Source organism: Chionomys nivalis, chromosome 6, assembly GCF_950005125.1.
Source record: "Chionomys nivalis chromosome 6, mChiNiv1.1, whole genome shotgun sequence".
NCBI lineage: Eukaryota > Metazoa > Chordata > Mammalia > Rodentia > Cricetidae > Chionomys > Chionomys nivalis.
In genome coordinates, this window is record NC_080091.1 from 61,682,747 (window position 1) to 61,754,835 (window position 72,089).

The window sequence follows — 72,089 nt, forward strand, 5'->3', positions numbered from 1 at the left end:
CCTGGTCTTAGAAAAAATATTCATTTTTAGTAATAATTGTGTCATTAATTAAATTTTTATGTTGTGTGTGTGTTCAATACAATCCAATGCATTTTGTTGTACTTATTGAGGTGGCCTATATGGTTTTTTTGTGTGTTGTTATTAGTATAATATAACATATTGATAGTTTTTATATAATAAACCAAACTTGATTTTTTTTGGAAAAATATTCATAGAATATATCCGGATATAAACTTTTGAAAGAGGTGATAGTAATTTGTGATCTCATTTTAAATATAGGCATTTATAAGATACTACTTTTATTTTTTGGTTTTTCGAGACAGGGTTTCTCTGTAGTTTTGGTGCCTGTCCTGGAAATCACTTTGTAGATCAGGCTGGCCTTGAACTCAAGAGAGATCTGCCTGACTCTGCCTCCCAAGTGTTGGGATTAAAGTCATGAGCCACCACCACCTGACTATAAGGTGCTATTTTTAACTACTGGTTTTCTTTTTCTTATTCCATTTCCTATATGTACTCTTACTGAGAAATAAAATGATTAATTTTTAGATGCATGTATGGTCATTTTTAATTGTTTTTGGTTGTCTAATTTAGAACCATTGTGTTCACAGAACATTTCATTTAATTTAGTCTCTTTAATTAATTGAATGTAACTGCGTGTTTTCAAACATCATTTACTTTTGAGAATGACCTTTTTTATTTGGAGAAAAACTATGGTTCTTTTCTGTCAGGTGTTCTATAGACGTCTACAGCCTCCAGCTTTTATATTTGTTTTTTAATGTTTTTATAATTTTATTCACTTATAGGGTCAAATTTTGTTATGAAACCACAATGAAAAAAGCAAATTTTAAGATAAAGTCATTCTTTTTTCTACTTTTCAACTTTCTTTATCTTTTTTCTTCTTTTCTCTTTTCAGTTTTCAAGAAGTACTAAGGGGCAGGCTTCTCTGTATTTTAAATGTGGTCCAAACATACCCTCATTTCATATAATCTCTATTCTATATAATGAACCAAATAAATAAATATTTACAAGTAGAATAAGGATAGGTCTTTTGTCTTAAGCAATTATAATTTGTTAAAACACTAATAAAACAAAGAAATGTCATGGGACTATGAGAGCAAGTTTTAAATTTACCACCATTTTTTAGAAAACAATTGTAGAAGTAGATCAAGTAATGCAAAAATAAGCAATAATCCTAACCCATGTAATAAATAAATAAATAAATTTTCTATACTAGTAAATATAGTAAGGCAAAAGCTTGAGAGATAGGATTAAGTGAGGATTATGAGATGGAAAGAATGTCTGAGACTAAATTGGTCCTTAATTTAATAAAAATCAGCATAAAAAGTATGCAGCAAGTGAGTGAGTGCCACACATAGAGGAGTCATTATAGAGATTGAGCAGACAGTATTTAATAAATGTTGACCTTGAAAATAAGATTAAAGCAATGCCCAAAATTATCAGAAAGAGTTGGGGACAGATTTCGCCATAGAAACAACTTTGAGATACCATCTTACACCTGTCAGAATGGCTAAATTCAAAAACACCAATGATAGCCTATGCCGGAGAGGATGTGGAGTAAGGGGAACACTCATCCATTGTTGGTGGGAATGTGAACTTGTACAACCACTTTGGAAATCAGTGTGTCAGCTTCTCAGGAAATTGGCAATCAATCTACCTCAGGATCCAGCAATACCACTCTTGGAAATATACCCAAGAGATGCCCAATAATACTACAAAAGCATTTGTTCAACTATGTTCATAGAAGCATTATTTGTAATAGCCAGAACCTGGAAACAACCTAGATGCCCCTCAATGGAAAGTGTGGAATATATACACTTTAGAGTACTACTTGGCAGTAAAACACAATGATATCTTGAATTTTGAATGCAAATGGATGGAAATAGAAAACACTATCCTAAGTGAGATAACCCAGACCCAAAAAGTTGAATATGGTGTGTACTCACTCATTAGTGGACTCCAGCCATAAACAAAGGACATTAAAGCATATATTTCACAAGCCTAGAGAAGCCAAATAAAAAGGTGAACCCAAAGAAAAACATATATAGATCCTCCCGGAAATTGGAAGTTAAAAAGATCACCAGGCAAAAGTTGGGAGCATGGGGGTAAGGGTAGGGTGGGGGTGGGTTTGGGCTAAGGTGAGAGGGAGAAAGAGAAGGAAGGGAAAGACTGGCAAGAGCTTGGGGGAGTGCAAGGGTGTAGATGGAGGATGGGCAGATATAGGAGCAAGAAGAAGATATCTACATTAAGTGAGCCATTTTAGGGTTGGCAAGAGACTTGGCTCTAGAGGGAATCCCAGGTGTCCATGGGGATGTCCCCAGCTAGGTCCTTGGGCAGCAGAGGAGAGGGTGCCTGAACTGTCCTTGCCCCACTATCACACTGATGATTATCTCTAATATCACCATAGAATATTCGTTGGATGGAGATAGAGACAAAGACCTTCATCAGAGTAATGGACTGAGCTCCCAAGATCCAGTTGAAGAACAGAAGGAGGGAAAAGATGAGCAAGGAAATCAGGACTGTGAGGGGTTGGTCCACCCACTGAGGCAGTGTGCCTGTTCTAAAGGGAGCTCACCAAATCCAGCTGGACCCAGACTGAATGAGCATGTGATCAAGTGGACTCTGAATGTGGCTGACAATGGGGACTGACTGAGAAGCCATTGATAAAGGCACTGGGACTTGTTTCTACTGCATGTACTGGCTTTTTGGGACCCTAGTCTATTTGGATGCATAGTTTCTTAGGTCTGGATGTAGTGGGGAGGGCCTTGAACTTCCCATAGGGCAGGGTTCCCTGCCCTCTCTTAATGAGGGAGGGGCGGGAAGAGAGTGAGTGGGAAACGGGGAGGGGAATGAGAGAAGGGGAAGGGGAATGGGAGGAGGGGAGGAAGTATAAATTTTCGAATGGAAAAAATTAAAAAAATTAAAAAAAACAATTCAAAAAAAAAGTGTGAGCTAAAGCTTTGCTGGACTAAGTAAAGCTTAGGTTTTTACCTTCCACGACTGTGAGAGAATATATTTCTGTTGTAAGTTGGCAATTTGAGGTAATTGGTTAAGAAAATCACATGATAATAATATAAACAATAAAAACAAAGCAAAAACTATTTTTTAATTTTGTTTACTTATTTTAAATTTATTTTCCATCTCTTGTGCAGTTTCTTTTCCCTCCTCTTCTTCTAGTCCTTACCCACAATGCATTTCTATTCTCACCTCTCAACACACTCCTCTTCTTCTCCTGTTGACGAAAGGCAGGTCTCCCATGGATATCAACAAATCATAGCACAACAAACTACAATAAGACTAAGAATCAAAGACTGAATGACCCAGAGATTTAGGATAGGACCAAAAATGAATGGAGGGAAAAATACTGTCAGTGCAATAATTCCTAACGACATTCTGCTATACTCCTAAATTAGTGCCTAGCTGAATTGTCACTGAGTGGAAACATCCAGAAGCTGATAGAAACAGAGGCAGATCCACAGCAAAACATTAAGCAGAGCTCAGGGAATCATGCAGAAGAGAGGGAGAAAGGGTTGTAGAGCCAGAAATGTTTAGGACACCACAAGAAAACAATGATTTTTTTTATCAAGGTGATATTTGTAATGGTTTACCAACGTAAAGTGTTGAACAAAAAAAGCAGTTACGGGTTTAGGGACAGATGGTGCAGGACTTTAAAAATATTTGTACTTTTACTTTTAAATTTGAACATGGGGTCAAAAGGAAGTGATATTTGATCTAAATTTTGAAGAAACCTGTTAAAATATTATAAGAAGAAAGAATAATATATGTAAAGGCTTGAAATCATGAAAATTTAATAATACTCTAGGATATTAAAAGATTTAATACCTTTTTATATGCACCTACAAATTAGAAAGAGTTAAGAGAAAAGTGTGTCCTTTGGTATATGATAATGCTAAGCCATAAAACTTGCAAATGGAAATTCCTTTTTTAAGATGAAATTCTATTTCTTGCTTGTAAGAATGTGTGCTACATTCTGTACCTAGATGATTAAGTAGTGTTCTTAAAATGATAAGGGCTCTTCCTGGAAGAAAAACAAGAAGTTATTTGATTTGATTAGGAGTCGTACTGAAGTGGACATCTTAACTAGAAGTATGAGCCATTTCCTTGGGATACATGAACAACTGAATTTAAGGTACGTAACAATTCAACAGAACTATCTGTCCACATCTATCTATTTGGTGCTGAACATTTGTGGTACAAATTCATGAAAAAGCCATTTGCCTGAGGCTTTTTAGCCATCAACATAGGCCAGGACTGCATGTGGACCTTCCACTGGATCTGCACATCGGACTCCAGCTCCATCAGGCTGCAGGCTGCTGGGCTTTCTTTTATATTTTCTTCCTTTCTTCCTTCCTTCCTTCCTTCCTTCCTTCCTTCCTTCCTTCCTTTCTTTCTTTTTTTCTTTCTTTCTGTCTTTCTTCTCTCTCTCTCACTCTTTCTCTTCCTTCCCTCCCTTCCTTTCTATCTCTTTCCTTCTTTCTCATTCTCTCTCTATTTTCTTCTCTCTCCTCTTTCTCTCTCTCCACTGTGGGTGGCAGGCTCTCCCTGAACACCCTTTTCAGGATGCTGCCAAACTAGGAAGCTGGTTTAAACCCAGTCAGATATTTACGGTTCTATCCAACAGCAATCAGTCTCACATCTTCATCCACATTGTTGGTAGATTTGGTAAGACAATTGGGAATTCTTAAAGGGATAAATTAATTACAAGAAAGAGTTTTTTCCACATTGAAAATGGAAGAAAACCATTATAATGGAGGGATTTGGGTCTCAGGTAAAGCAGAGCATGAGATAGTTTGAATGTATAGGGCTAGAAGGACAGAGAGGAATATTAAAACCATATTGCCTAACATAGCAATGAATTTGTGGGAGCATGACTGTTACAGCAATGAAATACTCAGATTAATATTACCCTAATCATAGAAACAAACCATACATTAACTTATGTTTCTGAGAAAATATTGGAATGCTTTATAAATACTAGTTACCCACCATTCAGGTTGTACAAGAAGAGTGCACAACTGCTATTGATTTTTCAAAGGCACAAACTGCCCTACCTTTAAAATGGTTGACAAACAACCTCATGGGATAAACAATGGCCTTTAACAATAGAGAAACTGCAATTTTTAGAACAGCTCATACAAGAGTAACTAAATGCTCAGTATATTGAAAAATCAACCAGTTCTAAGAATTCCCCTGAATTATTTGTTAAAAAGAAATCTGGAAAATGGAAAATAGGAACAGATCTAACAGCTATAAATAAGGTAATTCAGCCAATGGGGTCTCTACAGTCTGGTATTCCTTTGTCTTCTCTATTGTCTAAAGGACAGCCTCTTATAGTTCTTGATTTAAAGATTATTTCTTTGCTATACCTCTACAAGAAAAAGATTGAGAAAAATTTGCCTTTGCAATGCCTACCTATAATAATTCTCAGCCTGCTAAAAGATATCAAAGAAGGCTGTTCCACAGAGAATGTAAAATTGCCCTATCCTGTGCTAATATTTTGTTAGTCAAATGTTGGAAACAATTTTCTAAATCAATAGTTGACCATTATATGGATGATATTTTGCTATCTGATTCAAATGTAAATATTTTAGAAAGAATGTTTGGCTGGGATGTGGTGGCACATGCCTTCAATCCCAGCCCTCAAGAAGCATAGGCAGGTGGATCTTTGTGAGTTTTGAGGCCAGCCTGTTCTGCAACAGATATTTCCAGTACACACTTCAAAACTACAGAGGAAAAACCCTGTCTTGAGAAAACCAAAAGAAAGAAAGAATGATTGAAGAAGTAAAGAAACTTTTGTTTGTGGAGGATTATAAATTGATCCTAAAAAATTACAAAGAAGAAATTTTATTAATTATTATGGTTATAAAATAGGATTATAGGAATTAGACTCCAAAAGGTAAAAATTAGGAAAGATCAATTTCAGATTCTTAATGACTTCTATAGATTGATAGGAGATACTTCCCAGCTACAGCCCACTATTGTGATAACAGCCGATGAACTAATTAGCTTAAACCAAACCTTAGATGGTGAGGAGGACTTAAATAGTCTCATGGATTTGTCAGTAGAAACTGAGAGACAATTGACTTGGATTGAAGAGAAATTACAGAAGACACGTGTGAGTCCAAATCTTAACTTCATTCTGGTCATATTATCCTCCAGATATTTCACTACAGAAATTTTAACGCAGAGGAAAGATATAATCAGATATAACTTTCCAAAAGAAAATCTCCCAAAAATTAGGGTTGGGGATTGGTTTTGTGTTTATCTTTTCAGGAGAATAAAGAACAAATCATTCATAAAAAAATTGCCTCAAGAAAAAGAGTAAATTGACCTATTGGTCAACATCACATTTCCAAAGGGTAAAATTTCATAACTCTTCTGAAATGTTTGTTTCTGCTGTTATCTAGAGCATATTATATAAATGGTCTTTTGTATTTCCAGTCCAATTAAAGATTAAAGCTGTATTTGGATTTGGAGTCTGACTTTCTGTTTCTCAGGCATGCTTTTTAAAGTCAAATTCAAAATCTCTGTCTCTTGTCAGAAGAGCCATGATATGGGTCCAAAGAAAACAATAATGTAAGGACTATATTATTGCTACTAATGTTATAATCCTTTGCCTTTATATTGACCCTTTGACAGCTTTTCTTAAGGTATAAGATTTATAAATTTATACATGTTAAACTTTTGTTGTGATATTAATGGCCATATAGAATACTAATTAATTATATAAAAAGGTTTCATCTACTTCTTTTGGGGGGGGGGGAGTTTCGAGACAGGGTTTCTTTGTAGCTTTGGTGCCGGTCCCGGAACTAGCTCTTGTAGACCAGGATGGCCTTGAACTCCTAGAGATCCGCCTGCCTCTGCCTCCCGAGTGCTGGGATTAAAGGCGTGTGCCACCACCACCCGGCTCATCTACTTTCTTGTACATGATTTTGGGTTTGAGTCTCTATCAGTTTCTACAATGAACTATAAGCATACCTAAAACAACATTTGGAGTCTCAATAAGGAGGATAAGGCCCCACTGCAGTGACTCCTCCAGGCCTATGATAATACCGATAAGCTGAAAAACACCACCTAAAATTTGACTTTGGACTACAGACTGTTCAGAATAATTTCAAGGCAGCTAGCTGAGATAATCCATTCTAGCAGACTACTCTAACGAGGACTTGAGACAAGACCTGAACTTTCCCATTTTGTATAAACTAGACAAAAAAGATACTGCTCTCATGGAATTTAACAATTAGCCCCAAATTTTCTTTTCAGGAGGCCCTAAGGATATTATTACCTCCAGACAACAGGAAGTAAATTTAAGGATATGATGCCCACATTCCCAAGAAGTAGGGTGGATGGATTTTGGTCTTTCAATGGATTATGGATATTTGCCATTTTTTTAGGGGGGCTAGTCACAAGTTGTTATTGTTAAAGGACAGGAAAAAGTAAAGAAAATTAGATGCAAGGTTTTTGTTTTAAAAAGAAAAAAATGGGTCGATATAGATATGATAAGATAAAAGGTAGATTATTGAATCTACTCTGTTAAAAAAGAAAGGATACAGATGATATAAAGGTAGATTATTAAATGTACTTTTTTTTAAAAAAGAAGTAACAACTAATTTTAAATCTTTTACATTGGATTGAACTTCTGTATATTATATACAAATTTTGTATATGGGCACAAATTTGAGTTTTATTTTGTTAGAACATAGTACACCTATGTTACTACTCTGGTTTTAGATATTGTACCTATATAAGTCATTTAACGATGTAGTACAAATTTCTAGTCCTTGAAAATTATTATTACCAACTGTTTAGAATAATAAGGAACTATAGGGTTAGTAATGAGCCAACTATTATAATTGAACTTGTAGTCACTTTAGGTATATTTGAAAGTCAAATACATATACATTTTATAAAGATAAGTCATCTTCAAACATTTCAGAGATCTACAGAATATGACATTTAGGATGTTTTAATACCAGAGATTTTTTTTTATGACAATGATACATGTCTACTCCTAGTAGCACCAATCTAATTCAGAGAAGATAATGAACATCAAAAAAAAACCTCCACATGGAGTTTACTTTCTTTACAGCAAAAATTAATCATTGGGCAAGAAAATGCCTTTGCTTTGACTGCTGACAGTTTATTGTCCTGATTGGACAAGCAGGATGCAAAAGAAAGTGACTGCCAAACATTGTCAAGACAAATAAGGACAGCCCTTCAGAATATCCTGCTTCACAGAAAGAAAAATCCTGCTTTATCAGATATGCTAGAATTGTAGGCTGAAGATAGATGTACCCACATTGCAGAGGAACTTTGGGTGACTTTCCAGTCAGTCAGCTCTTTCTGTCATTTCTCATATTTTATGGAAGTTGCTTGTTCATACTTTCTGCTTATTCAGTTAATATTATTTTCTTCTTGGGTCTCTAAGGGCATTGAATATTAGATAGTTATAGTTTACCCAATGCAGAAAGAAAGTTATGATAAAAAGTAAATTAGATATAAGACTTTGGACTTACCAAGATATAATAAATATAGACTATTTTCGCTAAATTTGTCAAATACAAATCAACTAGACATTGTTGCTGTACTTATTGTTTGTATATATTGTATATAGTCATTGTAGTTATCATATATAATATTCTTATATTAGTTATAGATTTTTAATATTAGACAAAAAGTGAAAATGAATGATATTTCGTAGTTATCATATATAATATTCTTATATTAGTTATAGATTTTTAATATTAGACAAAAAGTGAAAATGAATGATATTTCATTCGTATTTTAATAAATAAAGGTTGCCTAAAGTTCAGCAATCAAAACAACTATACTGATCAGTCTTACAGACCAGGAAGTGGTGACAGACACCTTTAATCCCAGTAGCCACACTAGTTTGCCATAAAAACCAGGTGGTAGTGGTGCATACCTTTTATCCCAGCACTAGAGAGGAATATAATATGGAAGGAGACAGCTCTCACACAGTTTTATTCTGAGATTTTTGGAGGCAGGATTGCCATTTTTGGGCTGAGATTGGCTGGCTAATTTGCTTTTCTGACCTTCAGAGTAAACCCCAATTTTTTGGGGGTCTATCTATCTATCTATCTATCTATCTATCTATCTATCTATTTATCTATCTATCATCTATCATTTACCCATCTTCCTGTCTACCTTCCTATCTCTATCTATGTATCTACATCTATCTATCTATCTATCTATCTATCTATCTATCTATCTATCTATCTATCTATCGTTTTATAATTATATCCATTTCTTCACTAGTGTATCTTAGTCATTTTAGTGCATAATTTAAAGATGAGGCTAATTTTCCATCTAAGTTTTCCTTTTAATATAAAGGTATACTTTTACTTTCAATGAAGTTATATCTTGATAAGTTAATCATAATTTTTAAGATATTGGAAGTTCAAATTGAATTTAATGTCCTTGATCCTGAAGAAACTTACCACCTAAAAACTGTGATTGAGTATAACTAATTGTAAGCTATGACACTACTATTGTTGCTCAATATCTTGAGAGTTTTATAACATGAAAGTTTACCTATACAACCAGCAGTATTTAAAACTCAAAATATTTTTTCTATTAAATAGGTTTCACATACTAAGATACAAAATAGAGACCATTTAGAGTATCCACGTCATATTCTATGTGAATAACATGTATATGAATAATAATTAAAATATTATAAGGTTCTAATGTATGCCAGACAGGAATTTAGAAACAATATTATTTAACACATAATATGATTTACATAAAATAAACAATAACTTCTCTTTCTAGTATAAAACAATTATCTAAATTTTACTTTCTTATGAGAAACAGAACACTTAATGAATATTTATGAAAAATATCACAATTATTTTATGTGATGGTATAAGTCAAATAAATACAATCTAAGATATATCACTGGATGATTTTTCATGAAGGTGTATTAAAATAGTAGACATAGTAAAGCACAGATACTGGTTAAGAAGACAGAACACAGAGAGAATTATCAACAGTTAAGTGGAGTGGTTACCACTTCAGAGCTAAAAATAACTAAGCACAATCAGATATTGGCAGGAGCAAATAAGCTACTGAGATTTCAAGACATTTTTTATATAGAGAAAGTTATAAGCACAATTCAGTTCACTATATCTTATCATGTGTTATCTTTGAATTCCTAACAATGATAACTAAAGGCTGACATAAGTTTCTACAATTATAAGTTCTGGTGTGAAAATCAACAGAGAGATAGAAAGGTGACTGTGGGTAAGACTACTAAGATGGTTCATCCCTTAAATTATAGCAGGCAAAAATATGCACACTGGGAGGTACTATCCATTACATGAGCTATTGTTCATTTTTTTTCTTCAGAGCACTTTCAATGGGACTATGGTTTGAAATATATGTATATATATACATATATATATATATGTATATATATACTAACTAACATTTGCTGAATATGACCTACTATCAAGCCAGAGCTAATTTTCTTTTCCATCACAAAGAAGAAAGGAATGCTTACATGTTTTTCCTTTCAGTAGCAAGTATACATTTAAAATAGTGCATTAATTTAATAGAGATAGTTGGTAATATATGTATCTTTATCTTTCAACTTATATATTTCTGCCATTAGCTCTATACTAATTTTTAAGATACAATTTCTCTTCAGTAGGAATAACTACCAAGCCCAATTTAAACATATTGATCAATGGGGTTGTCCAAACAATATCCTGTTAGTGATAGTAATCTTCCATTTTGAAGTCACCCTGAATTTCTGGTAAACCTTTTGGAATTCTGTCACCATTAGAGTAAGACCTTGGTATTCTTTTTATTACAGTCAAAAAGCTAAATTTGCCACAAGACTTTTCGATATTCTGCTTAGTGTGCACAGCATCACTCTCATGATTTTCTAAATTGGCAGGGTGACACCCTCAGCTTATCATTTTTCTCTCACAAGCAGTCTACTGCAGTTAAAATAAGCAAGGTCAGTACTAGCTTCTTAAAATCATCCTGTTCAAGTCTGTCAGAATCACTTTGCCACACACCCACAAGTTACACCTCTTATCTGAATTTCTCTTAATTAACTCTAGGAAAGAGACTAGGTAATTACGATGCAAGTATATTCAGGAATCATTAACTTCTCACTAATGTTGTTGTCCCGTTCTCTGTTGGGACAGGGAAAGACCTCTCTCAGCATTGCAATATAAGGACACACTTATGAGTCTACTTACTCAAAAACTAGAACAAGGTGTTTCAGTCTTATGCTCTATTTCATCAGTAGGTCGTATAACATTGTAGAACAAAAAAGAGGCAGAAGAGGGAGCCCTATAAGGAAGGAAAGATATTTACAAGAATTAATTTTCAAGCTAGTGACTTCTCGTGTATTGTGGATGGAATGCAAAATATCTTTCATATGTTTGTGTAGAGTAGTTCATCTCCAGATGGTGGACATGGTTGAGAAGGTTGTGAAATCTTCAAGATGTGGAGGAAGTGAGATACTAGGGACAGGTTATGAGCTTTAATAATCTGGTCCCATTTTCCATCCTTCCTTCTTTGTGTGATTTCATGCTTCTTTACTCACATATTTCCTACCAATAGTGGATTGTCTGGCTTCTTAAATTGCAAATCAAAATAAACAGTGTTTCTTTCTGTAAAATATTAGTCTCTACAATGAGAAATGTACTTACTACAATGAGAAAATTTGTTCTTCTTAGAAAATTGTTCCTTACACATAGTACTTTTCAATACCCTGGTGGGAGAGCCTGGGAGGAAAAGACTGCTCATTAAAGTCTGGTTGCTTCTCTAAGCATTTGTTTATCATCATCCCTGTAATCTGTCCACCATTATCATCTCTGGTATAGATTTCTATGACAGTCTTCATTCTTCTTAATTTAATCGCACATTTCCTCCACAGTACAGTTAGAACAATCAGTGGAGAAACAGATTCTGATTTTTCTTTTATTTGAAGCTACCAATTACTCTTCCAAAGGAGTCTCTTTATCTAGACACCATTGCCTCTTCCTTTCTTGGTGGTTAAGTCAAACAAACTAACATTGTATTTTTTCCCTGTATGTCTGTTTGTGTGTGTGTGAGTAGAACATTTCTGTTTTCAGTTATCTCATAATTTCATATTAATTTACCAGTTTTTATAGTATATCTTTCCCAAAAGAAACTGTCCCCATTTTGTTTGGCTAATCTTTGATTCCTGGATGCTATACAGTGATAATAATGCCGCATGACTGCCTCGCTATCTACTACTATTGCCCCTTTGAAGTAATCATGAGGAACTTGCCTTGTTTCTTCAAACTTGGATGCAAATACATGAAGGTAGGAATCATGTTTTGCCCATTGGTACCATTCTATCACAATGTCCAGGCATAAGCAATCTATCTTTGCTTGTTGCATAGAGGAATACTTGGAATTTGTTAGATATTTCATGAGTGATGTCATCAAATAGAATGTGAACCATTTTCTGTAGAATAAAACCATGATGAGGATTCAAGAAGACAAAAGCAGATTCATTCACTGAATCTACAAAAGACAAACTCTTTTAGTAAAAGAATAACACAAAGATTTAATTTTGATTCCTACTTAATGAAAAGGACTTAGAGTTTAAAATATCTCCCATATACTAGATTTGTTCACCTTTTCATTCTAATAGAAAGGTGGATGAGCTATGAGTAATAACTTAAATGTGTAAGAGTTCCTAAGGTAGGGTAACAAATTATGGGGGAAAAACCCACAAATTACCTGGAGGGATGAGCTCGTGGGGCTGCATAAGTCTACGGAATAAAATGAATAAGCAGAAACTTATCAAAGTGGTTGTGGTACTGCAGAGAACCAAACCAGTCCACCTGGCTTAAAGTTAGAGAGTGAAGTTTGTTTTCAGTAAGTTCTTTGGAAAAACAGAACATTGTACTATCTCCAATGTTTCCATGATGAACTGTAGTCACTAATCTCTCTGCAAAGATCAAAGTCAATGATACCCCGACCATTATGACTTCATTATCTAGAGCTTTCAAAACATTATAACTATTTTATTTAAAATTATACTTCCAGCCAGGTGGTGGTGTTTCATGACTTTAATTCCAGCACTCAGGAAGCAGGAGCAGGTGGGTCTCTGAGTTTCAGGCCAGCCTGGTTTACTGATTGAGTTTCAGTAAAGGTTTCAGAAAATTAAAAAATAAATAAACAAATAAAAGAAAAATGTGTATGATGTGGTATTCCCCCCTGTATGCTGTAAATACCATTGGTTAATAAAGAAATTGTGTTAGGCCTGTGATAGGGTAGAGTAGAGCTAGGTGGGAAAAACTAAACTGAATGCTGGAAGCAGAAGCAGAAAGAAGTCTTGGAGTTACTGGAGACAGATGCCCTGAAACTTTGCTGGTAGACCACGACCTTGTGGTGATGTACAGATTAATGGACATTTGTTAAATTAAGATGTGAGTTAGAAAATAAGAAGATAGAGCTATTGGGATGAGCAGTAATTTAAATAATACAGTTTTGTGTGAGTATTTCGGGAGTCTGGGTGGCCGGAAACTGAACAAGCAGCCACATGCAACAAGTATACATCCTCTACTTCTTGAATGTCTCTTTTTTTGTCTACATGACAGTTCCTTTATGAGATTGGAGACTTTTTTTGAAATGAAATTTTCATTATTTAATCTATTGTTTGTGTGTGTGTGTGTGTGTGTGTGTGTGTATTTGGAGGCAGAGATTAATGTGCTCCTCATAGTATGTCTGTGGAGGTTGGAGGATAACCAACCAGACTTAGTTCTCTGCATCCACCATGTGGGTACTGCAAATTGAATTTAGGTCATCAGATTTAGTGACAAATGCCTTTACTTGTTAATCCATCCCACAAAGATAGGAGATTTAAAACATCCATTTGTCTTTGTTTAAAGTGTATTATAAAATAAATTATAAATATTTGTTTGTTTGTTGATGAGGCTTTTAACAGTGTGGAATTGATCACTTATTCTGGTTTTCCTTAACTGGAATAAAATTCGTAGATTTTATTGGGAAAAACTTTAAGATATAACAATTTTACTCATTTACTTACCCATCTCTCATAATTTTGATTATTTTCCTACCATATGGCCATTACGTCCCATACTATCATGTTGCCTTTTGTTATAGTCTTTAAATTCTCTCGAGCTTTATTCTCCACTGCATTCTGCTTACCAATATGGCATTTATCAGGATAGTTATATTCTATATAAAAATAGATTGTTCAGAGCCTGGAATATTATTGCAAATACTACCAGTATTTTCATATTGTGTTTCCTCTCTTTGTTTAAGAAGCTGATTTCTACTACTTCTCCAAATGCTTCCTAATTTGTTATCTGTGACGATGACTCAGTTTTTGGGCTTTATTCTTTTGATCTAATGCTCTTTTTGAGTGAATATTCCCTTTGATATATAATATTTAAACAATACATTTTGTAAAATATTTTAACCAGAGAATATGTTTGGCTAATTTGAGGAGCTACTACTGGACCAAATTTTTTTAATTTATGATCTGTTTGTATAACACATTTTAATAGATTTCCAACCCTTTAATTCAAATGATCAGAAATAGAATTCTAAAGACGGAATACCACACAAAGACATGGTGAAGAATTACAAATTTATATTAAAAATTGCAATATTTCCAAGATTGCTTTATGTTTTACTTCTCTTTTCCCCATTCTTCACATCCAGGAAATGCTTTATCAGAATTAACAATACTTTGTACTTCAGAGGAATTTCTTTGAGAATATTAAAATAAGTAAGTTTTTAACAAATTGATAGGATATGTTAGTGGTTGGATTGCAAAGTGTCTTTTACCTGAAGTGATGCCTGGATATATTGGCAAGCTAGCTGAGAAACCTCACCTCATTCTGCTAGATGCCTGAAGTGCAGCACTATTTGCACTGTGGAGTTAGACCTCAACATCAAAGACATAATCTCCTAACGTTCAGTGAAGGAAGGATCTCCATAATCTTTGCATCTGTGCGTCACTCATATCTCGGGAGAACAGTCATGTTTGATACCAGTGACTGTGGCTTGGAGAAAAGGGTGCAAGAAAGAAGAGTGACTTCAGATGGAGGGACGAGCTATAAGGCATGGCTCTAGGATAATTAGAAACTGTTGAGTGTTCAAAAAAGGCATTATTTATACTGTACCATCTCTGCAGGGAAAATGATAGTTACTATTAATTTTGTTCAAAACGAAGGCTCAAAACATTGGTAACTTGACTAGTCTGTCATCTTTAGAAGTGTTTTCAATGAGACATCAGAATTTCCTAACATAGAAGAACAAGCTACTTTTCTTTTTCTCTCCTGTAATCTTGACTTAAAATTATCCAAGATGGGTTTTGTCATATGTTATAAAGTCAGTTTTCATATTCTGGAGTAGACTTGCATCTTCTTTTTAATTTCTTTTGCTTTTTGAGATTATGATCTAATCACATCACTTTCCCCTTCTTCTTCCTCCTCCAAACCTTGTCATATACTCCCCTTAATCTCTTTCTAATTCATGTATCATTTTTTCATTAACTGTTGTTACATGAATGTAAATATATGTAGAAACTTATGCTTTTCCTTAATGTACTAATATAATCTTTTCATTATATATAAATTATGTCATTTGTATGTATGGTTTCTGGGCTGATAAAATGGAAAGCCAATTGGTGTGCTCTTCCTGGGGTAAATCTATACAAAGTAACTTTTACATGATTTTCTCTAGTCCAAATGGCATAGATCAGCAAATAAATAAATAAATAAATAAATAAATAAATAAATAAATAAACAAACCAACCATATGACTTAACTATTCTACTCCTTGGCTTATACCCAAAGGACTCAACATCCCACTCCACAGATTTTTGCTCACCTATGCTCATTGCTGCTTTATTGACAGTGACAAGCACAGAAACAATCTAAATGTTCTGAAACCTATGAATGAATAAAGACTTACACTTTAATGAAGATTTGTCAAGCTTCTGTAAAGACAAATATTAAACATAGAATAGATACCCTGAGGATCTAGAGAATTGCTGCTGGGCAATTTGAGAGCTCAGGTTGGCTGGAGAGTCAATAATGAAAAAAAAAATGCTGGGAAGTGGTTGAACTCCTTTATTTACTGTTGGAAGCAGTGAGACCCCAGATCCTGAATTTCTTGTAAACAACTTGTTTTCCCTTGATCTGAGTGCCTACAGCTGCTCTGAGCACGAGACCTTCAGGAGTTCCTGATGGCAGGAGAGTGGTTTCTGGTGGGTTTGGCTGGGGCGTGGCTATCTCTATATATCTGCCCTTGAACACAATAAAGGATTCTTGGGGAATTCAAGGATGACCCGTGTCACTGTCTCTCTGTCTGTGTGTGTCTGTGTATTTTAACCTCCAACCCCTTGCACGAAGCTCGGTAGCTGGGTTCAAGTGCACCGAGCGCAGACACGGGGGCGCGGTGCGTGGCATTTACCTTTTCTGACATCGACATTCTGGCATGGACCTCTTCCATGACCATGATTCTTCCTTTATCTCCTGTATGAATGGAAGACCAGAAGTTCTAGGAGAAAAAGAGAAATCTCCCTAGATACTCAGATGCAGAAAAGTAATAAGAAACAAAGGGGAAAATGCTGCTGGGAAAGGAAAGTAGATTTTCCAGAACTCACTGGTCGTTCTGATTGATCACTAGTATATAATGAACAGTTAAGCCACCCAAAAGAAGGTCTGTCTGCATACATACTAGAGGCAGAAATGGTCTGCTTCATTAAATGCAACACAATGCTCTCCGACTAGTGTGTCAAAATAGAAAAGTAATTGCTAGCCTTATTATCTTAAGCTGCATATGCTGTGACCTGAAAGTCAGTTTGTAACAAGAAGTGTTTCCTTAAAGGGGTGAGCCTCATTTCCTGAAAAATTAACATACATCAAGTGAATAAATTACCACCATAAAACCAACATTATTTATTTTTAAATAATGTTTGTTTAAAGGGCCAAATGAAATTTTTTCTGAGAAGCTGGGTTTATCTATGTTGAGATATAAGCCTCTTATTGTACTTAGAATCTCTCACCCCTGAAAAGTCTTTGCAGGGACAGTAAATGTACAAAAATGTAAGAGATCAATCTATCTAAAAATAATTCAGAATTATGTATAATTTTCTCAATTAAAAGAACATTTGTTGCATATAAAACATACTCGTTATAGTTAGACCTTGTTGAAAGTCATGTATCATCGGTAATGTATAAATCAGAGCAGTATATGTTTAAAACCTGTTTAAATGATAAATGTTCCCCCAAGTTTAATTCTATCAGTAATAAGCCACAATCTTTTTTTATAATCAATTATCTGACATTTTGAGAAAAATATGTATTTACTGAATTATCATGTTCTAATGAAAATAACCATTAATGGGAAAATTGCACTCCATATATATTTAATTGTTCTGACCTTTATGTACTAAGATGTGATTGTATTTCATATGTATCCACCATTTTGATAGAATTGGTAAGTAGATCACCAATCAGTGGTTTGCTAAAGGTGCGCAAGCATGTTCTTTTCTTTTCTGTGGATTCTTTTTTTTTATAATTTATTTTTTTAAATATAACTTTACATTTCAAACATAGTTCTCCCTCCCACTCTTACTCTTTCCTCCCCTCACCTTCACTGCAGTCCATTCCCCTATCCACTTCTTCCCAAGGGACATGTAGGGGCTCCCATGGGGAGGCAACAGTCTGGCACATTAAGTTGGGGCAAGACCAAGTCCCTCCCACTGCATTAAGACTGAGCATGGCATCTCACCATAGGGAACCTGCTTTGGAAAACTAGCTAATGTACCAGGAATAGATCCTTCTCTTACTGTCAGGGGCATCACAGAAAGTTCAAGCTTCACCACTGTATCTCACATATGAAGGGCCAAGTTTGGTCCCATGAAGGCTTCACAGCTGTCGGTCTAGTGGTCATGAGTTTTCACACCCTTGGTTCAGCTGTCTCTGTAGATTTCTCCATCATAACCTTGACCTCCCTTGTTCATATATTCCCTCCTCCCTCTCTTGGATTAGATGCCAGAGCTCCGCCTGGTGCTTGGCATATAAGGATATTCTTACAACACGTATTATTAGATGCTTGCCAACTTATGAATCAAAACATTTCCACTTTCTCAATAAGGTTAAAATAAAAGATGCAAGAATAAACATTTGACATGGTGCACTATTCCAGGCTTCAAGCAATATCGTGACAATAACTCTAATTAAGGCTGCCATCGTTTTGACCTGATTAGACAAAGAAGAGCAGTACTGTTCCTCTTTGCCTACCTTAGGATGGTAAGCTGCTGCTGATGCATAATACCTTTTGACAGCCTCCTTAATTATAACCTAGCTGAATGCATATCCTCAGAGTGGTTATTTTTTTTAAATGAAAGAAGAGGAAATTGTAGTGAAAGCTGTCAGAATATTTCTGAATATTGCTAATGACTACTTCTAATAACTCAAAAATCTTAACTTTCTTGAGATTTTCCTGAACTTTTGCAATGTGCTGAGCATGTTTCCACAGTTCTATGGAGGCATTTGCAAACTGATTTACCTACATAGGTCAAAGTAATGGCCAATCTTTCCCCAAAGTATTGTTTCAGGTTTTTTTTTCTTCTTAATTTGCCAAAGTAAAAACAAATGCCACTCCTCTACATGTTCATGAGTTTAGAATTCTTGTGCTCTGCTTTTGACATGGTACTAATATCCTGGGATTTGTATATTTTGTAGTCTGAAATATTTCAACACAATAGATTTATAGCACATACTTTAGTTTTCGTTGCACTATTTTATTGTATATATTTTCCAGGCTATGTATACGTTACAGAATTTTCTCTCTAACCCTCAATTTTAATACACACACATTAAATATACTGAATACATCTAATGTGGTACCATCCATAATATGGAGGTTATTTTTAAACTGCTGATTGCATTCCAGGTAATTATGTATATGGATGCCTTCATTACAATTTTTCTTTCTGATCAATGCTTTATAAACACAGACAATTTAGATGAAGCTGGAAACTGACAAGGCCAATTTCTGAGTCTTGTCTATGACTATAGCCAGAAGACTTGGTAATAATTCTGCTTCTTAATTATCAAAGTTTTCTATGCTGCTAAAGGACATGGATGAAAGGTTTGATAGTTTCAGTTCATTAACTATGCTTCCATTAATCATCAGCATAAAGGATAATTCGGAATATATATAATTTCATGTGATTTCTCATGAGTCTGGCTTCCCCTGACACCAACTAATAAAAGCAAACCAGACATCAATGAACAATTATCCATGGACTGTTAAGGGAAAGTCCCATGCCAGATCATGTGAGACATAAAGAAAATTGTCTTTGACTTTTAGGCAGACATTAAAGAAAGAGATTTGAGCAGTCATTTAGAAAGTGTTAAATTTCTATACTGTCCTTATTAGTTATCTTACTGTAACAAAGTACTTGACCAAAGTAACTAAAGGAAAGAAGTCATTAGTTTTGATTCCAGCTTGAAAGTACAGTCCACCAGAGGAAAAACAGTGAGGTGGCTGGTCTCATTGCATTCATTCAAGTAGAGAGAGATGAATGGCTATGCTATTTGCTTCCTATGCAGTCTACAGTACAGGTCCATGGACTACAGATGCCCATATTCAGGTTATGTCTTCTTACCTCAATTAAAACAACATAAAAAACTCTTCACAGACCTTTTCAAAGGTATGTATCCTAGGTGTCTACATTGTCAACTTCATAATATTTACCATTCATACATTAATGCTATTATGTTAGCATTTTTAAATAGATAATGTACAATAAAGTAATGAAACAGATACATGTTGTAGGAGCCTGCCCCTTTGTTTCTGGGTGCCTAGACCTGAAATAACCACATGCAAGGTTTCCTTAACCTTATTCCCCAGGGAAAGTTTAGTGTGCTATCCGTGCATTCTGCAGCCCCACAAAGCAGGATAATTAGATCTACAGACCCATGACATAGGAAAATCAGATGTGATAAGGCGTCAAGTCAAAGCAGGATCTCAGTTTATTACTGTGAGTGTCAGTTAATAGAGGTTAAGTGACCTCCAGCCAATGAGAGACAGTCAAGCATTCCCTCTAGCTGGAGGGGAATTTGTAGAAGGAGAGAGCTGCTTGTTGGTTCCCAGCTACCTAGATAGCTTAGAGCCAAAATAATCACACAGAAACTATATTAATTAAATCACTGCTTGGCAATTAACTCTAGCTTCTAATTGGCTAACTCTTACATATTAATTTAACCCATTTCTATTAATCTAAGTATTGTCTCATGGCAGTGGCCTACCAGCAATGTTTCAGCACATCTGACTCTGGTGGCAGCTCCATGGCTTCTCTCTAACTCTGCCCTTCTTTCTCCCAGAATATAGCCTAGCTTTCCTCACCTAGTTCTGTTCTTTCCTGCCATAAGCTCTAAGTAGTTCTTTATTCCTTAACCAATAAAATCAATACAGAGACAGAAGGACCTCCCACACCAGGTATCTACCTAGATTTTGCTGTCTCATCCTTGGTAGCTTTGAGAATACTTCTCAAATTTGAGCCAGACTTTTCTCTGTCCTACAGGCTTGAGGTACAGGCCCTGAGATAATTTTGGCCCAACGTCTCCCCCTTTTTTGTTTTGTATCCCACTCCCTACCCCAGTCACCAAGCCAGGATAGACAATCAGGGAGAGAGTATGGGTCAGAGCCACCCCATCTGGAGTTTTGGCTTGGATACCCTCAAACTGAGAGTTCATCGGTGGGGTGAAATGAATTAAGCCTATTATAATGTACTCAAAGGGCCATGTGTTGTACCTGTTGTATCTGCTTTTGGAATGCTTGTTTCAGCCTTTGAAGACCACATGGGCCAAAATGACAGATCAATAAACTATCCCTCAAACGTGAGACAGGCTTTTTTCTTCCCTACAGTCTCTGAAATAACTTTGGCCCAGTAACCACACAGAAGCGTATTTCTGGCTAACTCTTTCCTTTTTTTTGTTTTAATATAAAATATTTATTATAAATCTATGTTATAACTTAAACATTTAGAAAAATGATCAAAGCAATGTAAAGTTTCTCAACTATTGTATACCTACATTTTTTTATTGAAAAAAAATTTCCGCAGCCTCCCAGCCTCCCATTTCCCTCCCCCTACTCTCCCTTCTCTCTCCCTCCCCCCACTCCTCTCCCCCTCCCTCTCCAGTCCGAAGAGCAGTCAGGGTTCTCTGCCCTGTGTAAAGTCCAAGGTCCTCTCCCCTTCATCCAGGTCTAGGAAGGTGAGCATCCAAACTAGCTAGGCTCCCACAAAGCCAGAACATGAAGTAGGATCAAAACCCAGTGCCATTGTCCTTGGCTTCTCATCAGCCCTCATTGTCTGCCATGTTTAGAGAGTGCGGTTTTATCCCATTCTTTTTCAGTCACAATCCAGCTGATCTTGGTGAGCTCCCAATAGATCAGCTCCACTGTCTCAGTGGGTTGGTGCACCCCTCGTGGTCCTGACTTCCTTGCTCATGTTCTACCTCCTTCTGCTCCTCATTGGGACCTTGGGAGCTCGTTCCAGTGCTCCAAAGTGGGACTCTGTCTCTATCTCCATCCATCGCCAGATGAAGATTCTATGGTGATATGCAAGATATTTATCAGTATGGCTATAAGATAGGGCCATTTCAGGTTCCCTATCCTCAGCTACCCAAGGAACTAACTGTTATATTCTAAACTATCCCCATCTCCATTTATCTGTGTATTGCCATGTGGCTGTGGTTTACTGGCAAAGTTTTTGGCATGTCTGTCTATGGACATGGTGGTTGCATGGCTTCTCCCTGACTCTACCTTCTCTTTCCCATTCAGTTTAGTTTTCTCCTTCTTGCTCTGTTCTGCCCTGCTCTTCTATAGGCTCAAAGCAATTTCTTTATTAACCATTAATATTCACAGCATACACAGGGGAATTCCACATTACCTCCCTTTTCTGTTTAAATAAAAAGAAAGGTTTTAATTTTAACAGTAAAATTACATATAACAAAATAGGTATCAAGCAAGGATTACAGATAGTAATTTATATCTACCTTATCTTTTCCATAAATAAGAAAAACTATAACTATCTATTCTTCAACTCCGTCAATGACCCCAGAAAGATATAATATTACCTAAGTAAACATTAAGTCCATTGTATGTAACTTACAAAACTCTAGAATTAACAGAGACATCTCACTACCTGTACAGTCACCCAAAGTTCTTTTGTATTATTGCGGCATCAAACTTCAGCCTACAAACGTATAATGTTCAGCAAACTTTTCCATGAAGCAAGAAATTTCAAAGACAATTCTGTCTTTATTGGCAGTCAATCACTTTATTCTGTGTCCTGCAGAATGTCTGGCAGACTATTTTATGAAGCAGGAACCCTAAAGGACCATCTCACCTTTAGGCAAGTTTACTAGTCATCTATTTGAGGGTCCTGCATGTCCAGTTCATACAACACAATATCAAGCAGTGCTGTCAAGAGCAGTTTCATGCCTAAATGACTAGCAAACTTCATAAGGAGCCTCTTTGGTGCACATCATCCTGAGCAGATGTGTCTCACTGTCATGAAAAGTCCTAAGTTCTTAAACATTTTAATTGTCATATTCTGTAGTCTTTGAAACATTTGAAGAATGCTTATCCATCTGTAATACATCTCTGTACATCTAGAAAATCTAACTAACATGACTGCAAAGTTGACTATTATAGATGATTATTTATTAACTTATATTTCTTAATTATACATTACAGTTTTAAATGAGCTGCCCAAACACACAATAACTTAACCAAGAGCAGAAATACACATATAACAAAATTGACCTTAAATTTATATCAATAGACAAAAATCCATACCAATGCATAGATTATCCCTCTTTAAATATAAACAAACATTTATAAACAATTATTTAGGAAATTTGGCTGTAGTTCTTTCCAAACTGTTTCCTGGCGTTTGTGAGGCAAAGTATTTTCTTTTGGGGGAGGGGGGGTTTCACGGACACCTTTTGGGTGGTGTTGGTCCATCGAAGAATATTAGTCTAGAATTAATTCACAGGTTCTTCTTTTAATCTATGACAGTCTGTACTTTGTCTCTTTAAAGACTTTTTTTAAAAAACCATTTACTCCCTTATATAACTGTTTGTACTTTATTTTCCATCTCTTTCCCAAGCCTATGTACATTTTTTTAAACACACTGTGTCTCATTTAGGGATCTTTTATGTCTGAATCTCTTCTTATTGCATATTTGTAATCCTTTTCAGACAAGGAAGGCTTCTTAAAATGCTAAGTGCCTCATAAAATCCTAACGATCAGTGTTGCTAGGGCAAACACAGCCCTGCCTGCTTGCTCTGCCCAATCCAACATTGCAGAAGTCCATTCATTCATTCTGAGACTGCCGAGTGAAAGCCATGGTCATCACCTCAACTCTGGTAACCAGATGGCCCATGCTGCCACTAAGTAACATGCATCACACTGCCCACAAAACCCACTCAAGTTTTCATCCTCTTGAAATAGCCAGAGTTTGTGCTGCCAGCATGGCCCAGAATGCCCTAGTTTTAAAACCACATGTTCTTTTTTTTCTTTTGCTACTACTGAATCAGGGTGACCGTGCTTCAAGGAACTGGAGCATGCCGCCAGCAAGCAGAGCCCATTCGAAAAAATATATGGCTAAACTAGGTTTTTAGTGTCTAGAATTCCTTTCCAAGCCCTCTGAAGTTTTATGTAGATTTAGTTAGCACATGTTGGAGCACCAATCTGTTGTAGGAGGCTGCTTATTTGTTCCTGGATGCCTAGACCTGAAACAAGTACACAGAGTCTATATACTTGTAATACTGTTTGGCCATTAGGTTAAGCATTTTTCCTACTAACTCTTGTATTCTAAATTAATTCATCTTCATTAATCTGTGAATTGCCATATGGCCTTGGTTTACTGGCAAAGTTTTGGCATGTCTCTCTCTGGTGGCAGCTCCATGACTTCTTTCTGACTTGGCATTCTTTCTCCCAGCATTCAGTTTAGTTTTTCCTGCCCATCTCTGTTCTGCCATGCTCTGTTATAAATTCAAATCAGTTTCTTTATTAACCAATGGTATTTGTGTATACAGAGGGCAATCTCACATGAGATACACACATATACACACCACACTTCCAGAATGACGTCAATAACCACAACAACACAAAAAACTCAAATGTTCTGAATAAAATGTTAAAGGATTCCAGGATTGAAGTCAAATATTTGCATGTAAACTCTTTCCCCTGTACCATTTATTATTACATTTCTTCAAAGAAAAATGTCAGAGGGACAAAGAAGATAATAAGAGTCATGTTAATATTCTCATGATAAATTATACAAATGCAAAAAGTCATAATGAAATTACTGTATTGTACAATTTATATATTGTAGTAAAAATAATTTTGCCAAGTTACTTAAATATTCTAAAATTCATTTATTTAAATATAGTAGGATGATAATGATCTTTTCTCTATCTTATACATATAGCTGAGTCTAAGGCTCAACAATAGCCTTGGTCAGGTTGTTTATTTTTTAACTAATGTGTTTATAATATGCAGAAATTTATCTTGTTATTTAAGATTTCCTAGCCCTGAATCCAGATGATGAATTATAGGAATCTGAACATAATAGAATGTTTTTTCTGTGGCTGGATTATATTTCATAGACACATGATTTTAATAAACAGTGATTTACCACGGTCACATATTCCAATCACATGAGTCCCTCAGTATAAACTGGAAGTCCAATAATTCTGATTAGCAAAACAGCAAAGGGTGGTAGCAGCAGGAATAGCATCATTGACTCCAAGAATAGAAGACAGGTAAGCAAAAAAATTGTATATATAGTATAAAGATAAATAATATATAAAAATAACTTACATATAATAAAATACAAAAACAAAAACAAACAAAACCAGTAACTATTTCATCTGGACCTCCTTCTATTGGGGCCAATGCCACCATAAAGTGTCATCCGCTATGGAAGAAGGTTCTCCTTTCTTAGCTAGTTCTTCAAAGGATTAATCAAAGTGGCATCTTGTTGATTCTATACTCAGTCAGTTTGACAAGTTTAACTATGACAACCATGTCACATGAATAAATAATATAAATGCTAAATTATGCTGAAGGCCATTTCAGAGAATGGAATTTCTAACATAATTTCAAGACAAAATTTATCTAATTTTTTCAATTAAAAAGTCATTTGAAATAATGTTGAAGGACATTTTTATAGATTCTAGCAAGCTGTGAATTTTTAATAAAAGTTAATGTTATTTAAAAATCTATAAAATGTTAGAACATTTCAAAAAAAGAGATGAAGATGGTATATTTATTTAAAATTTTTGCTCCTCTTAATTGACAAAGTATAATTATAATTTGAGATTCACTGTGGTGTTTTGACATGTATGTATATTGTATAATAATTTAATCAAGAAAATTAACATATCAGTTTCACCTTATTTGAAAACCAGCTGTGTTTTGTTGATATTTTGAAATTTACTTTTATTTACTTTAGAATAAATAGCATATTATCACTGACTATAGTCACCTTTTGTGAAATGAATCTCAATCTTAATTTTATTTGTTGATTCTTGATGAATCATTGTACAGCTTATTTAACTACCCATTGCCAACACAACAAACAGTTTCTAAATTTGTAGACTTTATAGAATTCTATTGTCTACTTTCATGATGTCTTGAGATTTCCATTATAAAAAAGAACATGTGATATGTACTTTTCTGTATATGATTTATAATTTAGAATAAGATTCATAGGGCTCACCAATGATGTCAAAAATCTGAGATTTTATTTGTTCTCAGGTTTGACGATGATACCATGTTGCTACATTTTCTCTGTCCATTTTTTCTGCTGATGGGCAGAGTTATTTTGATTCTGTAATTTAATTATTTTGAATAATGCTGTGATGAACAGAAGAGTGTGAACATTTTTATGACACACTGATTTATTTTGCGAGTATACCCAGAGGCATGATTTCTGTATCCATGGTAATACTTCATTTAGGTTTTTAAGGAATCCCCATGCTGTTTTTCACAGAATATAATATTTTATATATCTACTGATAACATTAAAAAATTTCCTTTTATTCACATTTATATTGACATTTCTGCTTTTTTAAGAAATAAAGGTTTATTTTTGTTTTAATTTGATGGCATAACTCCATCTTTGCCAGGAAGGCATGGTGTCATGACTGTGCGTCAGCTGGCCATTGTCTCTGGCAGAAGCATCAGAGAAAGATGAAACGTGCTCAGTTAATTTTCTCCTATGAAAATTATTTATTATTTGTAAAATTGATGGATTCGTATGTTTTGTTTTTTTAAAAAATTTGTTCATCTTTGTGAATTTCACACATGAATTCAAACATACTATCATATACTGCCCAACCCTGCATTCCTTTTTCCTGCTTCTTCATAACTCCTTCTCATGCCTTCTTACCACTATGACTTCTTTTTTAATGACCCAGTAGATTCATTAGCTTTGCCCACACATTCATTAGCATTAGGCTATCTGCTGGAGCATAGATAACTCTACCAGTGAACACATCCACCAAAACAGAATGATTTTCCTCTCCCTAGTAACTCTCCACTGACAATAACTCCTCAGTATGGAGTGCAGTCTGAGCTAATCTTCTCAATCCATGCAAGAATATTAGCAGAACTGATAATATGTAGGTCTTCTACCATCCCTCAAATTATTTTTAATTGAGTTGTGAGATAATAAGCTTTTATAGTATGTTCCTGTCTTCTGGAATTGTCCTTTTCTTTCTTTCTTTTCTTTTTTTTTCTTTCTTTTTTTTTTTTTTTTTTGGTTTTTCGAGACAGGGTTTCTCTGTGGCTTTGGAGCCTGTCCTGGAACTAGCTCTGTAGACCAGGCTGGTCTCGAACTCACAGAGATCCACCTGCCTCTGGGGAATTGTCCTTTTCTTTACTCCCTGGGTCCCTAATACTCCCAAGTCCCTCCCAGAGTAAGCTTGTATTTCACTTTATTCCTTTGCTTTTACCTGTAAAATGTTGTCTTGGCTCCCTTAATGAGCCATCCCCAATGAATAGGCTCCATTCTAGGTTACTGACTTTTGTTTCTGCTCCAAAATTAACACACAAAGCAAAAATATCTGAGTTATGATCGTACACAAAAGAAGACAGGAAGCTCTTTTATTTTTTACCTGGGTTACTTTCCTTATTGTAATTTTTTTCTAGTGCCAAATGGTCAGATGAGTGAGTGTTCAGTCTACTGCTGTCTTTTCTATTTATCCTGGAAAGTCCTAAACTTTGTATTATAGATGCTACTTGTCTCCTTGTTTAGATTAGGTCCCTGTCATATCTGGGAGGGGGGCTCAATGTAGGTGACTATTTTTAATGGAATTGTTTCACTGTTCTTTTACTTTTTATAGTTTGTCAGTCATTAATATATAGGATTTTTGTGTGTTAAATTTGTATTCTAGTACTTTAGGGTTTAACTATTGTATCTCCTACTCTCCATGACACTGTACATTGATTGACCTTTGGGGAAAACAACTGATAAAAGTCAGAATCTTATTATCCTGTTTGGGGTTTTAGGAATATTTTTCTTCTTTTTATTTTATTTTATTTTTAGTTATACTACATGACAACCACAGTTTCCCCTCCCTCTCTTTTTCTATTTCCTCCCCCACCTCCTATCTCACTTCCCCATTCACTCCTTCTTCATTCAGAAATAGACAGGCCTCCCATGGTAGCGAACAAAGCATGGCATATCAAGTTGAGGCAGGGCCAAGCTCTTTCTGTTGCACCAAGACTGGATGAGGCATCCCAACATGGGCAATAGGTTGCAAAAAGCCAGCTCATGTGCCAGGGATAGACCTGATTGCACTGCTAACCCCCTTCTCCGAACAGACCAAGTTATACAACTGCCATGCACAAGCAGAAGGCCTAGATTGGTTCCATGCAACCTAGTTGTTAGTCCGGAGTCTGTGCATTCCCACTAGCTCAGGTCAATTGCCTCTGGGGCTTTCACGCTCATGATCGTGATTCATACAGTCCCTTGCTTGTAATAATCCCTCCTTCCTCTCTTCACCTGAACTCCTGGAGCTCGGCCCAGTGCTTAGCTGTGGCTCTCTGCATTGGCTTCTATCAGTTACCGGATGAAGGCTCTCTAATGACAATTAGGGTAGTTACCAATCTGTTTACAGGGGAAGACCAGTTCAGGCACCCTCTCCACTATTGCTGATAATATTAGCTGGGGTCAACCTTGTGGGTGCCTGAGAGTTTTTCGCTGGCACCAGATTTCTCCCTAACCCCAAAATGGTTCCCTTTATCTAGATATCAGTCATTACTTTCCCCTCTGACCTGCCCCCACCTTGATCATCCTGATCCTTCATGTTCACATCCTCCAACCCCTCCCTCCCCTCCAGCCCTCCATCTTTAGTTTACTTAGGAGGTCATGGTATTTATTTTATTTTTATTTTCTGCTCATATATTACATAGTGATTGCAGTTTCTCCTCCTTACAGTCTCTGCCCTCCCTTTACTCTCTTCCACCAGGTCCATTCCCCTCCTCCTTTCAGAAAACAGCAGACCATTTAAGAAACCCTGCCATGTTGATTTTCAAATTGATTGTACAAGTTTGTACTCCCACCAATAGTGGAGGATTGTTCCCCTTGTTCTGCATCCTTTCTAGCATGAGATGTCACTGGTGTTTTTGATCTTAGTCATTCCAACAGGTGTAAGATAAAACCTCAGTCAGGTTGAGTATCATTTCCCTATTGGCTAAGGATATTAAACAATTCTTTTTTATTTATTTATTTATTTTTATTCTTTTTTAATTAAAATTTCCACCTGCTCCCCGTTTCCCATTTCCCTCCTCTCCTCCCAAATATTGCCCCCTCCTCCCACTCCCCTCCCCCTATCCCCACTCCTCTTCTCCTCCCTCCACACCATTCCCCCTCCCTCTCGATACTGAAGAGCAGTCCAAATTCTCTGCCCTGCGGGAAGACGAAGGTCTTCTATCTATGTCCAGGAAGGTCAGCGTCTAAACAGGCTAAGCTCCCACAAAGCCAGTTCATGTATTAGGATTGAAACCTAGTGCCATTGTCCTTGGCTTCTCATCAGCCTTCATTGTCCGCCATGCTCAGCGAGTCCAGTTTCAACCCATGCTTATTCAGTCCCAGACCAGCTGGCCTTGGTGGGCTCTCAATAAATCAGTTCCACTGTCACAGTGGGTGGGTGCATCCCTCGTGGTCCTGATTTTTTGCTCATGTTCTCCCTCCTTCTGCTCCTCATTTGGACCTTAAGAGCTCAGACCGTTGCTCCAAATTGAGACTCTGTCTCTACCTCGATCCATCGCCAGATGAAGGTTCTAAGGTGATATTCATCAGTATAGGATAGGGTCATTTCAGGTTCCCTCTCCTTAGTTGCCCAAGGTACCAGCGGACATCTTCCTGGACACCTGCGAACCCCTCTAGAGTCAAGTTTCTTGCCAACCCTAAGATGGCTCCCTTAGTTAGGATATATACTTCGCTGCTCCCGTATCCTCCCTTCCTATATCCCAACCATCCCAATCCCCCGGGCTCCTCCCATCCTCCCCTTCTCATGTTTCTCATCCCATTTCCCCTTTGCCCCATGCCACCTCACCCGCAAGTTCCCAGTTTTTGCCCTGCAATCTTGTCTACTTCCCCTCTCCAGGCGGATGACTATATGATTTTCTTTGGGTTCACTTTCTTATTTAGCTTCTCTAGGATCACAAATTATATGCTCAATGTCCTTTATTTATGGCTAGAAACCGATTATGAGTGAGTACATCCCATGTTCCTCTTTTTGGGTCTGGGATACCTCACTCAGGATAGTGTTTTCTAAGTGTTTCCTGGCCATTTGAGATTCCTATGTTGACCCATTTTTTTAATTGGATTTTTTTGATGGCTAGTTTCTTGAGTTCTTCACATTTTAGGAATTTAGTTCTCTGATAGATGTGGGGAGGGTAAAAATCTTTTCCTATTCAGTGTTAGTGATATTCTCATTTGCCTTACTGAAGCTTTTCAGTTTCATGAGGTGCCATTTATTAATTGACAGTCTTAGTGCCTGTGCTTTAGTGTTCTCTTCAGGAAGTTGTCTTCTGTCCCAATGCATTCAAGGCGATATTTTCCATGTTCCCTGCTATTAGGTTCAGTGTATTTGGTTATATGTTGAGGTCTTTGGTCTACTCGGACTTGAGTTTTGGGCGGGGAACGATAGCTATGATCTATTTGAATTCTTCCTCATGTCCACATCGAGTTTGATGAACAATACTCATTGAAGATACTTTCTTTTTGCCATTGTATAATTTTGGCTTTTTGTCAAAAATAAGATGTCCATAATGTGTATGAATTAATATCTGAGTCACCGATTTGATTGCATTACTCAACCTGTCTGTTTGTATGACAATAGTATATAGTTTTTATTACTAAGGCTTTGTAGTAAATCAGGAAATCAGGGATAGTAATATTTCTGGAAGTCTTTTAATTGTTCAGGATGATTTTTATCTATACTGGCTTTTTTGTCTTTCAGAAGTTGAGTATAGTTCTTTGAAGCTAGTTAAAGAAATGTGTTGAAATGTTGATGGGGATTGTGTTGAATCTGTTGATTGCTTTTAGTAAGTTGTCCATTTTTACTAGAATAATAGTACTTATCCATGAGCACAGGGATACTTCCATTTTCTGATATATTCTCAATTTCTTTCCAAAAACTTGAAATTCTTGTTATACAAGTCTTTGACTTTTTGGTTATAGTTACATCAACATATTTTATATCATTTGTGGCTATTGGGAAGGATGACAGATTTGTTTCTCTGATTTGTTACTCAGGCCATTTATTATTTGTTTATAAGAGGGACACTGATATTTTTGAGTAAAATTTGTATTCCTTTGATCTCCTTAAAACTTCAAGGACTATGTTAAATACCCAAGAAGAGAGTGGACAGTCTTTTTTTGTCCCTGATTTTAGTGGAATTGCTTTAAGTTTTTCTCCATATAATTTAATATTGCCTATAGGTAATGCTGTATAATGATTTTTATTATGTTTAGGTATGTTCTTTTTATCCCTGATCTCTCCAAGACATAAGGGGTGTTGGAAAACAGTGATGTTGAATATGATTTGATGTGGGGGGATTACTCAAGAGGTTACAGACGATTACTGTAGTTATATTTTGGTGAAGAAAATGCCTGCTCTTTGCCCTGTCCAAAACATTTGCTTGAGGCTAAAGTTAAGAGTTTTAGATTAATTCCCTTGGTAAGGGAAATCTCATAACAGCCTAGTATGGACTCTGTTGTGTTGTTATTAGTGGTAACTCTAATGAAGATTTAGAATGAAAAAGAGCAAGTCTAGCAGGATAAATTACAAAATGTAAAATTTAAGGAGAAAACGAACACTAAAAGTGGAATGCAATTAAAGTTCTGTGTTTGAGGAGCTAAACAGATTAAGAAATGAAATAAAGTGAATGGTGACCTAGGGCAAGATTTCACCCTGCTCATTTTCCAGTTTGTGGAAAGGAACTAAGGAAAACTTAGAACTGGACATGATGGTTCACACCTCTAATCCCAGTATTGGGAAGGCAGAGGCTGGTGGATCTATTAGTTTGAGGTCAGCTTGTTCTACAGAGCAAGTTCAAGACCAGCAAAACTTAGGCAGTGAAGGTAACAATCACAAAGAGAAAGCTGGTGAAGATGTAATTAAACAATGGGGCCATATTCCAGCCCCAGAAAGCTGTAGAACTTGGTAGCTTCAGTCACATGGTTCTGACTTTATAGTTAAGGATAAAAGAAATGGGTTATGGAATTTACCTCTACATCTAAGGAAAGACATTGAGGCCAGACATATGTCAGAGGTGTCCCTGAATGGAGGCTTAGAGAGGCCATTACATGGAGCTGTGAAGTTACAGCCTGGATTGCCTTGGAGACCCCAAGATATCAGACGTGTCAGTGTCTTAGGATACTGTTGAGGAGAGCTGCTTACAGAAAGCAGCACCAGCCCAAGAGAAAGAAGTGTGTTGTAGTCAACAAAACTGAAAAGAATTGGAGAGCTGAAGGGCATTTTGACATCAGACATGGAGATAGTGTTTGGAGTTTGCTCAGTTGGTTTTTGGTCTTCTTTAGTCCAGTATTTCCTCACTCTCTCTTCCCTGTATTTGGGAATGGTAATGTATATCCTGTGCCATTATGTTTTGGAAGTATGTAATCTGCTTTATGATTTTGATTTCTACAGGGTATTACAGTTAAGAGAATGAATGAATCTCTGAAAAGACTTTCAACTTTGGGATTTAAAATATTGTTAAATGCTTCCAGTGGATAGAAAAAAAGAATATGATGATTTGAATGTAATTGCCACCCTCCCCCATAAGCTCATAGAGAATGGCATCATTAGGAGGTGTGGCCTTGTTGAAGTAGGTGTATGTAACCTTGGAGAAAGTGTGCCACTTTGGGGATGGGCTTTGAGGTCTCCTTGGCTGAAACCTTCCTTAGTGTGATTTTAAGGCCATTTCCTGTGGCCTGCAAGATGTAGGACTCACAGTTCCATTGCCAGCACTTGTCTACATGCGCATTGTCATTTTCCCCACCATGATGATGAGGAACTGAACCTCTGAAATGTAAGAGAGCCACTCCAGTAAAATACTTTCCTTTGTAAGAGTTCCTATGGTCATGGTGTTTCTCCATCAATCAAAATACTGAGTAAGACAAGATGGCTTTAATTTTCAGAGATTTAGTTCATTACTAGTATGGTGCAACATGTGACTTACAGACAGACATAGTGCCGGAGCTGAGAGTCCTACATTTTGATGGGCAGGCAACAGGAAGTGGATCTCACTGGGTATCATCTGAGCACATATCAGACCTCAAAGCCTGCACAGTGACACATTTCCTCTAACAAGATCACACTCACTCCAACAAGGTTACACCTCCTAATAACGCCACTCACTATGGGGGTCATTTTCTTTCAAAGCACCACATCTTGGCTTTATTGTCAATCTTTAAGGGGCTTATTGCTTTCCTCCAATTTTGCTTGTGTTTCCCTCAGTTTCTCTAAATGTTCTTTCCATTTCTTCTTAAGTACCTGTATCATCTTCATGACGCTGGTTTTAAGGTTGCGTTCTTGTGCTTCAGCTGTGTTGGAATGCTTAGGTCTTGATGTTGTAGTATAGCTAGTCTCTGATGGTGTCATATTGCCCTTTCTATTGTTGATTGTGTTCCTACATTGGCGTTTATGCATCACAGGTCTAGGTACTGATTTCTGAGTTTGTTTTTGATGAGAGTTTGTTTTTGATGAGAGTTTTTCCTCTGGGTTTCTGGTTCCTCTTAGGTCTTCTGGTCTTTTTGTCTAGGTTTATAGTAGCCTACTTGTCCTATTGTCTAGTAGGGATTCTCTGTCCAAGTTAGGGGTTGGACTTTTGGAGGCTAACTTGGCCTTTGATGCAGCAGGGTGTCTTAGTCAGAGTTGAGGTTTGATACAGTGATGAGGACTGGACTGGGGATTGGGGACACTGAGTGAACAGAGGAAGCCCACTGGTAGCCATCTTTCTGTGATTCTGGAGGTAGATGTGGTCTTTGATTCAGCAGGGAGTCTCTGCCTAAGTTTTCTTATCTGTTTTTTTTGGCTTGCTTGGCATGCATTTGTTCTTCAAATTGTTGTGGCATACATCAGTTCTTATGTCTGCACCTGGGCAGTGTAAGTTCATCTGAGCTGGTGACAGACATAGAGCAGAAGGGTGGGTGGCAGGGCAGGACAGGGTGGGGGAGTAAAATGGGGTTTTGAAAAATGAATCTATGATCTAGGGCAGTGGGGCAGTTCCAAAGGCAGCTGGGTCACTCACCCCTTCTTCTGACTAGTGTGGCTTGCTACTGGGCAGCAAAACTCTGCCAGAGTTGAGGGAGGAGGCAGGGAGGGGAATTAGGAAGGGTGAGGATAGTGGGAGGAAAGGATGTATGAGGTAGTACTGTAATGCTGCTTTGGGAACTAAATCTAGGAATCGGGCAGTTCCTTAGTAAGGAGGGCCACTCACCTTTTCTTCTGACTGATGTGGGCTGCACCTGAGCAGTGGAAATATGCAAAGCTGAGACAGAATCCTGGCAGCAAGGTGAGCAGAGGGGCAGAATAGGGGTGGGGTGCAGAGGAATGGGTCTTTGGGACAGAATCTGGAATCTAAGGAGTGGGGGGAGTTCTGCAGGCATGCAGTTTACCCATCTCTTCTTCTGACTATTCGTTGAGAGGAATTTTGAAGGCATAAGTCACAAAACAATCCCACAACAGTTCCAAATTATGGATAATAAAAGGGTTATTTAAGGGGAAAACTTACAGATTACTGTTCTAGAAAACAGTCCTCTGAGCAAACAGGCATAGAGTGTAGCAGCTGGAAGCAGGAGCTGGAAGCAAGAGAGCGGGTGCATGGTTACTGCTGCTTTTAATATAAGCATAAGAGAACACACCTACATGGACTGGTATTTTAAAGGCTACTGACTGAAGGAGCAGAATATGCTCCCACAGCACCACCCCTTTTTGTTTAAATAAGAGAGTTCCAAACCCAATACAAAACTGTATACGCTAGGAACAGAAGATTCCTCTCTAAAGAATTAACTTCATGTCCATCAATTATTGCTACTGTCACATTTTATTAATGAAGCTTTCTGACTGCTTTGACAGCCAAGGCACTGAAAATGACTCTTGAGTGATCAGCAACAAATGTTATGTCTTTGCCACCTTTCCTCAGATACTGTCACAGAAGAGAGAGTGGAAAGGAGTGTTGAGAATGCTATTCTCTAGCATAACTTGGCCAATGTTCATTTGAATTTGAAGTATGCATCTGTTTTTGCCTGCAGTATACTTTCCAGCCAAGAGTGGGCCTTAGCAGGGTCTGGACAAGAGTAAAGAGGATCTTAGGAGGTCTCATCCTTCCCAGAAGATCTGTAAGACCTATTGTTAATTAACTTCTGAAATCTATCTATATTGATATTGTATCTATCTATCTATCTATCTATCTATCTATCTATCTATCTATCTATCTATCTTCTATCTATCTATCTATCTATCTATCTATCTATCTATCTATCTATCTATCTATCTATCTCTATTGTCCATCTATGTATGTATGTATCTATGTATGTATGTATCTATGTATGTATGTATCTATCTATGTATCTATGTATCTATCTATGTATCTATCTATGTATCTATGTATCTATGTATCTATCTATCTATCTATCTATCTATCTATCTATCTATCTATCTATCTATCATCTATCTATCTATCATCTATCTATCTATCTATCTATCTATCTATCTATCTATCTATCTCTATCTATTGTCTATCTATCTATCTATCTATCTATCTATCTATCTATCTATCTATCTAATCTATATATGGAAAGAAGAAAGAGAAAGAAAAAGAGAAGAAGGAGGTGCTTCAATGATACATTCACAAAATACCCATAGTGTGTCCTAATTAAACTCATTAGTTTATCAAACATACCTTTGGAAGAATCATATATTTGTTTCTATCATTGGTGTACCAGCTGGGTTGAGTAAATCTTAAAATCATTGAGTATTTTCAGGAAAAGTTCACTCAACAAGACCCTGTACCACTGTTTTTCAAAAAAAAAAAAAAAGAAAGAAAGAAACAATGATCAGTACTTCTGACTGCCAGAAAAAAGCATAGCCAAGACATTGATAACACCTAATGAATTTTATACAATTTTTTGGGGAGGACAGTAGGTATTTATTTACCAAGAAATCAATATTTGGAAGCTATATAGATCTTTGTATCTGAATGACAACTCCCAGCAAATACATAAAACAATTGGCCTGACAAATATAATCATAATAAGAAAGGAGGGAGTAATTTCATTTTTTACTGGCAATTCTACACAATAAAATTCAGCAGTAAGACAGATCAGTAGATTGAATAAGTGTTCCCTCAAGTTTTAACACACTTTCCAAACAATACACGAACAGATCTGTCCCAAGTAAAGTATTTGAAGAATAATTACTAATGTATGATTTCTTTCTTTACAATAATTTCTATAAATCAGAAACCATTCTTGGATATACATGATAGAGTCAGCAATATTTTGTGTCTTTACAGTTTTTACTCCTGGCAAATAATTGATTTTAAAAAGTCTCAAATCGTATCATCTTTTAATAAATGTATTGATGATAATGCTTAAAACCACAATGAATACTGAAATAAAAAATGCAGTAGTCATAGGAAATTATCAAAAATGATAGCCTGTTTTGAGTATTGAGAAAAAAAAAGACTTACTTGGATAGTTACATTATATCATCACCTTTAATGTGATCTATAATAAATATTCAATATAGAAAAACTGGATGACATGTAGAAGAGATAGATACAGCATGTAAATTTGCTCAGTGATTTTGATTGACTCATTTAATAATGAAACTGGTATAAAAAGAGAAAAATATCTTATGCGTGTTTTGAAGTTGTGATTAATATTCAGACTAATTCCTTTTGCTAGTTAAGTCTTAATCTGATCTATCTAATATCTGAACTCTTAAATTTTGGAAAGCCTTTATATATCTAGCGTCATTTATGCTTACAAAGCATTTATCAAAAAACAAGTATATATCCAGTTTTGTACTAGGAATCATATACTTGGAGACTAATAGAGTTTGACTTCCTTCTTTGATCTTCCTGATATAACACTGGGAAACTGACATATAAACAGAAAGTTACACCAGGCCATGAGAACCCACTGAGTCATGAAGTATTGCATTGTAGGCTTTACATTATGAATGATCCCTCTGATGAGAATATCAGAGAGCACTTGGTCTGTTTTTGAATTACAAACAAGATGTATTCTTTACAAGCATCTAAAAATGAAAACTTTATGAATTATAAATTCCAATTATTTATTATTGCATGCCAGCTTATTGAATATCTATTCAATGAGTGTATTTCCAGAAAGAGAACCAGAATCATTTTTTATCTTTTATTTAAAATAGAACAAGTACCCATCCCATAACAAGGGGAATACATGGTGTAATTTTATATGAATATAAAGTAAAAAATTGATCAAAACATGTAATATTTTTCATACTTGCCATATGTAGTACTGAGTTATAGTGCAGATTTAAGGTTTGTAATCAGATAACTCTATCTTATGAATTTTGCATGAATTGATTGTGACTTTTTTATTTGAAAATGAAGGCACTAATGTCCTCTCTAGGTTGTCTACACATCTAAGATGAGATAATACATTTGAAAGTTCAGAAATTACCAAAAGTTAAATTGCTCTTGAATCCAGAGGAGCTCTGTTTGTGCCAGACGTGGCCCACCTTCAGTAAACTAATCCAGAAGTCCTGCCAGAGGAAGAGATTGCTGAGGGCACGCAGAGGTCACTGTTAGTAATTACCAACTCACGAGCCCAAGATAAAATCACCAGAACATATAAATCCTTGTCATAATAAAGAAGTCTCAGCTGTATTGTTAGTCAGTAACTATCTTAGTTTAATAGAAAATGTTTTAAATGGTGATATTAACCGGCAGGTGCAATGAAAAAGAACCTGTTGGTGTTTGCTAAGTGACTGTTTATAATATTTAGTTGTACGCAGCCTCAGATACCCCAACTGCAATGTCTTTAGTTTCAAAAAAAAAAATTTTTTTTTAGTGAGTTGATCGAAAACCACAAGCAAGCCTTTCCCTGCTGCTTACTATTAATCTGTGAGTTTAAAAATACACCAAATGTGAGAAATAGAAGAGAATTAAATTTGATTTTTTTCTTGGAAATCTCATCTCCAGAAGGTTGTGCTTCCAGGAATGGCCACACACTGTCAGCTCATCTGGGTTGCCATGCTGTCACCTTGTTCCCAGAAGAGTGTCTGTGGCTGTGGGAGAGGAGGCAGCACTTCTGGGAACAGTGCCCAGAACATGCAAGCTTCTTTATGCCATTTGAGAAAGTCAGAGTGGGGACAATCAAATTTTCATTTGCTGCTGTCTTTACATACAGTTAGCAGTTCTGGGACTAAGAGCTGCAATATATATAGATTCTTACTTATGCAGGTGTTTTAAAGGTTTCTTCCTGTAATATAAGTATAGGTTTTTCTCTACTTTCTCCTCCTTAGACGCTGCTCCCTCTTAATCTCATCCCTGTAGCATGAATAATAAAAACCCAGAGACAGATATTGGGGTTTAACCTGAAGATCAGAAAAGTAAAACAGTCGAGCCAGTAGAGAGCTCTTACCCCAATGAAAACTTCAGACTGAAAGAGAGCAAGTTCTTGTCCCATACCACCTTATTTTCCTCTCTAGTCTGGGATTAGAGACGTGTACTACCATCTCCTGGCCTCTATGGCTAACTAGTATGACTGCTAGGATTAAAGGTATGGGCCTGCCTGTAAGACTGACTAGGAAGGCTGCTTTGCACTTACCTTAAGGTAAGATATATTTGTTAAAATACATGTGAAATATCACTGCACATCCCATTCTTTATGCTCAAAAGAACAGCCCAGGCATTAACAATGAGTGAGAACATGGTCAAATTAGATGATATGAATAAAATAAATGAAATGAATATATTGAGACTAAACAAGAACACCTAAAATGATGAAAAATATTGTCTAGACAGTCTGTCCATTTCATGAAATTTTAAGTCTGACTAATATATCATGCTTATTTCATTATTGAATGCTCATTTGAATTCACATATGAAAAACACAGCTACATGCCTAGCATGTGATATAGTGAGTTGTTCCACTTTAGGGTGTAGGGAAAGTAAGTATTGTCATGGTCCTCTGATGGTGGAACCTTAAAAACTGAATGCTAGTTTACTTTGTAAGAGTAGATGACAGGGGAAAGGAAAATTTGAAGAGTGAGTTTTCATATCCTGAACTGACATGTATCTTATCTCACTGGACTTTTAGAACCAAATACACATATACTGTTTTTAAGGTGTTGCTACAATAAAAGACAATACATTTGGTTTCTGGTAAGCAATAAGCATTTTCTCCCATGGTTCTGGAGGCTTCAAGTTTCAAAATGGAGGTGACAAAGGAAAATTCATGATGAGCGCCATCTTTAGTCCTATAGAGGGCATTATTTTGTCATTTCAGTTCACTGCATGTAACAACATAGGTACATGGGCACCCATTCAGCCCACCCTTTGATGGCACAAATTCCTTTTACAAAGGCTCAAGCACCATCATAAAATCATCAGCTAAAGCTCTCATTTTCTAACTACTGTCATGATGTGGGATTCCCCTTTGAGTGCTGTGAATATGTTTTATTCTCATTGGTTAATAAAGAAGCTGCTTCAGCCTATGGCAGGGTAGAAGAAAGGCGGGTTGAAAAAAAAAAAAAATATATATATATATATATATATATATATATAGAGAGAGAGAGAGAGAGAGAGAGAGAAGGCAGAGTCAGGAAGATGCCATGTAGCTGCCAAAGGAGACAGATGCTGGAAACTTACTGGTAGGCCACACAACCTCATGATGATAAACAGATTAATAGAAATGGGTTAATTTAAGATGTAAGAGATAGTTAATGAAAGCCTGAGCTAACAGGCCAAGCACTGTTGTAATTAATATAGTTTCTGTGTGATTATTTGGGTCTGGGCAGCCAAGAAATGAATGAGCAGTCTTTTCTTACCCTATCATATTGGGGATTAAGTCTTAATATGCAAAATGGGGAAGGCATAAATGTTCAGAGCAAGGCCATGAGGGTATTTGTTCAGATGTAACAAATATATATGTAATATATAAATATATAAGTGTGAACATATATTTTTAAAATCCTCAGGGCATTTATTTCATCTCTTTTGAATTTTCTTTGGACCATTGGTTTAGAAAATGGAATATTAGTCCATGAAAGTTAAATTCATTTAAATATATCAGTAATGCTCAGAAATAAAATAATGAGATATTCAGAATGGTATCAGGCACAGAGTTTACATACATACTGAATTGGGGATATTACTACTGCTGTTAATATTACAGTGCATGATTACTAAAATATCTGCTATGCTTTATGGGAGACATATTAATTAATAGTCTTTAGTATTTGATAGTGTTTTAAAAGTATTTGCAAATAAAATGTTGAAAATATTATGAGAAAATAAAATTAACAGTCACTAAATTATAAACAATGAACTTATTTAAAATTTTTGCTGTAGAGGTGTTCCCAGATTCTAATCATACACACACACACACACACACACACACACACACACACACACACAAATGTTAGTATTGTGGCAAGCACTGCAGTAAAATTCCCAGAAAATTTAAAAAAATGGAAAAATGTAAGAGCCTTTCAAAAAAATTTTAGCCATCTAAAAAGATGATACTTGCAGTGATTATAGTTTGGGAATAATTAAAAATAAGCTTATAAAAGTTGTTGGTAAAGCTATTAAACAATAAACAGGGACAATGACAGCAACAAAGTGGTAAGATAATTTTGCGACATATAACAGTCCATTGTATAATTACAGAATCAATAAAGAACATAAATTGGACAATATCAAGTATAATACAATTTTTTCTATTAAATGTTAGTTAGTCTTCTCATGTTGGGGGTCTTACTTTTGTGTGTTTACGTGGAAACTGAGAACGGCATATGAGAAAAGTAAGGCAGAGATACTTTACCCAAGGTCAACTGTTTGCCTTTCAGTTCCCACATCTATTGAATACTATAAACACATAGTCAAGTCTATGCTGTTATGTTCATTATCTCATTATTTTCATATTTTAAGGTGTCTTGACATATAGTATTCACCTCACCTGGAAAATTATTCTTGATAGTTTTCCTATCCTTCCTCCACATTTTTTACTCATTACCATCCTGGTAGCTTTTGATTATCTTTCCCACTTTTAACCTGAGGATCTTGCATATATGAATTATTATTGACATTTATTTCCAACACAGTTGACTTAAAGAGTTCTTTTATTTGTGGAACAGTCCATTGAACTACTAATAACAATTATATATTGTTATTTTTAAATATATTCAATATAAACAGATATTCTGAATCCTGTCTTGAAATAAAAAAATAAAGATTGGGAAAAATTTCCACCAAAAAAGTTTTTAATGGTATTGAGGACATCTGTAATTGTATGACAATTGTCTCTGACTTTTCAAAGGCAGGATTGCCATATGGGTCAGCTATATTAGTCAGGATTCTCCAGAAAAAAACAGAGCAAATATATATCCATATAATAAATACATCTATTTGAAAAACATCATATGTTGCCGTTGTTGGTAGCATATCTAGCATCCTTAAAATACTGTAAAAAGATGATGTCATCTTTGGAGTGAAATCAATAAAACAGTCCTCAAGACTGAGGACATGGGTGGAATTCAGATTTAAAAAAATTGGTTTTGTCTTGGTTTTATTTTATTTTACAGTCTAACTGGTTTTTACAAGACCTGGCTTGCCAGGAGCACAATGTAAAGACCAGGATGGCCTCTAGCTCACAAACATCCGCAGACACTGCCTCCAGTGTGAAGGGATTAAGAGTATCTACCACTTCACTGCATTGAATATAGCTAATGTGTTTCTTTGTCATAATATTAAAATATTTTCTTTAAAGAAAAAAAGTTTGCTCATCACTCTTGTTTTTTTGTTCTTTTGTGGGGCCTGCCACCCATCTCCCAAATAAATATACACAGCATCTTATTCATTCTTATAAATGCCCAATAAGCTTTTTTAAAATTAACCTTTGACTAACTTTTGTTTAACTTTTGCTTCTGGACTTTTTTCATTCTCTAGTTCTGTGTATCTTTTCATTTCTTTTTCCTCTATAGCTTGCTGTGTGGCTGTATGACTGACCCCAGATCTCCTTTCCTTGCTCCTCCCCATCTCTCTTCCCAGATTTCTCCTTTTTATTCTTTCTGCCTGCCAGTCCTGCCTATCATTTTTTCCACCTTGCTGTTGTCCATTCATCTCTTTATTAGACAAATAAGGTTTTTTACGTAGGCAAAGTAACATAGCTTCCAAACAAATGAAACATAAAATAATGCATCACCAATAAACAAATGTTACACACAGCATAAACAAATGTAGCACATCTTAAAATGATTTTCTACAACAAGTCATCTCTTGGAAACCTCAGTTTCTGTTCTTAAGACTGCCAATTTATTGGTGGATGCATTATATAATCAAGAACAATCGTCCAATACTGATATCTTTTGTGCACACAGCACACTATAAGCTATAGCCACATGGAAAGAAATGTATCTATTCTCTGTCAACATTCAGGTTTAGACTGTACTTTGAAGTCAACACTAGCCTCGGAGCTTAAGTATTTGCTGAAAGATTTTGATGTTTGATGCTGTTACTAGATGTTTTCCCTGTCAAGAATAACCAGCACGTGATAGCTAAAACTGATGTTTGAAATGAAAAAGAAGGAAACACTACAATCTTTAGAGAAATCTGACAGTTTTCCTTTTCATCTGGAATGGCTCTGTGAAATTGCAATGCTGCCAAGGTATTCTGGGCTTTTGGAAAAGTAGCTACTTCTGTCAAATTATTCCCCCAAGCCAAAGGTCTGGTATATTTCCCATTCTGATTCAATATCAAGTACAGTTTGGTGGCAGGAAGCACAGCACTTAGCCATGATTTCCCGATGATCAAATCCTAGATTTGGCACATAAAAGACATTGGTGGTAATATTTTATCCAAGCTTTTAGAAATACATGACTGGGCTGGAGGAATGGTTTAGCTGTTAAAGGCTAGGCTCAAAACCAAAAGTAGAAATATGTGACTTAGCAAAAACTCATTCATTAAGGGCAGAAAATTTGAGCTAAAGGAGCTCTATCACTGACCACTCTACAAAATGGCTTTAAAACCAATATGAAACATCTTAGAGATTAATCACAAATGTAGATAAGCATGTTTCACACAATAATTTTCTAATACAAAATCAGTATATCTGCCAGAATACCTGAAATCTGAATTAGTCCAAAATGCAAATATTTATGAGTGCATCTATGAAGTAGCATTCCTATAAAATATGCTATGTGTTGTTATGAATTAATTCGTGATTAATATAGAATAAAGACAGAGGTTAATAAAAAAAATCACCACAAGATAAAAAGGTAAGTAAAAAGGTGCTTATACAACTCAGGTCTCTTAATTGAGGCTCTATGACATGATGTTAATTTTTATTAACTCATTTTGAGCTAATACTTTTACTAATAAGATAATTAGTGGTAGAAAGTTAATATAAAAGCACCAGACAACAGCAGTATCTTCTAGTCCTTCAGAAATGATGACTTAAAAGTCAACCTCTCTCTAACACTCTCTGTACCATCTACACGTTGGCAAATATGAACACACAAAATATCTGTTCTTAGAAGAAATTCATGGGGACGAGTTTTTTTTTTAGTGCTTTCCAATGTTCATTTTCAATATGGAATAAAAATAATGTACAGAGTCTATAAAATGGTTGATGGAAATAATTTGCACAATATATATTTAAGTGATTCTTGTGCACAGGCTCAAGTCAATTTTCACATGGCAGAGTATTATTAACTTTCAGCCAATATCAAGATTCCTGGCACTCTGACACATCCTAGCTCTAGTAGCATGTTGAAAATGAGCTCAGAGGTAAGCTCATTGGAAGAGCTAGACTGAAGATCTCTCCGATTATTTCTCCCTTGCTGTAGAGGTTTGAATATGGATTTTAGGTCAGATTTTAGGTCCTACATTAAAAAAAAAAAAAATCTTATTGCAAGACAACTTATGCCTTAGAATTTTTTTCTTTCCGCTGTTGGAAGAGTTTATGGTGTCTTCAGTCATTTTGCATTATTTATTTATTATGATGATAATGATGATGACAATTTTTGTCTTCTGGAAATGAAGGTGAGCAAGGAAAGAAATAAGTTTTTCCAGTTTACAAAGAATTTCCTTTCTGTGAGGCAGGGTAGTAAAGACTCCATGTGAATGCCTCTTTTGAATTTCTTTTAAGTACATTTCGAACCTTGCTGTAGAAAGGATAGCATATATATAGTGCTCAGACTGTCCTTTTTTTTTTTTTGGCATTTCTGAAAACCAATTTGAATTACACATGTTGAGCTTGCTAGCCTTGGCCATCTGCCTCAGGGAACTATTGTTGGAAGACAATTTAAAACACTGACTCTAAACAGTCATGGTCTCTCTGAATAGAAAATATTTTACATATCAAAGTGTGATCATTTTGAAGTTTAGAGTAAAATAGCAATAATTCTTAGATCAAATTTCTTAAGATGATACTAGTATTTGACTGAAGAAAAGCAATTTGTAGTGTCTGATCTATACTGAGGAAATAGATTGTTTCCTTTTTTCATTTTTATTGTGTACTTGTTAATCTATTTCCAAAGGTATTATGCTAATTATAACACTACTCTTCACATTCAGAATCCAAATTGCACATTTTCAAGTTTTCTTTTTTTTTCAAATTGTAATCTGTTAATTACTTGTTTAATGGAGTGTGTAATTACCTACTTTAAGTTAGGAAACTGTTTCCATTTCAAAGAGAGAAACCTATTTTAGAAATGAAAGAATATAAATGTAATCCTTTCTGATACAGAATATAATTCTTTACTTCCCTTAATGGTTCTAAATGAGAAAATGAGATTGAAAAACAACTCTCCCCCCTCCTTTATGTCTTTGTGCATACCACATAAAACATGGGTGAAATTTCTAACAAAGATAACAGGTTTCATTTAGCAACACAGTTTCAGTGTAATTTTATACTCCATTCATGCCATTCAAATAAGTAATCTTCAGAGGAAAGGAAGAACACGGGTATTAATTAGATATATTAGAAATATAATTTTTTCAAATACTTTCCTGGATCATAAAACAATCATAAAGAAGATTATGTGAGGAAAAAAATCCAAAAGGCGTTGAACAAGGTATAAAATGCAATGAAGAATAAATAATTAATTGAGATTTATGTTTAGATATGGTTTGTTTTAAAGTCATGATATAATTATGTTAAACTGACAAGAAAAAGGTAAGTTATAAGCAGAATGCCTTTGTGCCACAACAAAGGCTTTTAGATAGAATGTTAAATTTGTGTTTACCACTCAAGCAAGAACCTATAAAAGTCAATTCCTTCAAATTATTACATAACAATATTTAGAATTATCGACTTTTCTGCACATAAAGAAGGTACATTAATAGTATTAGAGGATGGCTATTTTTGGATGCTATACAGAAGTGAGTTTGTAAATCAGTGAGAGAAGCCCTGATTGTGAAATTCTAGATGTTAGAAGAGAAGAAATGATATTGTTGGCTTCTTTCCATTGTTGAAAATATTGATGACCTGAGAATAAATCATTGATAACCTATCAATGTGGAGAGATAGAATCAAAAGGGGGAAAACTTCAAAATTAGGGAAACTGAATTTCGTTCCTTTTTATAACATGATTAGAGCTGACAACTACTACCACAGATTGTTTTCAGATCTCTGGTTACAAGTGAACAGTTTAAAGGAATCTGAAAGTGTATTTATTTCAGAAAAATGGCTGAGTCTTAGTATGAGCATTGAGATTTGTGGCATTATTTTTATTGCTGCATCTTCCTCTTAAGTTTTATGGTAACATCAGTAGATTGTCAGCATGGTGAAAGTCAGCCTGTTGGAAGCCAGAGGAAATAAGTATGTCCCCATTTTTAGAAGATAGTATTGTGTGTGCTGATTCCCTGTAAAACTCTGCATTAGCTAAACACATTAAGTAGAGCCTCAAGGGCATCAAAATGTGTTGGTGTCATATTAAGGAAAGAAAACTGAGCACATCTTCTTGGATTAAATTGACCAAGAGTGAAATAATGTTTGAATTCTCCACTTATCTCTCTGTATCTTCGATCTGTATGTAGCTTACTATTTCTCATTAGTTGGTCTGTTGTATGTACTTGATCTCTCCTTACTGCCTATGTTTATACATATGCCTGCCTGGTGTATAACTGTCCTTAATAAGTGACTTTCTTTTGTATTTATTGAAAATAGAAAACATCACATAGGAATGGAATAAGGGATACTTTACATCCATCTTTAACAAATTCATTGGTTTAAGCTATTTACTCCAACGAACCTCAGCTTTCTCAGTGGTACACATCCCAATTATCAAACACTATGTGTATGTTGTTTTGAACACTTACAGTGGATAGAAATCCACTTTTGACCTGCTTGCCGTTTCCAACAAATGATTGCCACAATTCGCATATATGCACACATATTTATCGTTTTCTGAGTCTGGAATATAACATAATATAGAATTTAAAATGAAAATTATGCATTAACTGGGGTTGTAAAAGCTGAAAGCTGATTATCTGTGAAATAGTGCCCAGATAAGATTGTTTGTTTCAATGTTCCATTAAAGGCAGATCAAATAAAAAGATGGAATGCACAGCAGGATCACAAGCCATCTTAAGTGAAGGACTGAAGTCTAACAAAAGTTTTAATCACTTAGAATATAAGAGTTTCATAAAAATGTATCTTTATAACTCTTTTGATAACTTTCCTGATTTTAACTGAGTTTTCATTTATCTTACATGGAAGGTCCTTTTGCTGGAAATGTATGCTTCAATATTAAGATAGCTGTTGATCTTGAGGCAATGAACATCTGTTGGTATCAACAAGGAATTAACCAAAAACTGGAAAAGCAAAATTTGAGGAATGAGATTCTTTTTTTTTTTTTTTAAAAAAGTGTTATAGTCCTAGGAATATAAGAATACGCAGATTCACTGGGTTCTTTATATGGTTAAAATCACTGAGAAGTTCTCCAACCTCTGACTAATGTTGAGTATCTGGGGAGCCAGGAAGTTAGGCTATGGCAGAGTTGCCAACTACAAACTCTTTTGTTGAAGGCATCTAACAATATTCATAGAGAATCTTTGAGGGCTGGGTATATGACTCAACTGCTAATGTGCCTAGTGAACATGCATGAAGGCCTGAGAATAGATAAATAGAAAATCTGAACACAACCAAATGCATCTGTAGTCTTAGTACTCAAGCATGGTGAAGCAAGAAAATGCCTGGAGATTTTTGGACAGGAAGTCGAATCTATCAGTGAACACCTGGTTCAGTGAGAAACCTGTCTCAAAAAGTCAGGTAGAGGATCATAAAAGAAGACAGCAAATATTACCTCCTGGCTTTAACATACAAATATATGTGCATTTATATACCCTTTGCACAAACATGCACACATATATTAATATACATTCTTTCTTTTCTCTTTTTTCTTTCACTATCTCTCTCCCTTCCGCCCTCCCTCCCTGTCTCCCTCCCGTTACCTCTCTGTCTCTTTCTGTATCTCTCTCTCTTACTTCCTTTCTGTCTTTGTTTCTCTGTCTGTCTCTGTCTCTGTCTCTCTGATTCTCTCTCTAACAGACACAAGGGAATCATTCAGTAAAGACTTAATAAAAAAATATGTATCTAAAGAGTAGTAGCTTGATATCTAAAAAGTAGTTTTAACTATGATAACTAAGCAAGGATTTTCCTAGTCACATATGGAATTATAGACTATAGGGAAGTAGATGAGCAATGTCAAGAAAAATAAGAATAAAAATTAATCACTAATAGCATGAATAAGAAATTATTGAGAAAAGATGGGAACCGACCTTCAGAGACCTCATTTCATGATGTTCAAATTCTAAAATATCATCAGAGGAAAAAAGGAAGTGTTGTAATAGGAACGGCGGGGCTGCGTCCCCGGCACCCGGCCGCCCGCATGGCTAGCTTATGCCCCGAAATAATTACACCGAAACTGTATTCTTTTGATCGCTGCCTGGCCCATTAGTTCCAGCCTCTTATTGGCTAGCTCTTACATATTGATCTAACCCATTTCTAATATTCTGTGTAGTACCACGAGCTGGCTTACCAGGGAAGATCTTAACCTGCGTCTGTCTGGAGTGGGAGAATCATGGCGACTCTCTGACTCAGCTTCTTTCTCCCAGCATTCTCTTCTGTTTACTCCGCCTACCTAATTTTCTGTCCTATTAAAGGGGCCAAGACAGTTTCTTTATTACTTAACCAATGAAACAACAGATAGAAAGATGACCCACCTCCATCAAGGAAGTAAGGAAGCATGTCTCACCTCAGGGTAAAATATTATCAATAGAAAACTTTTGTCAGCCAGGTGGTGGTGGCACATGCCTTTAATCCCACAACACAAGAGGCAGAGGTAGGTGGGTCTCTGTGTGTTTGATGCCAACCTGGTCTACAAGAGCTAGTTCCAGCACAGACTACAAAGCTACAGAGGAACCCTCTCTCAAAAAAAAAAAAAACCAAAAACAAAGAGATAGACAGAAAGAGAGAGAGAGGAGAGAGAGGAGAGAGAGGAGAGAGAGAGAGAGAGAGAGAGAGAGAGAGAGAGAGAGAGAGAGAGAGGGGAAAAAAGAAAACTCTTGGTATGTTGGACTTACTAGACAAAACTGTAGAATATTTTAAAGGATTATTTAAATAGCTACCCTACAAACTAAAAAAAGTGAAGAAATAGAGAATAGCAACAATACTCATACAGTTTTAAAAGGGAGAGAAAGCAAATTCTAGACTTATAAAATAATATAGAAATTTTAAAGACTCAATGAAAAATTTCACTAATCAGCCATATCATCATCAGAAATATTATAAAGTATTTTTAGATGTTTATAATTCAAAGCACAAAATATCTGAACTTATGAAATACAAAGGAAAAGGTGTTGTGGTTTCTAAATATTTTCATTTTAAAGAGAATAACTCAGGGGACTGGAGAGATGACTCAACGTATCAAAATACCATTTGCTCCTGAAGGAGGCACTGTACCTGCCTGGTGGCTCACAGTCATCCATAGCTCCAGTCCAGGGAATCCAACAGGTACACACAGTGCATATACACACATGCACACAAAGTGCTTGTACTCATGAAAGTATAATAAATAAAAATCTAAAATCATTAAAAAGAAAAGAATTCAAATATCTAAACTTATATTTGATATTAAGAATCTACAACTAGCATACCAAATTAAACAAAGCAACTAAAAGATGGCTCAGAGATGTGATGTAAAGAAGATAAGAACAGAATTAAAGAAAATGGAAAACTACCCTTTATCCACTGGCTATGTTCCAAGTGCCTTGATGCCTCATGTGATATCTGCAATGACGGCTGGTAAAAAATTATTTATATGTTATATCTTTTTCTACACACACACATTAACAAAAATGCACATACAGAGGGACAGAGAGAGAAAGAGAGAGAGAGAAAGAGTTACAAAGCTATACATTCATAGCTATGTTATAGTTTAACATATAATTTAAGGACAAGAAAAATTAATTAAAGTAGCTATGTTGGTTAATCTTATTTGTCAGTTGGTGGGATAAGAATCATCTTGGAAATATTCATCAAAATATATCTTTGAGGGACTTCCAGAAAGTCTTGGCTGAGGAAGAAAAGTCCATTCTCAATGTGGGTGTCACTAGCCAAGGACTGTAGTTCTAGACTCAACAAAAAGGAGAAATTCTCTTAGTAAGAACATTCACCTCATTCTCTATCCTATCTAAAGACTCAGTGTTAACAGCTTTACATGCACCTACACCGTATCATCTCTGCCACGATAGAGATGTGCTCTGAAATATGAAACCAATAAGCTTACATAGTAACTTACATAGAAACTACAAATATTTTTGTCAGTTATTTTGTTAAATAGTTTCATTAATTATGAATGGCTGTTTTCCTGTGGGCTCACATATCTACCTGGTGCTTGAGGAGATCACAACAGGAAAGTGTTGGATACCCTGGACTTGGAGTTGCAGATGGTTATGATCTGCCATGTGGACATCAGAAATGAGTCCAAGTCCTTGAGAAAGGCAAGTGCTTATAGTGGTCATGTCATCACTCCAGCTTTGTTTGTGTTACTCTTTCAAAATATTGTATACTTATCTACACATTTGCTTTTTTTTTTTTTTTTTTTGGTTTTTCGAGACAGGGTTTCTCTGTAGCTTTTTGGTTCCTGTCCTGGAACTAGCTCTTCTAGACCAGGCTGGCCTCGAACTCACAGAGATCCACCTGCCTCTGCCTCCCGAGTGCTGGGACACATTTGCTTTTTATAATTGGAAGCAATATAATGGGTCTACCTGTCAACTATCATAAACTTACCAAAGCTAGAAGAAGAAAAAATTTTCCACTGTTGTGAAGGCATTTTATACTAATAAAAGCATCGGAAGCTTCGGGGGAAAAGAAAATTATAAGTCAATATCATTTATAAATATTGGTACAAGAACGGTTTTAAAAATTCAGAAACAAATATGAGCAGAGCAAATTAAGCAAAACATTTATCAGAATATACACCATCATACACAAGTGAAGTTAATTTCTTATTTTTTTCTACCATTTTATTTTCAGCAGGACAGCATGAAAAAGATCACCGTGGTGGATATGTAGCAGGGTTTGAAAATATATATATATTTTTTTATTTTTGGCTTTTTGAGACAGAGTTTCTCTGTGTAGGCCTGGAACTCACTCTATAGACCACACTGGCCTTAAACTCACAGATTAGCCTGCCTCTGGTCGTCAAGTACTGGGATTAAAGACTTGTTCCACCATGCAAGGCTAAAAGTATTCTTTTTCTAATCAACATACATATTTAAGGAAATAAACCTCCAAATTGACAATAAAAGAAAATATTTGAAAATCAAACACTCACTCATTGCTGAAGAGGATAAATTGGTGCAACAAGTAAAAATTTTAGCAGTACTTCAGATTAAACCAAAGAATTACTATATTACTTAAGAAGAATACACATGTGTATGTGTGTTTGTAGGTTATGTGTGTGTTTGTGCACATCTCTCTCTGTTATATATAAGGGAGATAGATAAGCAAATATTTATAATTGGGTTTCTGTTCACAAATGTGTGAACATGGACCAGAACCTCATATCATTCATGCACACACACACAAAACTCAAAAGGAATCGAAACTATAAGATAGCAGTATCATAGCAGTATGATGCGTGACAGTTAATAGCTAATGGAAACCATCTAGATGTCTGTCAACTGATGAACAGATTAAAATGTAGCATATGTACACAAATAGTTGAATACTGCTTTTATATATAAATAAATTGCTGTAAGCTACAATTGTGAATGAGTGATAAAAATATTAATGAAAGTCATGAGAAACATTTTTGTATTTTATAAATATGAAATGTTAATGTAGGCAAACCAGCATAGACAAAGGTAAATTATTATTTTTCTCCAGACCCAAGGGAAGGCCAGTGATTACTAAAAGGTACTACATTTAAATTTCAATGCACCACAGGAGATAGTAGTCACAGTGGCAGAATTTAATAATGACAGCAATTGCCTCTGAGCATGCTTTCAAAACATCAATCATATAATATTTTAATTACATGTCAATTAAGATATTAAAAGAAATATTTATTTGTTTTGGCTAGTTTTATATCAACTTGACACATGCTATAATCATCTAAGCAGATAAAACCTTAATTGAAAAAATGCATTTGCAAGACCAGGCTGGAGAAGCCTGTAGAACATTTTCTCACTTAGGGATTGATATAGGAAGATATGGTGATGTTTTGTTTGTGCTCTAGCAAATAAAGCTTGCCTAGAGATCAGAGTGCAGAACTAGTCACTAGTTAACCATAGTGGCAAGTAGTGGTGATGCACACATTTAATCCCAGCACTTGGGAGGAGCAAACAGGAAACAATAGGGCTGGGTGGAGAGAGAAATGATAAAACAGGGTGGAGACAGGAACTTGGCACCTTTTTGGCTGAGAAGTTGATGACTATGGCTTGCTCTTTTGTTTCTCTAATCTTTCAGCATTTACTTTTATATCTGACTTCTGGTTTTTATTATTAAGACCAATTAGAAATTACTCTACATTTGGTTTTCGATCACAGATTCCCAAAAAAGTTGCTTGCCTGTGACTTTGCAGTCACCAGCACATGCCAGAGCTGCATGCAGGGCTCCCACCAGTGTCACCAACTTGCTGCCTAGGTTTTGTGTCTTTTTTCCCTAAGCCTTTAAATGAGTTTGGAATTATTTCTTTTGCAGTCTCTTTGCAACAGACTCCACAGGCATGTAGGTTAAATATGCTGTCAGAGTTAACCCCTTCCCACCAGTCAGCTCTACTTTTAGGCAATTCTTGCTGTGCTTGTTTCTTTTCCATGATCCCTTGTGTGCATTTTTCAGACATCGGGTTCCCATGCTTCCTGGGTTGTGGGCTTTCCCTGGATCTCTAATCTCAAGCTGCTGACAAACTAGATAGCTGCCTGGAAACCTGCTCCAGTTTCTACTTCACAGTCAGCTTCACTTTTCACTTTCATCTGAATCATCATTGGAAGATTTGGTAATACAATTGGATATTCTTCAAAGGAAGAATTAGGTAAAATAAAGAATTTTTCCCACATTCAAAAGTGGGAAACACTATTACCATGGAGGGAGTTAGGTTACTGTATAATAATATGCTGGACAGTTTGAAAATGGAGCAATTAGAGAAAAACAAATTTAGATGGGATTTATAGAGTGTCAATTATAAACATTATAAGTTTTATCAATTTTGTTGTATCAATAAAACTGTTAGTTAATATGAGTACTAAAATACAATTTTTAGAAAAACTTATTAAAACAGATCAGGCAGAGGAATTTAAAGGAGTATCAATTTCAGTGTTACATTATAAGATTAGATAGATACAGCCTAAGGTCTTCAAACAACCAACTTCAATTTATCTAGTCCATATATATATATATATATATATATATATATATATATATCCCCAAGGCTGTACAAGAGTTGAATGGACTCCTCCTATGGAAATATTAGATTTACAGGAATTCAAGGAAGTCATAGTCTCATATGGGATGCTTTTGTGAGGCAAATTCATTGTTAACTTGTAATAGAATTATCCCTCAAGACTGGTGAGAGTTGGTTACAGCTGTCTTGGATTATGTTCTTCAGTTACAATGGAGGGCCTATTGAAAAGATGATGGTATGACCATTGAGCAAAGAAGTAGGGCTATAGATATGGAAATTTCCCAAGACCAATTTCTTGGAGAGGGAAATTATGATAATATACAAAGGCAATCTCTATATTGTAGTAGGAGCTGTGGGCCTCTTCCCACAGCCTGGCTCATGGCTGCCTAGCTAGCTTATGCCCCAAAATAACAAAACACGCATTGTATTCTTTTAAACACTGCTTGGCCCATTTCTCTTCATGTGTGTAGCACTCCAAGGTGTGCTTACCGGGAAGATTCTAGCCTACGTCCATCCTGGGTCGGAGCTTTATTGCGTCTGCCGGGGAGAGGGGAGCATGGCGTCTTCTCCGGAGAGCAGATCTGTCGAGTCTCACTTCCTCTTCCTCCCAGCATTCTGTTCTGTTTACTCCACCCACCTATGTTTTAACATATGAGGGCCAAGCAGTTTCTTTATTACTTAACCAATGAAATCAACAGATTGATATGACACTCCCGCATCACTATATGATGGCAACACCTTGGATTTATGCTGATAAGCAGCTCTGAATGCTTGGGACAGAACTGGAGAAGTAGGAAAGAAGATTGAGTCATTTACTAAAGTTTTACAGGGGCCAAAAGAAAACTTCACTGATTTCTTACAAAGTTTGATTTCAGCAGTAAGTAGAATGATACCAAATTCAGAAACTAGAAGAACAATAATTGAATCTCTGGTTTCTGAAAATGCTAATGCACAATGCAAAAGAGTAATTAGGCCTCTAAAGTCAAGATCAGCACCCTTGGAGGAATGGATTTGAGATGCAATTAATATTGAATCTCAGGACTATGATGATGCTTGGATTTGAGAGGTGATTTCTAGAGGTTTGAAGAAAAATTACGGTTACCTAAAAAGGGACTATAAACAGGACATTGCTGGGAACAATGTTTTTTCTAAGTATAATCCAAACCGAATGTCCCTCCCTTCTTGATTATGTAAAATGTGTTGCAAAGGCAGGCATGTAATAAAGTAATGTCACCAAGGGACAATGAATGTAACCCCTGGTTGTAGGAAAATGACTTGAGGGGCCTCTTGCAGGCTTTCATGCCAAATTCAATTCAGTCATTTCCTGACATCTTGGAAAAAAACTCCTTCCCATAGCAATTAAAGAACCTAATGCCTATTGTAAGAAAGTATACTACTCTGGATGATAGAATAACTATATAAGAAGGAACAATAAAATGAGAAGAAACCATAAAGCAAGTGTTATAAATATTATATTTGGAGAAGAAATACTTCTTAATTAAAAGAGATAATAATTCATCAAACAGAGTGACCATTCAACCTAAATTAACCTATAAAACTAACAATTACTTTTCATTTGATCAGACATAACTTGCCAGAAAAAGAACCTTTCGAAAATTAGGGCTGGATAAGGGTTTTTGTCTTTGTCTTTTCAGGAGAATGGAGGCATCCAGCTAAGGACTCTGAAGATCACTGGACAAATGAGACATGTGAAGAAAAAGAACAAATCATCCAGAAAAAATGTCCCAAGAAAAAGAGTAAATTGGACTATAGATGTAATGCATTTTCAACAGGATAAAATTTCTCAATTGTCCTAAATGTTTGTTTTTGATGTTCTCTCCAGACATATAATACAAATATTCTTTTTGTAACCCCAGTCCCACTAAAAATTAAACTGACCTTATAGTTGGAGTGTGGTGTTGTCTTAGGTTTCTGTCCTGCCCAGTTCCCGCAGTCGTTAAGTCCCAAAGAAATTACACAGAGGTCTGCATTAATCATAAACTGATTGGCCCATCAGCTCAGGCTTCTTATTAACTCTTTTAACTTACATTAGCCCATTATTCCTACCTGTGTTAGCCACATGGTTCAGTACCTTTTTCAGCCGTGTAGTCACATTTTGTTTCTTCTGTGTCTGGACAGGATTGCATAGTGTGCTTCCCTCTTCCCAGAATTCTCCTGTTCTCATTGACCTGCCTCTACTTCTTGTCTGGTTGTCCTGACTATACTTCCTGCCTGGCTATTGGCCAATCAGCGTTTATTTAAAACATAATTGACAGAATGTAAACAATTGTCTCCTTCTCTAAGCCCAACCATGCTTGTTAAAGTAAAAGCCAAAATATCGGTCTCATATCAGTAGAGGCTCCTGACATGGTTACACAAGAAAAAACAAAAATTTAAGAATTATTTTGTTGCTACTATTCTTATAATCCATTGGTTTTATTTGACTCTTTAAAGGTATAAATATTTTGACTCTTTTTCTTAAGGTATAAATATTATCTCAAAATTTATAAGATTTATACACACATATGTATTTAACTTTTAGTCATGATATTAATGGTTATATGGAGTACTAAATAATTCTGCAAAACAGCTTCATCTATCTTCCTGTACATGATTTCGGGTTTGAATCTCTATCAGGTAACTAGGAATTAAGTCTTTGTACTCTGGATGTACATAACAAATATTGATCCTGTAACCTCTTTGAGATCTGTTGTATATGACATTAGAATGTTTAAGTTTTCTACAGTGATCCATGACCATGCTTAATAGCAACCTTTGAGGTATCCAAAAGGATGTCAGAGCTCCTCAATGACAATTCCACCAGGACTATGATAAAGTATCTAAGTTGACAAACATCACCTAACAATCAGCTTTGAAATACAAACTTATCAGAACAGTTTCAAGGAGGCTTGCTGAGATGATTCAGCCTCACAGACTACTCTAGCCATGACTTGAGACAAGCCCTACACTTTTACATAACAAAAAGACTGGAAAACAAAAGATATAGCTTTTCTACATGGATTTGACAATTAACCCAAATTTTTCTTTTCAGGATACCCTGAAGATTCCTTTGTCCCCAGAGAACAGGCGGTAAATTTAAGGACACAATGCCCACATTCCTAAGAGGTGGGATGGGTACTTTTTGGTTTTCCATTTGATTATGAATATTTGTCATTGTTTGGGGAAATGATATGAGTGGGTGGAGAGAGGAAGTGATAAGGCAGGGCGGAGGCAGGAATCTGCTGAGAAGTTGATGAGGTAAATGGTGGTTGTGACTTGCTCCTTTGTTTCTCTGATCTTCCAGTATTTAACCTGATTTCTGACTCCAGGTTTTTATTATTAAGACCAGTTAGAATTCATGCTACCTGATGGTCCTGCCAATCGTGGATAGTGCCAACTTGAATTGGTAGTCAGGTATTCTATAAGAAATCAGGCTGAGAAAGCCAGTAAGCATTGCTCTTCCATGGCTTTTTCAGTTTGGTACTGCCTCCAGGTTCCCACCTGATTTGAGTTACTGTCTTGGCTTCATTAAACAGACTGTGATTAACAATATGTAAACCAAATAAACCCTTTTCTTCTCCAGGTCATGGTGTTTTGTCACACACACACAAGCACACACACATACACAAAAAAAAACAAACACAAAACAAAACTTAATTAAAGCATACATATTCCACACTGTTGTAATGCTATGCTACTCTCTACACCTCATGTATTAGATGCCACAGCAAATATACTGTGATTTATGTTGCTTATCAATGAATTTTGGGAGAAAGTTACAAGGTTATTGGTTCACTTCAGTCCTTCAGGATAGATATTTGCATTTTCCCATTGCTATTTGAATTTGGTTTGATGATATTTTAAAATCAGAATGTATCATTAAGGTAACTGCTGTTACCACGCAGATTTAGTTTAAAAAATAATGTAGATTTCCACATGCAATATTTTTTGGGGGGACAGATCAAGTTATTGCTTGTGATTTCAAGACCAAATTAAAATATATAAAGATTATAAAACTATTTAGATCAGCAATTAGTAGTCAAAATTCTCTCCTAGAAAAATACTTTTGTTTTACTTAATTTTTTTGTTAAAGCTAATCATATCTCCTGTTGTACATATTCCAGTGTAGTTGAATATTTATGATGAATGTTTTGTTCATTTAGAATCTTAATAACTTTTCACATTGTGGTTGATTTATGAGACTCAGACAAATGCTGCATTAATAAATTACATTTTGCTTTGATAATTGTTTTGATATTATTTCATTATTCATTCAACCTACATACCCATTTAGGATGTTCTTTCACAAATAGTCTCCTTTTTCCATTGTCCTCTTGAGGTATTATTTCATTTTATTTCATTATCCTTATTGATTTCCACAGAAAACTATTTTGAAAACAGAAAGAAAATGTGTTTTTTTTTCCTGAAAGTTTACAATGCACATATTTATATTTTATTTCCTTTCCTTTATGTCAATTGAAAAATAAAAATATACATACAGGTTTCTTTGTGACATTTTTATGCATTAGCTTTAGTTGTTCTTCCCTTGTCTTCCACTAACTCCTCTTTCCGGACTCCCAGTTTCCTCACTGGTTTCGCTGTCTGCAAACTGTCTTCTACTGCCTGTTTTAACATTGCGTGCCTTCCCCAACACGCCCAACACCTTTTCCTAAGAGCCAAATTTTTCTTATTATGAATCCCTTTCTAATTTTCTGACCACTATCCATATATACTTTCACATAAATTCTTATCTATAGAAGTCAGAATCTAGAATAATTATGAGAGAGAAAATATAGTATCTTTCTGATCCTTAGTTATAATGGTATTTGAGTGTAATTGGCCTCTATAATCTCATAAGAAGTGGCACCATTTCAAGGTGTGGGTATGGCCTTGTTAGAGGAAGTGTGTCAGTATGGGGTGGGCTTTGAGATTTCCTAAGCTCAGGATACCACCCAGTGTCTCAATCAACTTCCTGGTGCTGGCAAGATGTAGGACTCTCAGCTACTAGTCCAGCATCATGTCATGCCACCATGCTCTCCAACATGAGGACAATGTACTGAACCTCTGAAACTGGAAGTGAGCCACCCCAATTAAATGTTTCCTTAAGAGTTGCCATAGTCACAATGTCTTTTCACAGCAATAAAAGCCCTGACTAACACAGTTACCTCACTCAATAATTTCTAGTTCCACTCATTTCTTTTTGGCAAATGCACTTGTTTTTAAATTGTTATTTTTGTAACTTGAGCAACAATATATTATACTCATGACACCTCAAATATCTTGACCTATCAAATGTTAAAATGTTAATAATTAATTTTCAGTAGAAAGATATCAGCACCAAAATGTCACTGTACATTGCTCAATATTTGGTTTCATAGATATCAGCGATCCTGTATTTGCTACAACAGTAACAGTAACATTTCGTTAAACCATTGTGTTTCACTCTTAAAACAGATTTAATATTCTTAATGAATTTTAAAACCTCTACAAATATGCTCAATGTTTATTAGATATGTGTTGATAGGTCATTTACGCTAAGCAATTCGAAGAACATCCTATTGGCTATTCCAATTTAACTATTATAATGAGTTGAAAGACAGAATGACAATTTCTGAGTGAGACAGTTTAATAATTTTTATTCTGAGTGAACATGCAACAATATATTTTTAGTAGTTTAACTATTTATTTATTTATTTATTGTGTATACAATATTCTTTCTGCGTGTATGCCTGCAGACCAGAAGGGGGCACCAGACCTCATTACAGATGGTTGTGAGCCACCATGTGGTTGCTGGGAATTGAACTCAGGACCTTTGGAAGAGCAGGCAGTGCTCTTAACCACTGAGCCATCTCTCCAGCCCCTAGTTTAACTATTTTAAGTGATGTAAAAAGTCGGTTTCATAAGAAAATTATATGCACAGTGTACCATGCAGTCTACAACATCAATCTGGCTTTCACATGATCCTGCATGATTCAGACAGGTGGTCTGAGTTCTAGTCTATGAGTTCGTCTTGAGACAGAATTATACTGTGGTTACAAATCACACAGCTGCATCTATACAGACCTACTGTCTCCTGGGGATTTATTTAGAAAAGATGCCCCTTCATTTTTCTTTGGTTTCTTTATCTCCAGATGTTGGGAATGGAATGCATACCGTATCTCTCTAATATTTATTTTAAGGTATTTCTAATATGTGCAAAAATATAGATAAGGCATTTCTAATGCTCCATAAAAATATGTTACTTGGCCAAAATCTTCCAGTCAGCCACTAAAACACTGAAAAGAAAAGAAAATTAAAACTTACAAACAATGAGATTTAAAAACGGTTACAGGTTTAAGCTTATCTTCTCAGAAGAACCCATTACATTTTATACTATTTAATAAGGAATTATGAACTAATAAGTTAATTCATGGGGTTCCTGATAAAATAATTTATGACTTGTAGTCTTTATACTCTAAATAGTCAGATATTTTATGTGAACATCCCTATACTTTACCATAAAAGTTGTATATTCCAGTGAAGGCTCTCAAATTATAATAACAATGGATAATTTGTAGTATGTGTGTATCTTTAACCACCTCTAAAACTTTATGTTTCAAAATTTTCAAAACACTGGGATAAGGCTAAATATTTACCATAACAATGAATTTTTGGATGGAATGATCCAATAATAAATTATTGTAGACTTCCCCTCTGCTATTGTTGAAAACTTGAATTCTTGTGTAATACTGAGCTGGTGTTGTGTACAGGCTGAGCTTTTCCTTTACACACAGCTTTCTTCCTTTGTTACACCAGTGATAAGAGGAGCATCGGCTTTCTAGGTGGCATGAGCAGCTGAAGTAGTTTGAAAACAGCTTGTCTTTACTGTAATTGACTTTGTCCCTCTGCGCCTTCTTCCTCTACCCCTTTCTTTCCCTCTGTCTGCCCTCACTCCTTTTTCTATCATCTCTTCTTTTCTTACTCCTCCCTTTCTTCATTCCTCCAGTCCCATTTTTACTTATTGCATATAGTGGATGTTCCCTTTGTACATACTATAAAATTGTTCAACAATAGAATAAAAGCTAAATTAGGTTAGTAGAATTTATTTGATTAACATCTGAATAATTGTATTTGTTGAGAACTGTACTTAATACCAATTGAAGAAATGGATCAAATTATAAAGAAATCTGGACTAATGTTTAAAACAATTTTATTAATTCTTTGAGAATTTCATAAGCTATGTTTCTCATCATGTTCACAATCTTTCCTCAACTCATTCCAGATTTATCCTCACCTTCCCACCTACATCACTTCTTATCCTTTCTCTTTTTAAGATCACTGAGTTCAATTTGTATTATATAAATGCTCTTCATTGTGGGGCCATTCCCTGGAGAGTGGTTGTTGACATTTAAGGAGTAACATCTTTAAAGAAAACTCACTCACTGTCTTCCAGAAGCTGCCATTTGTCAATAGCACCCTAGCTAGGAGCAGAGTTTTGTGTCTTCCTCTACCCTCTATGGTGGGATTTTGTTTGGCTTGAGCTTGGGCAGGTCTTGGGCATGTTGTCCCCACTGTTACGAATTCACATGTATAGGCAACCACCTTGCTGTATACAAAAAATGGTTTCTCCTTGGTGTCATGAACTTACATTGTTTCCTTCTTTCCTGTACTCTTTCCACAATGGCATATTGAAATTTTGGGGGAGAGGATGTGATATACATATTCCACTTATGGCTGAGAAATTGACAGTCTTCTATTCCTAGGACCTCAATGTGAGTCTCTCTGTTAATAGCCAGCTACTGCAGAAATAATGCTTTTGGATGAAATTTGAGAGATAGGTTACCTCATTGCTGTCTCAGTGCAGCATTCTCAAATCAGTGGATGCAAGTGAGTCCTGGCTTTGTTGGTGGAGACTGAGTATACTTCCCACGTGCTGGAAAGGTCAAGGCCTTCTTGGCTGATTCATCTGCATTTGAGGATGCTGTTCCTCCAGCTGCTACAGCCCCAGCCAAGGATGAATGATGCCAAGGAAGAAACAGTGGAGTCAGATGAGGATAACAGATTTGCTTCCTTTAACTAATCCCTTCAAAGCAGCCAACTCAGCAAGCATAATCTGAGAAAAATGGAAATACAGTTTTATTTCTCTTAAAGCAGCAAAGTTATGGGTGTATTTCTTAAGCAACACTGGTCCTGGGAAGATGAGACACAGGAAAATTTCAACTTTATCAGTTTACCATGAAGCAAGAACATAGAGAACACTGAGATAGAATTGAAATATCTCCCTTCCTTGACCCCTGGAAGTTGTGTTTTTGTTCTAGACAGTGTAAACTTCCTTAGCAACAAAGAAGCAAATTACATTCCTGCCTCATTGGTCATTTTAATGATTGCGGCAAAATTACTATCTTGGGCCAAACTTCCTTTATACATTGCAAATGCATGCATGATAGTGTTTTCTACCCAGAAGTTATTTGAATAAAGCTTTTCAAATTGTGTTTTCCTCTGGCTTTTTCAATAGCCATAACTAAAATTTCTTTTTCTCAGAATAAGATTTCTGTGGTAATCGCTGCTATTAAGATAGAATTTTCTCAGTATATCACAAGGAGTGGTCTATACATCTTGTTGTGTGGAGAGTTTTAGTTTCTGTTAGGCAGGCTCTAAGCTTGCAAGGCTATTAGAATTGTTAAGTAATCCTCACAACTTATATAGAATATATTTCCTCTTAGATAGCATGTTTACCAGCAAAGAAAAAAAAATCTAGGGTAATCAAATTATGAAGAAAAAAAGATTTATTTTGAAGCATAGTTTCACAAATTTTTCTTCACAATCTATTAGATCCTTTGGCTTTCGTCTGTGACATGATAAGTACAAAAAAAGAGAAAGAGAAAGAAACATATCCTTTTATCTCCTTTGGTAATACCCTTATTGAACTGGGCCATACCTGTTTAACACCAATGTCCCAGTAGGGAAATGTTTGGACCAAGCCTCCAGAACATAATCCTTTGAAGACTGGTTGAATTAAACAAACTTGTCTCACCCAAGGTTATCCTCATAAAGAGGTTGTTGTCTCAATTTGTTTAGAAAAAAATGAATAGCAAGTTTAAAGAGCTGAGTACCAACTCCTCCAGTCCTCAGTAGTAAACTCTTTGAGAATTTAAATGACCTGCCTTATTGAACAGGCAAATTTCCCAAGTATTGATGAATAGAAGACAGTTTTCACATCTGTTATATAGATTTCTGTTCTAGGTCACTGAAAAAAAAAAACAGATCTGATCATATTAGTCAACGGCTTTGAGAGTTTTCACAGATATGATCAACTGTTGTGTGTGGACTGAATTTTGTCACATCAAGATTCATATTTTGTATGTAACTGTATTGTGTGTTAAGGGTGTACATATGGTTAGTGGGATCTAAGAGTGGGTTTCTAATGTGATATGTGTCACTAGTTAAAGAGGACTCTTGAAAAAGATTACAGTCCCATAAATGTAATCCTGATCTATTGTCTTCCAGACCTGTGAGAAAATAAATACTGTTTTAAAGAAACACAGACTGTGCTTTTTGTTACTGAAATCTGAAGAAACTAATATAGCAGTAAAGGGGAGTGGATTTTGTGATTGTATGTCATAGATTGAAGTTATTTACTTATAAATTATCAAAAATTAATACTCATAAATTTACCTTTCACAACTAGTTGCAACTATGGTTAAAAAAACGATATTTATATGTATCATAAGTATAGCATACTCAGTGGAATTATAACACAATTTGCATAACTTTAGAAAGGTAAATATTTTTCATATAGAAGTTCATGAAGACAAATCATTTAAAGAAAATAAATGGAAACATCTGTGCTGAGACATCACCATTCTACAGTCAGAGTAATCAAAACTAGTTTCAGAGCACCGAGTAAAGCATACTTCAATTCATGGAAATTAAAAATGCCTGCTCTGCGAAGGAACTGTTGTTTGGACTGAATATTGTCCATCATATGCAGAATCAGTGTCTTGAGTATAAAACTGCAAAAGAATATTTAGTATGATTTTAACTCATGAAGATGCAGTGGGTACTCATACACAGAAATAAATAAGTAAAATAAAATACATCTTTAAAAAGAAATATATATGTGCTGTTGTGTGTGTAGGTGGGTGAGGAGAGAAATTTACAATGAAAGTATTAGGTAAAGGTGGTAGTATTGCTCACTTGATAAAGTGTATATGATCTGATTTCAAATATTTAGAACATTTGTAAACATGGCATGGAAAGTAACATGAGTTTGTAATCCCAATGCCGAAGAAACAGAGAAAGGTGGATTCCTGTGGCTTTCTGGCCACCTAGGCTAGTCCTTATAGTAAGATCCCTTTTGAGGGATCCTAACAAACTAAAACACAAATGTTTCTTTGAGTGATCCCTTGTAGGTTGACCACACTCACACACTCAGATAGATTCTGCTCCCAAGAATAGGTGGATAATACTAACAGGATTCAATGTGCAACACCACCACTACCAACAAAAAAACCCCTCAAAGTTGGGTAGGTCAGAAGAGAGAATATGGAACATCACTGCTTCATGGCTTGCTCCACAGGGCTTTTTCACCCCACACCACTCACAGCATGCTGGGTCCTCCTACCCTAGACATCAATCAAGAAAGACACTCCACAGACTTTCCCACAGAAAAATCTTGTGAGGGCATCTTCCTAATTGACGTTCTTGCTTCCCAAATGACCAACTTTTATGTCAACTTGACATAAAACTAGTCTTCAAAAGCTCAATTTCAGGCTCTAAAGCAATAGTATTTAATTACCATGGAAACATCTGTAGCTGTGAAACATTATAGACCTTTTTATTCAGTTTAAGTTATCTTTGGAAGCTTTTTTTTCCAGCTCCAAGCTGGAGACTGAAGCTTTAACACAGTGTATTGGTAGAGCTTACAGATCCAGTCTATAGCGTTCACAAATAGATTAATGTCACTACGGAAAGACCTTGTGAATCTTGGGCTTTCCACCTCATACCATGTGAGGACATAGCAAGAAAGTCCTCAACAGTGACCGATACATTGATCTCAGTCTCCAGCACTATAGGAAATAACTTTATATTTTAAAAAATTCTCTAACATTCTTTTCTGTCACAAAATAATGAACTAAAAACTTTCTTTTAGCAATTTTATTGGTATGGGAAAACCGAACATGTGTCTGGTCACAGGTAATGTTAAATGAATATATAGAAAGAATAGTTTCAATTATCAGAATTATGGAACATGTATCAATTCCAGTAATTTTGAATGACTATTTCAAAATTATTTATATGACAATACAGAGATTGTTCATAAAACACTTGCATTCTATACAATGTGTTTTTACATCACTAAAAACGATTGGCATTTGTGTTCTCAACTGTGTCATAAAGACCTTGATGCTTAAAGGTAATTATGTTGCACACCACAGCAATTTGAAGCCACAATATATTAAAGGAGATTGAATCAGCTCTGTGGTTGGTTGACTTTTAATCTGACTCTGTCATCTTCGCCCATCCTTAAGTGAATATTTAGCTGCAAACCATAAATTGCATATGATCAAATGTTACAAACACTGTCATTCAGTTTTCCTGAAAGCTACTCTACATGATCCATTTGGCTATTGTGTCATCTGATTTATCCACAGCAGCATTTTGAATTGACCGTGCTGTAGAATGACCATGATGAAAAACTTTTGGTCATAGTATTGGATCCTAACCAAGCAGCCACAACTTCCAGACATCTGGAAAGAAGGTAATGTTTTTGATATTATAAGCGGTTTCAGTTTTGCTCTGTTTTATCTTATTTTTCATTTTTCCATGTGGGCTCTATAATTCCTGTTCTTTTGCTACAGTTGTGGTGACATATGCCAGGGGTATTCATGAAGAGGGGTGTGGTAAGATCATGTGCTTAGTTCTAATTTGAGACCCAGAGATTCAAATTTCATCCCTTCCCTCTAAAGTGTTTACCTAATTGTTCTTATATTAATAAAAAAATTGGGATCAGAAATTGAGATAAAATCCTAATAAATCCAAAGAACAGAGAAGAAACGATAGGCTGATCCTCTTATCAATGTTTTCCTGATCAAAAGGCCTGCAAATCTTTCTCCAGCCCCTCTTTCTTCCTCTCTGTGTACCTCTGTCTTCCTCTGCATCGGCAAGAAAACTCTATGGTCCATTCTGTCTAGCTAAGTGTGACCTCTGCCCTGTGAGCCAAGGTCCAATTCTATTGGGAGTCTCTGAGCAACAACACAAACAAATCTGCAAAATCCCTCTTTCCAATTCCTTGTGGATTTGTAAATGTTTTTTAATGTTCTTACAATATGTTAAAACACAATGTTATCATTGATAACAATTTGTTATCAATTATCTTTTAGAAGTTTAGCAACAAATTCATCAAATACTGTTTGATTGGAACAAAATATAAAATTATCTGTAGAGAGTTTTTAAAGAAAACCTTCATCAGCAGAGTGGTGGTGGCACACACCTTTAATTCCAGCACTTGGGAGAAGAGCCAGGCAGATGTCTGTGAATTCGAAGCCAGCCTGGACTACAAGTGATAGGTCCAGGACAGGCTCCAAAGCTACACAGAGAAACCCTGTCTCGAAAAAAAAAAAAAAAAAAAAAAAACAGAAAAAAAGAAAAGAATTAAAGGCCAGTCTGGTCCACAAGAACTAGTTCCAGGACAGGAACCAAAAAGCTACGGAGAAACCCTGTCTCGAAAAATCCAAAAGAAAAAAAGAAAGAAAAGCTTCATCAAATGAACTGGAGATCTGAAAAAGAAAAAAGAATTGATTGAAAGTCTCGAAAACACACCCCTCAGGAATCCTATGCCTGACAGTGCTGGATGATTAGGGACTGAAGGCTGGATAGCCCAAAGACCTAGGGTAGAATCAAACACCAATGACAAGAAGAAGAAGAAGAAGAAGAAGAAGAAGAAGAAGAAGAAGAAGAAGAAGAGGAAGAGGAAGAGGAAGAGGAAGAGGAAGAGGAAGAGGAAGAGGAAGAGGAAGAGGAAGAGGAAGAGGAAGAGGAAGAGGAAGAGGAAGAGGAAGAGGAAGAGGAAGAAGAAGAAGAAGAAGAAGAAGAAGAAGAAGAAGAAGAAGAAGAAGAAGAAGAAGAAGAAGAAGAAGAAGAAGAAGAAATCAACAAAATGAATTTTAATGATGTTCTGCTGTACTCATAGAATGGTGCCTACCCTAGTCTTCATCAGAGAGGCTTCCTCTGGCAACTGATGGGAACTGGTGCAGAGGCCCACATCCAAGTACTAGACAGAGATTTCCCAGGCTTAGTGTTTTCCAACAGGTTACTCCCTGTTTTTCTCAAAGAACACTTCGATAATGGGAGAGGAAAAATTACATAATTATAGGAACCAGAGAAATCAAGGATATCATGAGAGTACATCTTGGGGAATCAACTAAGCAGGGCTCATAAGGGCTCAAAGAGACTGCAGCAGCAATCATGGAGTCTGAATGGGAATGCACTAGGTCCTTTGCATGTATGTTACAGCTGTTGGCTTGGGGCTTTCATGAGACTCCTGGCAGTGGAAGTGGGGTGTTTCTGACTATCTTGCTGATCTTGGGACCCTTTTCCTCCTACTCTCCCAGACTTGATTATGTAGGTATATGACTGGTCTTATTCAACCTTGGTGTGCTGTACTCAGTTGATGATCCTGGGATGTTTGCTTATTTTTCTGCGGAAAAAAAACAAGTGTGTGTTTGTGTGTGTGTGTGTGTTAGTATGCGTGTTTGTATCTGGGGGAGAAGAAAGTACAGGGCTACTGGGAGGAGTGGAGAGAGGGTAAACTGTGTTCAGTATTTATTGCATTAGAGAAGAATAAACAACAAAAATATATAAATCTCTACCAATGTCTAAAAAAGCAACAAAAACAAAATAAAATTAAGCAAATGTACCCCTCAGACTGTAGTTCAGAGTATAAAAGTCAAGGCTATTATTGCTAATGTTTGCAAAATAGAAGATTGTAAAACAGCAGGAAATACTATGATCTAGAAGAAATATGTAAAAAAAAAAAGAAGAAATATGTAATTCTTTGAGATAACTACAAAACTATAGGAAAACCTACCTATTTTATTTGAAAAGATTGTGAGATAGATATTATTAATACAGGAAATATGCTAGTCATAAAAAGATATGTTGTTTTCTTTAGTAGTAGAATTTACCTCATAACCCTTATGCAAGTTGATCCAGAAATATGTAGTGATCAGACTTCAGCAACCTGAGGTACAGACCAAAGAAGAATTTGAAGGTGATATCAGTTATTGAAAAAATTAAATTATATCCATCCAGTAAGATGTCAAGAAAAACATCTTTCTTTATAGTGCTTGATGATAGAAAATTTTTCTTATGAGGTTTTTGGTAATCAAAATGGTAAGAAGTAAATCTGTAACTTAATAAGTCAAACGCTTTAGAGAAAAGGTAAAAGGATTTTTAGCAAAAAAGTTAAAATACAAGGAGTCTCATACACACACTCACACACAAAATCCTATAAGCAAGAACAACAAGAACAGTACTAAGTTTAAAGTAGTGGAAAGGACATAAACACATGAATTAGTTCAAGAAACAGTGATTGGTGAGCTGAGTGTGCTTCTCTCTCTCTCTCTCTCTCTCTCTCTATCTCTTTCTCTCTCTCTGTGAGTTTGAGGCAAGCCTATCCTACATAGTAGGTTCAAGTTCATACAAGACTATGAAAAGAAAATTACCTCAAACAAACCAGCAAACAAACAAAAGATACAGTGATCATGTTAGTACTGTTAGATACTGGTTGGAAAGTGTGTACAGTCACAGACACAGTTTCCTTCCATAGTCTTTTTTCTTTGTAGAGAAGGGAAAAAACAAGTCAAGAAGCAAATAAAAAACTACCATCTTTTGAATAATCAACATTAGAGGATATTGAGTGAAATTAGATGTGATTTAAACTGACTGTTCTGTGGAACTAAGACATGTAATCTGCTAGTGATCACATAATAAAACAGTAAAAAAACAGTTTGAGAGAACATTAAAAATGAAAAAGCCCCAGGCCTGTACAGGGGAAAAGCATCTTCATGTATTCAAGATCATACTGGAAGTTATTTTGTTTATAAAATAAAATAAAATAAATAAAAAAAACAAGATAGAAAGAAAAATCCAGGCATGTGGGAAAGGGGGGTTAAGCATTGGATTAGGAAAAGTCTTAGAAGGTACAGTGGGGAAAGTCATTGGGAAGAGTTCAAATGGAAACTGAAAAAACTGAGGATTGTGAGACAAAGGCAGGAGGAATTGCTGACATCATAAGCACTCCTGTAAGTTCTGTTGAGCAGGGAACCTTCAAAGAATACTGAGAAGCCATTGGGTGACTTAAATCCTGATGTACAGATTATTGATCTCTGATGAGAGACATTGCAGACTGAAAAATGGTAATTTCTGAAATGCAAAGAAAACGAGAATTTAACAGTAATTGTGACCAAAAATATTAGGAGAATACATAAAATTATCAGACCATAAAATCAAAGAATGAAAAACATTTAATACATTGTGAACTTAAAGTGTAAGTGGATAAGAATGAGGTTTTGTGAATTTCTTATGCAATCTTTATATAATTTAAGGGGTCATTTTGATTAATTGCTTCTTATTGTATTTATATTTCTATTCTTGTCTTCAAACATTAGATATTAGAACTGATTAAATTTCTTAATATTGATTAAAATTTAAATCTTTATATCTATAATTTTATTCCTCTTTCTGCTGGTGATTTTACATCACTACTGATGACTTACTTTATAGTTTATGTAAATGTTTTCCCATGTAGCATATCAAAGAAATTTTCAAAATTAAAACTATGAATTAGAGATATAGAGTAAAGATGGCAAAAATGTCAGAATCCCATACAAGAAAGATTTTTTTTTTTGAGATAGGGTTTCTCTGTGGCTTTGAAGAGAGATCTATAACATATACTTAAAAAACATATGTTGCTATGAAATTTTAAAATAATTACTTTGAGGTTTTCTATTGCACAGGAAAAAATTGTTGTAATTTCATATCTTATTACTGCTAACAGTAATAATTATTTTTCATTAATTTCGTTTAATTTGTGGAGGTCACAGTGCTAACTACTTCAAAGAAAAGTGATATTTTCTCTGAGGTAAGGCTTATAAAACAGCTCTCTTTGGCAGTGTAAGCTTCATTCACATTGTAGTATTTTACTGCTAAAATTGTCAATCCAAAATATGAAAGGAACAATCTAAATTAAATCTGCATGGAAGATGCATATAATAAGTACCTGTTAGAGGGAGGCTGAGACTAGAGATAAATATTGAGGTTATATTTTTTTTAAAATTTGTTTATAGTATAGATGAAGAGATTGAAGAATTTTTTTAAAAAAATGTGCTTCTTTATATATGCTTATCAAATCAGTTTGAAAGTCTGTATGCTACTTACAGTGATACTATTTCCCTCTGTACTGATGGGACAGTAACAGTGGGGCAGAAAGTGCTACGGTGAACTGCAGGATAGCTCAGCTCTTTTCTCAGGTGATGATGTCAGCTAAACAATACATTAACAGGTAATAGCAAGAAAGATACTGACATTCCCTAGTAGAAAGAGGGTGGTGTGCAGTCCCATCCTTTGGTCTGAGATCTAACCATGACTCCCTGTTACAGGAAGTTGACATATACAGGAAACAGAATCTTGCTGGAATCTGGAGACTGCAGAGGTATAGCTCTCCTCAGTTGTCTTCCATGCTGATGTAGGACTTTTCAGTGATTCAGCTTACTTCCTTTTACTTGTGTTCTTTTTTGTTTGTTTGTTTTTTTAATTTCTTTTTCTTTTTTTATTAGATTTTTAAAAAGATACGAATACATGCCCTTTCCCTCCTCTGATTCCCTCCACATACCCTCCCACCCAACTCCCACCCAATCCTCAGAGAGGGTAAGGCACATTGCTTTGGGGAAGGTCCAAGACCCTCCCTAGGCTGAGCAAGGCATCCATCCAGAGAATATTTTCCCAAAAAGCCAGTAAATGCAGTAGGGATAAATCCTGATGTCATTGCCATGTCCCACCCATGCAACTGTCAACCACATTCAGAGGGACTAGTTTGGTCCTATGCTTGTTCCTTCCCACTCCAGCTGGAGTTTTTGAGCTCCCATTTGCTCAGGTTGACTGTTTCAGTGGGTGAATCCATCATGGTCTTGACCTGTTTGCTCATATACTCACTCCTCCCACTCTTCAGCTGGACTTTGGGAGCTCAATCCAGTGCTCTGATGCAGGTCTCTGCCTCTGTTTCCATCAGTTGCTGGATATGTTCATCAATCTGACTATAGGGCAAGTCAAGATCAGGCCCTCTCTCTTCTATTGTTTATGTTCTTAGCTGGGGTCATCCTTGTGGATTCCTGGGAATTTCTCTGGAACCAGGATTCCGCTATAATGGCTCCCTAAATCAAGATATCTCTTTCCTTGCTCTCATCTCTGTCCTTCCTCCATCTCGACTATCCTATTCCTTCATGTTCTCATCAACCATCCCCCTCTCTTCTCCTCTTCCCTTTCTACCCTCCCTTCTCCCCCACCCCCTTGCTCCCAATTTTGTCAGGCAGTCTTTTCTCTTTCCAATTTTTAGGTGGATCTATATATGTTTTTCTGAGGGTTAAATTATTACTTAGCTTCTCTAGGATCATGCCCTTTGTTTATTGCCAGTATTTACTTATGAGTGAGTACATAACATATTCATCCTTTTGGGTCTGAGTTACCTCACTCAGATAGTGTTTTCTAACTTCATCAATTTGCCTGCAAAATTCAAGAGGTCATTGTTTGTTTTCTCTCTCTCCCTCTCCCTCTCTCTCTCTCTCTCTCTCTCTCTCTCTCTCTCTCTCCCACTGAGTATTACTTTAATGTAAAATGTGCTACATTTTCTTCATCCAATCCTTGTTTGAATAACATCTAGGTTGTTTCCAGGTTCTGGCTATTACACTAATGCTGGCATGAACAAAGTTGCCTTTGTAGTATATTTGAGCATCTTTTGCCCAAGAGTGGTATTGCTGGATTGTGAGGTAGGTTGATTCTCAATTTTCTGAAAAACCGCCATACTGATTTCCAAAGTGCTTGTACGTTTGCATTTCCACCAGCAAAGGATGAGTGTTTCCCTTACTCCACATCCTCTCCAGCATAAGCTATCATTGGTGCTTTGATCTTAGCCATTTTGACAGGTGTAAGAAGGTATCTGAGAGTTGTTTTGATTTACTTTTCCTGGATTGCTAAGGATGTTGAACATTTTCTTAAGTATCTTTTGGCCATTTGAGATTCTTCTGTTGAGAATTCTCTTTTTAGTTCTGTACCCCATATTTTAATTGGGTTATTTAGAATTTTGATGTCTAATTTATTGAGTTCTTTATATATTTTGGTTATCAGTCCTTTGTCTGATATAGGTTTGGTGAAAATTAACCATTCACTAGACTGCCTTTTTGTCTTATTGATTGTGTCCTTTGCTTTACAGAAGCTTCTCAGTTTCAGCAGGTACCATTTGTTTATTGTTGTCTCAGTGTCTCTGTTACTGGGGTTATATTTAGGAAGTGGTCTTCTGTGCCCATGCCTTGAAGACTACTTCTCACTTTCCATTCTATCAGGTTCAGTGTGATCAAATTTATATTGAGGTCTTTAATCCATTTGGACTTGAGTTTGGTGCGTGGCAATAGATATGGATATATTTTCATTCTTCTACGTGCTGACATCCAGTTATGCCAGCACTATTTGTTGAAGATACTTCCTTTTTTCCACTGTATAATTTTAGCTTCTTTTTCAAAAATCAGGTGTTCATAGGTGTGTGGATTGATATCCAGGCCTTCAGTTAGATTCCATTGGTTAATCTCTCTGTTTTTATGCCAATACCAAACTGTTTTTACTACTGTAGCTCTGTAATAGAGCTTGATGTCAGGTATGGCAATACCTCCAGAAGTTCCTTTATTGTACAGGATTGTTATGGCTATCCTGGGTTTTTTTTTCCATATGAAGTTGAAATTTCAGATTATTTCAAGGTCTATGAAGAACTGTGTTGTGATTTTATTGGGGTTGCATTGAATCTATAGATTGCTTTTGGTAAAATTACCATTTTTACCATGTTGATCCTACCTATCCAAGAGCATGGGAGATCTTTCCATTTTCTGATATCTTCTTCAGTTTCTTTCCTCAAACACTTAAAGTTCTTGTAAAATAAGTCTTTCACTGTTTTGGTTATGTTACTCCAAGATATTTTATGTTATTTGAGGCTATTGTGAAAGGTGATGTTTCTCTGATTTCCCTCTCAGCTTGTTTAACATTCGTGTATAGGAGAGCTACTGATTTTTTAGCATTGATATT